This window comes from Hyperolius riggenbachi, chromosome 6 (assembly GCF_040937935.1).
Source record: "Hyperolius riggenbachi isolate aHypRig1 chromosome 6, aHypRig1.pri, whole genome shotgun sequence".
In the NCBI taxonomy this organism is placed as follows: domain Eukaryota; kingdom Metazoa; phylum Chordata; class Amphibia; order Anura; family Hyperoliidae; genus Hyperolius; species Hyperolius riggenbachi.
The window spans coordinates 266,983,989-267,056,077 of record NC_090651.1 but is presented as its reverse complement, the minus strand read 5'-3'; the positions used below and the strand labels follow the sequence as shown (position 1 = coordinate 267,056,077).

The 72,089-nt window shown below is 45.3% G+C and overlaps 1 protein-coding gene across 1 annotated transcript; it reads right to left on the bottom strand.

Moving 5' to 3' along the window:
• Positions 1–31,131: 31,131 nt before the first annotated feature.
• Positions 31,132–32,922, bottom strand: LOC137522152 (piggyBac transposable element-derived protein 4-like). Its single transcript, XM_068242183.1, has one exon. It carries the CDS (start codon positions 32,920–32,922, stop codon positions 31,132–31,134), a length of 1,791 nt encoding a protein of 596 aa, XP_068098284.1.
• Between the last annotated feature and the right edge of the window lie 39,167 nt (positions 32,923–72,089).

The window sequence follows — 72,089 nt, the reverse complement described above, 5'->3', positions numbered from 1 at the left end:
GTTTTTCAAACTCAGATAACTCCATTTTAAAACTAAAAACTCTCTTCTTCTCCTCCAAAAAATGCTTCAACTGTGCATGTCTCCAGAAATCAAACGGACATTGAGCATATTACTCACGTAACCTATCCAAAGTCTTAATATTTCCATTATTCAAAACATCCCCCAAAGTTACTCCACCTCCATCCCCCCATAATCCAAAAAACATTCTCTCTTTACCAGGCAGAAAAAAAGAAAATCCCGCAAGAGATGACAATAGAGAAATTCCCTCAGACCAACCACACTTTTATTAATCAAATCCCAAACCTTGAACACATTCCTAATCCAAGGAGTCCATTTTGGTAAGTCTCTACATATCTCTGGAAGCCAAAAAACCCTTGCCAAATCTATTCCTACCAAATCCTTTTCAATTTTGACCCAACTCTTTACACTTCCCCATATGTCCAATCAAAAAGTCTTACCAAAACACAAGCTCTATAATATATTCTTAGATCAGAAAGCCCCAACTAGGGATGATCGGAAAGTGCAATTTCTGATTCCGCGGAATTGCGGAATTCTGTCCGCGTTGAAATCCGTAACCGTTACATTACGTCGGAATTTTGCGGAATTCCGTGGAATTCCGCGTTCTGACTATAAAATTTCAGTGATCTCAATTGAAGCCTCGTTTTTGATAAATCGTAGGTCATGGGGCGTAGTGGCTGTTCCACCGGTCTTTTTTTTTTTTTGCAGCAGGAGTTGTCGCGTAAGCCATGGGACCTAGAGGTGGTTCCGCGGCGGTCATTATAAGTTTGGTTTGGAGCAGCAGGAGTTGTCGAGTAGGCTATGGGACCTAGAGGTGGTTCCACGGCGGTCATTACAATTACAATTGGTGCTGAAATAATTCTGATTTTCATGCAGAAATCCTGTTGGTTTGTTTTTGTTAAGCCTCTAATTGGTGCTGAAAATCCGATTTTTTTTATGCAGAAATCTTGTTGTTTTCACTTTAAGCTTCTTCTAGGGTTTTCCTTGTGATTGGCTTAAAAAAATCCGCATTCCGACGGAATTACGCATAGCAATTCCGGAATTCCGTCGAAACGGTATAGCAATTCCGTTCCCATGCGGCGGAACGGAATTGCCAATTTCTGACCGGAATCGCGGAAAACAGAATTCCACGGAATGCAGTGAGCATCCCTAGCCCCAACCCCCCTTTCTCTTTAGGGCGAATCAAAGTCCCATAAGCTAACCTCGAGGATCTTCTCTGCCAAACAAATCTAATAAGAATTGATTTCAAGGACCTAAAGAAAGCTGCAGGCACACAAACTGGAATCATGGACATACAAAACACCAATCTAGGTAAAACATTCATTTTGATGATTTGATGATGAAACCCCTCCCTCCCTACCCTACCAAATCTTTTTTAATTGAATTTAACAAACTTCCATACAGAATAATGATAACTTATTGAACTTGTTATCTCTGCCCTGGTGTCAAGTATTTTTCTCTTAATCCAGTATACAAGTTCTATGATTTTGTTTGACCAATTCAATTACTGTATAAAAGAAAACCAGTATGCAGCATGCAAAACATTTAATGCTCCCTATCACCAGATCTGATATCTATATATATAAAATTGTGTGTGTGTGTGCGTGTGTGTGTGTGCGTGTGTGTGGTGTGTGTGTGTGCGTGCGTGCGTGCGTGCGTGCGTGTGCGTGTGTGTGTGTGTGCCGCAATCACGCAAAAACGGCTTGACCGATTTAAATTAAACTTGGTATGCAGATCCCTTACTACCTGGGATGATACGTTCTGGGGGTCTCGTGTCCCCCCTGCACACCTGGGCGGAGCTACAAACAGAAATCAGATTCCACCCATTCAAGTCAATGGAAAAAATGTAAAAGGCTGCCATTCTCACAGTAATCAAGCCAGAGTCCCCACACTTGGCACAGTTGGTCACTTGGTGACCGAGGTTACAAATCCAGGAAAAGTGGGCGGAACATAAAACAGCCAATCAAATTTCAGCCATTCATTTTAAATGGGAAAATCTCAACTGCAGCCATTCTTACACTTGCAGGGTTTTCAAACTTTGCACACTAGGTCACTGGGTGACTGAGATTAATATTCAGGAAAGTAGGTGGAGCCTACAACAGCCAATCAAAATTCCCCTGTTGATTTTCAAGGGGAATATTTAAACTGCTGCTATATTTACACTTTTAATGGCAGAGGCTTCAAACTTGCTACAGTCGGTCATTGGTGACTGGGGTCCAAATTCACTAAAGGGGCGGGGCCACATACAGCCAATCAGATTTCCTTGGTGGATAAACTGCTTCCAGTCACACAAATTTGATGTCAGGAACCTGACAGCTCACAAACGTGGTCATTGAGTGACGGTGTGTCAAAGTTACAAAAAGTGGGTGGAGCCAAAACAACTTTTACTGGGAAAATATAAACTGCAGCCATTCTTGCACCATTAATGGCAGGGTTCTCAAACTTTGCACAGTTGGTCATTGGGTGACAGATTAAGATTTTGGAAGGTGGGTGGAGCCTACAACAGCCAAAAAAAATTAACCTTTTGATTTTCAAAGGGAATATTTCATCTGCTACCATTCTTTTATACTGGTAATAGCAGATGCCTCAAACCTGGTACAGTTGGTCACTGGGTGACTAGGGTCCAAATTCAGGAAGGGGGCGAAGCCACAAACAGACAGATTTGTTTATTTTTCAATGGGAATATAGAAAGTATTGATACCAAGGACCCCAAAGCTGATAAACTTGATAATTGAGTGACTGTATGTCAAGGTTAGAAAAAGTGGGCGGTGCCAACAACTTCATTTTTAACATTTCAGGGTTCCCAAACTTAACACAATTGGCCACTGGGTGACTGGGATGAATATTCAGAAATGTGAGTGGAGCCTACAACAGCCAATCAAAATGTACCTATTGATTTTCAAGGGGAATATTCACATTGCTACCATTCTTACACTGTTAGTGGCAGAGGCCTAACATCTGCTACAGTCAGTCACTGGGAGTTTAAATTCTGAAGGGAGCGGGCCAAAAACAGCCAATCAGATTTGTTTAATTTCAATGGTAAAATGCAACTTATTGATGCCAAAGACCCCAAAGCTCATACACTTGGTCATTAAGTGACTGTACGTCAAGATTACAAATAGTGGGCGGAGCCAAAAAACAACTAACTTTTTACATGGGGAAATGTAAACTGCAGCTTTTCTTACACTGTTAATGGCAGGGTTCTCAAACTTCACACAGTTGGTCACTGGGTGACTAGGATTAATATTCGGAAAAGTAGGTGGAGCCTACAAGAGCCAATCAAAATTCACCTATTGTTTTTCAAGGGGAATATTGAAACTGCAGCCATTCTCACACTGTTAATAGCAGAGGCCTCAAACCTGCTACAGTCAGTCGTTAAGTGTTTGGGGTTCAAATTCAGTAAAGGGGCAGGGCCAAAAACTGCCAGATTTCTTTGCTGGATAAACTGCTTCCATTAGCACAATTTTGATGCCAGGAACCCAAAAGCTCACAAACTTGGTTGGCCATTGAGTAGTGACTGTGTGTCAAGGTTACAAAAAGTGGGTGGAGTTAAAAACAGATTTTTCTGGGAAATTGTAAACTGCAGCCCTTCTTCACTATTAATGGCAGGGTTCTCAAACTTAGCATAGCTGGTTACTGGGTGACTGGGATTAATATTCAGAAAAGTGGGTGGAGCCTAAACATGCCAATCATAAATCACATGTCACTTTTCAAGGAGAATATTAAAATTGCTGCCATTCTTGCACTGTTAATGGCACAAGCCTCAAACCTGGTACAGTTGGTCATGGGTCACTGGGGTTCAAATTCAGAAAAGGGGACAGAACCACAAACAGTGAATCAGATTTGTTTCATTTCATGGGAAAATACAAATTATTGATGCCAGGGACCCCAAAACTCACAAACTTGGGCATTGAGTAGTGACTTTGTGTCCAGGTTACAAAAAGTGGGTGGAGCCAAAAACAATTTTCACTGGGAAAGTGTAAACTGCAGCCTTTCTTACACTGTTTATTTCAGGGTTCCCAAACTTTGCCCAGATGGTCACTGAGTGACTGAGATTAATAGTAAGGGAAGTGGGTGGAGCCTATAATAGCCAATCAAAATTCACCTGTTGATTTTCAAGTGGAATATTTAAATTGCTGCCATTTTTACACTGTTAATAGCAGATGCCTCAAACCTGCTACAGTTGGTCATTGGGTGACTGGGGTTCAAATGCTGGAGAGGGGCGGAGCCACAAACAGACTATCTGATTTGTTTAATTTCTATGGGAATATACAAATTATTGATGCCAAGGACCCCAAAGCTCACCTACAAAAGTGAATCAAACTTCACCTGTTGCTTTTCAAGGGGAATATTTAATTGCTACCATTCTTGAACTCTTAATGGCACAGGCCTCAAACCTGGTACAGTTGGTTATTGGGTGACTGGGGTTCAAATTCAGAAAAGGGGATGGAGCCACACACAGCCAATCAGATTTGTTTCATTTCAATGCAGATTATTGATACCAAAGACCGCAAAGCTCACAAACTTGGTCATTGAGTGTTTGTGTGTTAGGGTTAGAAAAAGTAGGCGGAGCCAACACCAGCCAAATACATACAATGCAATCAGCTAGTGTGTATATATATATATATATATATATATATATATATATATTTATATATATACCTCTATATATATATATATATATATATATATATATATACCTATATATATATATATATATATACATATATATATATATATATATATATATACATATATATATATATATTATCCTCGAATATAAGTCGACACCTTGTGTATAAGTCCAATATGTTACCCTCTTAAGCTGGAATTTTTCTATAGACTCAAGTATATGTCTACCCAGCAAAGGTAATGACTGCACTTGGGGTCCAGGGATAATTAACAGCTGCACTTGTGGACCAGGAGGGGTCAATGACTGCACTGTATACAGTAAGGTAGCCATTACCCCTTCTGTCTTAAGTGCAGCCAATAACTCCTCCAGGTTCCCAATTGCAGCAATGATTCACCCCCTCCTGCAGCTTAGTATTTTACCCTGCCCCTTTCCTTGTTAATTGTTGTGGCCAGGACTCCAAGACCTGTTTTTTATTGGCAATTCCTTTATCAAAAAAGTGTCACTTACCACTGGGTAAATTTCTGCAAATGGGAATGTCAGTGATTGTACACACATTACTCAGTGTTGCCCATGACTTGTGTATACTTCGAACCTGTCAGAATCCGCTCTGCTGGCCTTGATTCCCTGGACAGTTTGTTGGTTTCCTATGCAGGTTGCATAGTTCAGTCCAGGGAAAAGAGGCCTTTTTCTCAGCTTGCAAGATTCAGGAGGCTTGCTGCTGTGGTTACTGATTTGCATCCACTTATCTTGCAATTTGTATTTCTGCTTCCCTTGAAGGTTTTCAGTATAAATGTCACTTCCTCCCAGAATTCCTTGCTCATCATAGGTTCTGTTTGGTGAAGACTGACTTTAGAGCCTCAGCCTTTTTGTATCTCATTGATGAAGATCCTAATGTAGTTTATTATTGGGGAGTGCATTTTGCACTCCTACTAGTGCTGTCAGTTTTGTGTATTATTTGTACTGCCTAGTCTTGTCTTGTCCTGTACTTGCGATTGCACTATCTCCAGCGGTGGCTGATAGTGAATTGTTTAGTCTGTTTTGTCTAGCACAATCGCTTGCTGTTGTCTGGTGTTAGACAGCCGATTAGCAAGCGTTCTCGCTATTTGTTTGTCTTTGTTTTTCGTATTCATTTGTTAGTCAGAGTTGGTACGTTTGTCACTGTTGCGCTTCACGTGCGGTGATCGTGCTATTAACGCGCTTGTCACTGTTGCGCATAACGTGCGGTGACCGCGTTTAGTTAGTTCATTTATTATTTTCCTTGGCATTCGGATTGTAGTTATTTGCTGTGTATTCCTTCACTCAATTCATGCTCTGTCTTTGCTTAGTCTTGTGTTTCTGACAGCAATCGCCTCTCTTGCGATTGGCTTTCTCACTCTGGTCTGTTCTGTTGTTTTATGTCTACCGTCGCTGGGTGGCGACCAGATTGGTAGACATTCATTCAATCTGTCTCTGTTCTTGCTCTCTATTGAGTTGCTACCTTGTTTATATTGCCCAGTGCTGCTTCACGTCGTGCAATTTCAATCTGGCATTTGTGGTTGTACAGAGGTCTTGTTCTTCTGTACGCCACAGCTCCACCTGCTGGTTGGAATTCCCCTCTACAAATGTATTTACATATACTCGGCTTCTGTGACTGTGGGGATTTCCATCTGCTTCAGCGCACTTGGTGTGCGCTGACGGTGGAAATCAACCCCAGATCATTACAGACCCCTATACTTTGCATATATATTTGTAATTGGATGCATTTTTGTCCTTACTTTGGTGGCCTTGTAGGCTTCAAAGTCTACCTCATTACCAGTTCCTGAAAATGTTCTACTTCTACTAGTAATTGAACAAATACAGCAACAACAGCAGCTACTGCTTCTACTACAACAACTGCTACTACTAATCACAATAATTGTTATTGTTGCACAAACACAAAAATGCACAATATGCCAGATATTAACTTAATAAAAAACAATATTTTAATTTAAAAAAACACAAATCTTTGTCTAAACATTTTTTATAAAATGCATTAAAATTTAAAGACCTGCTTGATTTTGTTTTGCATACCAGGACCCATATGCAATTGACTTTTTCTCCTGAGTTTTCTCCTAGGTGATATTTTTAAACTTGTCAATAAAATGCCGTTTAAGCCGCCAGCAAGCAAGAAAATACTCAAAATAATTTTGATAGTACCTTTTCACCTACTTTTTGGAACATTTTCAGTTGAAAAGTGCTGGAAAGTTATTTTAAATAGCAGATGAAAAATTATCTCCTAGGAGAAAATTTGGGTGAAAAAGTGAATTGCATATGGGCCCAGGTGTGAGTTATTTGCACTTTATATTGGTTGACTGGCAGTCTGCAGACTATATAAATGACAGCAGACTATATAAATGAGCATTTGTTCCTCTTGTGTTTGGCAATCAGCTTGATGGAGTAGTGTGGGTGAATTCCCTGGCGTTGGTAGCTCTGGGGCTTACCTGATCTCCCCCCTTTGGTGTTGCAAAGACTCCTTACTGGATAGGTGCTAGCTTACTGAACAGGAAGAGTGTAACAATTGGTGTCAGCAAGTAACAGAATTCTGATTATTAGGTGATCTGCAGTATCACCTATAATGCAGATATATACCTGATTATATGGTGATCTGCAGAATCACCTATAATACCGCTATATCAGAAGCTGATGTGACAACAATAGCAATATGTGATAGCAAGGTTAAGTGCTTGGTGCAACAGTAGTACTCATAGGTAGCTATGCCACACCAGTGGAGCTGGTGGGCACTAACAGTACAAACCCCTCACCAGAGACTAGGGCCCTCTGGTGAGAGTAGAGTGGTCAGACTTAAACGGGATGGCAACAGACTGGCAGATACGGTACAAAGTCAGGAGACAAAGGCAAGAAGGTTATAGCAGGCAGAGTCAGCAACAAGATCAGATGGGCCGAAGTACAGAATAACTGAGAGTAAGAATAGTCAGAACGAGCAAGAGTCATACACAGATAATACAATATTCAAATATGGTTATGGCTATCAAACCTTCCTATCACTGTGTGAAATCCACGGTTTCCTCCTGGATCAAAGCACACCGGATCTATCTAAGGTCTGAGCGCTAACACGAAGTATTCGCAACAGCAGAAAAGTTGCGAGTGATGCAGGGAAGCTGAAGAAGCAGAGGAGACCCCTCCAGTCCGCCCCCTCTCGTCAACCAATGAGGAGCGGCGAGCGTCTCCTCTGACGTCAGCCGGTCAGCTGACGCGCCTCCTCCCCGCATAAAGGTCTCGTCTATGTGCGCGCGACATTGCAACCCTATGTGCTGCTGACAAATCCGTCCTTGGCGTGCTAGACGCCCGAGGACCGGACATATCGCTAGGCAGAGAGATGGAGGCAGCTGCGGTGGTATTGCTATTCCCCGCAGCTGTCTCTTCCATGTTTGTTCAAACCCAAGTCACCTGTGTCAGGGCCCTCAACCAGTACACTATCCAGCCACCACAAGACATGAGTATATCTGTAAATAGAAAATTATACTCTAAAATGAGAACTTTGAGACTTAAATAGGCCAAGGTAAGGCCTCCAAACTTGTGGATATATTTCTGTGAGGATGAGAGAGAAAGCATGAGAGAAACACAGTCAGAGGACACAGCACATAGCAGATTTGAGAGAAGAGAAAGGGGAAGGACTAAGTTGACAATGTGTACCATAATCATATCAAACCATTAAGCCTCTTACACACATACACAGACTTTTGCCTGCAGAAGTTGACAACTCATCCCTTCGGGGACAGTTTGTCGGTGAGTACTGTTCAGACACTTCACTAGTCTGCAGGCTACTGGGACAATCTGTTGCATGAAGGGGGATGGGGGGTGGAGGGGTAACAGCATAGTGTATAATGGAGCAACATGGAGCAACAGAGGCTTGGGCAGGCCAGATCTCTCTCCAATTTATCCAGACAACCACAGGTGTCAAAAATAAGCATAGTCCAACTTAAGAGTTTATTTTTTGCCTATGTAAAGTAACCCTGTAGTTATATGCATATGGAGGTTGGCATACTTATTATTACCTTTTAATAAGTGCCATTGACTTTTTGGTGTGCAGGTGTACAACTAGCCCTGAAGGCATAACTGTTAGCACTGAGAAGCTTTGTGACTAAGACTAGGTCCACACTAGGCACGGTTGCAGGAAAGACGCTGCAGTCCGGGATGAGGGGAAGTACCACGGACCGGAAACGGATCCGTTTTTACCAAAAAGTGCATCCGTTTTGCATCCGTTTCCTGTCTGTTTTTAACCCCCCAAAACGGACAGAAAACGTTTCTATGGGTTTCAATGGAATTTGGCCATAAGGGCGGAGTTTTTGGGCCAATATTCAATCATTTTGTAATGGGAATTAAGTGGGCAGGACATGGGTGTGGTTAATTCAGTTCATGTTTAGAAAAAAAAGGTTAATTAACCTTTTTTGAGCGTGGGGAATGTAGTGGAGGTGGCTGTGGGAGTGGATTTGGAACAATAGACGGGAAGTGGGAGTGGTTTTTCTGTAAAGAAAGTAGATTAGCACCATGTAAGGATATGTGTAATGTACAGGGGAGTGTTGTGGGAGTGGCTTTGATGTCTATTGTGTGAAACACCTGTTTTTTTCAGCACATTCCAGTTGATAGTACATCAGGAGAGCGCTCCAGCACAGCTGCACAGCCAAGGCCATGTATCCCATTGTTTTTATGTACTGGCTTAACCTAGCCTGGCTGGGTGTCCTGCTGTACTATGCCAGAAACCTCCTGGAGTCAAGTCGGAGATGGTGGTGGGTGCATCCCCTATTACAAGAGAGGGAGAGGAAAGGGCAGTTCTCTCAGCTCTACAGAGACCTCAGACGACACCCACCAAAGTTCTTCAACTACTGACGGATGTCTGTGAGTGTGTAAGTACCCTTGATTACCTATTTTACCTATACTTACCTTGTCCTGCTCCCATATTTGTCACATTGCTAATGGTGATATCCCTTCCTTTTTGAAGCTTTGATAAACTTCTGGAGATGTTGAGGCCTCATCTTCAGAAGAAAGACACTAGGTTGCGGAAGTCCATCACTCCTGAGGAACAACTTCTGATCACCTTGCAGTATGTAATGTCTGCTTTACCTATACCACTTTTCATTTTGTATTGATGAGGAGACTATTTTGTAACAAAACAAAAACGATATTTTTTTTTTTAGTTTTTATTGAAAAAAACTACCAACATGGTAGGTTATAAAGTTCTCCTTTCAACCTGGAAGAGACAGGTTTAGAAAATCTACTTGCTGTTCAGGCATTCAAGTCTTTACATTTTGTGTCTTTGTTTTCCCCTTCCCCCAGAACACGTCTTGCACATTGTCTCATGTATTGCTTAGGAGGGGTCAGCCCAGCTTGGATAATAGAAAATTGTCTTTGCTATCTGCTGTTCAAGGAGAAAGATTAGCTCTATTGACCCAGGGGGCCTGAGACTTTGGCCATGAGCAGCAAACCTCTATAGTGCAAAGTATTTCTAGTGCAGTACCTACAACAAATATCAAATTTTCTATAAAATGTAAACACTGTTGCTCACAAGGTATATCCCAGACACTGCCTGCCTCAATAGATTGAGCTACCTGCCATTGAAGGCCTAGGATCATCATCATCCCTTTGTCGTGTTGATGGTAAGCTATGTTGGGCATGTGTTGATCACAAGGCCTTCAAAGGCAGGTAGCAAATCTATTGACACAGGGGGTCTGGGACATTGGCCATGAGCAGCAAACCTCTGTAGTGCAAAGTAATTCAAGTGCAGTACCTACAACAAATCTTAATGTTTCTATACAATGTAAACACTGTTGCTCACAAGGTATATCCCAGACACTGCCTGCCTCAATAGATTGAGCTACCTGCCATTGAAGGCCTAGGATTATCTTCATCCCATTGTCGTGTTGATGGTAAGCTATGTTGGGCATGTGTTGATCACAAGGCCTTCAAAGGCAGGTAGCAAATCTATTGACACAGGGGGTCTGGGACATTGGCCATGAGCAGCAAACCTCTGTAGTGCAAAGTAATTCAAGTGCAGTACCTACAACAAATCTTAAAGTTTCTATAAAATGTAAACACTGTTGCTCACAAGGTGTATCCCAGATACTGCCTGCCTCAATAGATTGAGCTACCTGCCATTGAAGGCCTAGGATCATCATCATCCCTTTGTCGTGTTGATGGTAAGCTACGTTGGGCATGTGTTGATCACAAGGCCTTCAAAGGCAGGTAGCAAATCTATTGACACAGGGGGTCTGGGACATTGGCCATGAGCAGAAAACCCTACTTTTTAGGATCTTGTTCAGGGAAAAAAGAGTCGTTTCCACTAATTTGCTGGGAAGACGTATTAGGGGGGCTGGGTTGCATGCCGCCACCTAGCTGAGTATAAACGGGACGTTCATCTGCTTGAGAGGGAGGGAAGGAAGGGCCTGGCTGATAACTCTGGTATGACTGAGAGGGAGATGGACCCTGGTATGGCTGAGTGTGAGAAGGTTGCCATGTGCTAGGTGGCCTACTTGGTGGTGTTGAGAATTCAAAATGACTTTTGATACACTCAAGCAAACTACATTGGCACTGTATTAAACGATGTCGTGGTACTTGTTGCATTAAAGGCAAAAGTGACATCACCGAGTAGTACACTTGGCTGTTCTGGTGTTGCATTATCCGGTCAATCTCGTGGCGATGCTGCATGTGTATAGATTGAATCTGCTCCTGAAGCATCTGCCTTTCCTTTTGGAGTACTTTGTTGGATTCATCTAATTGGTTTTTTTAGCATTTCTATGTGTTGCAAATATTGTTGTGATAGACCAGAACTTGTATCCTGTAGTCTTCGTGAAACCATAGTTTCTTGATTGCGCATCATTCCCACCAAGCTTGAAACAGCTCCTGCCATCTGAACGTTAGCTGTTCTGCCCAGTCCACGAGCACTTGCAGGGCGAGCAGCTGGTCGTCTGGCTTCTGAACGAGTGGTTTCAGCATTTGTTTTGTCAGTGGCAGGTTGTGCGTCTGGTCATGGAGTGGATGTAGAAGGGGTTGGTGACTCAGATGCCATAGAACCATCCTCTGCTATGTCATCCACGTTGATGGTTGTCAAGTCTTCAAAGGATTTTTCAGGGGATGAATCCCTAATTGTCACGGCAGGTGCTTCATTAGAGTCATTCATGAGTGCGTCAAAGTTATCTTCAGTACCGTGGCTAGAAAAGAAACAACAATGGTTAGATGTGTGAAAAGTAGAGGTGCACCGGTGTTTACTTAAAAAAAAAGGAACTAGAAAGGTTAACCTCTTGACGACCAGCTAACGCCGATTGGCGTAAACTGGTCGCCTGCGGGTTACCATGGATTTTTCCATGTCAGTTCACGGAGGGTGTCTCCGTGAACAGCCGGAGAGCCGCCGCTCGCGGCTCGCCGGCAATATGTAAACAGGCTGTTTACATATGCTGTTTACATCATACGGCGCTGCTGCGCAGCAGCGCCGTAAGGCAGATCGGCGATCCCCGGCCTCTGATTGGGCGGGGATCGCAGCATTCTCATTCGCCGGCATCTGTTGTAGGCGGCGCAGGACGGATATCCGTCCTGCGCTGCCCATAGGAGGAAGGGAAACGCCGGAGGGGGACGGAGGCGGAAAAAGGCTGCGGAGGGGGGCTTTGAGGAGCCCCCCCCCCCGCCGAACGAACAGAGCCGGCGGCGATCAGACCCCCCCAGCAGGACATCCCCCTAGTGGGGAAAAAAGGGGGGTAGTCTGATCGCCCTGGCTCACTCCTGATCGGTGCTGCGGGCTGGAGAGCCCAAGCAGCACCGATCATTGCAGGAAGCCCTGGTCGGCAAGTGGTTAAACTTTTGTTGGAGAGCATACAAATAACAGCAATTTCAAGTTGAAAACGTCACTCACTCACCCTCTCGCTTGTACGAGTGGTCGTAAGAAGGCAAGAAGACGAGTGTGGCAATATGGAGTCCTTTTGGATGCACCACTTCCACTCCTCTGTTCATCTTTCTCCACCTTAAGTTCCTTGACAAAACTGTCCCGTATACTTCGCCATTTAGTCTTCATTTTTTCAACTGTGTAAACAAAAAACAAACAATATGTTGTCATTTAATTTCAGGTTCCTTGCGACGGGACAAAGCTATGCAAGTCTACATCTAACATTCAGAGTGGGCAAAAGGTTTCACAACGACAATGCGCTCACAGCTCCAGTATATCTTTATTCCAAGTTCGCCACTCAAAGGAAGGGAAAACACAAAGACATAGCATAATACTGTTTGGACATGTATTTCCTTCCCAAACACCAAGTGCTCCCAGTAAAAATTATCCCTGTGTATCTCCACACACATGCAGGGTCCTCACCATATAACGTGGCTGCCAGACCACAGACAGCTATATACGCCTTATACTATCAGCAGGTGTCAAGTGCTCTTCCTGCTCTCCAGGTATCCCACACACCAGTACAAGTGGACTCTCACCTATTTAGATTGCCATCCACGTTATACAACAGCAACAAGTGCCTGTTATATTACATCAGCAACCTCCTTCCAGCAGATAGATCCACATCAGAGTAGGTTATTCATACCACCTATCAAACTGAAGAGCCTCTCATAGCGTAAAAACTTACTTTTATTTAAAAAATTAAAAAGTAGTGCACTCACACAATCCAAAGTTATACACGCATAGTATAAAAACAATGTCCTCCACGCCAGAACTCTCCACACCCGTAGCTCCGCCCTACGCGTTTCGTGCATGTGCACTCATCAGGTGGTGAACTTGGAATAAAGATATACTGGAGCTGTGAGTGCAGTGTCGTGGTGAAACCTATTGGAATACATCTTATGCTTGATGACTGATGCTGCGATCCAGAGGACTTATTGTTGGTTAAGTAAAAGACTTTCACAGTTAATATTAATTGGGACAGTGATCTAGTGAGCGCACAAATACATTGTTCTCTGAGAGTGGGCAAAAGCACCGTCGCCAACATTGTGAACAGGACAAGCCGGGTGACCTGGAGCAAGCTCGTCGAGAAGTACATGCCGGTTTCTGACTCTCAAAAGTGGATGGAGGTTGCTGAACTGCTCTGGGATAGGTGCAACTTCCCCAACTGCCTAAGAGCCATTGACGGCAAACATGTGCGGCTACAGAAGCCAGCGAGGAGTGGGAGTCTGTATTTTAATTATAAAAAGTACTTTAGCTTGGTACTCCTTGCTGTAGTCGACGCAGACTACAAGTTTGTCTACGTCGGCGTTGGCTCCTACGGCGGTTCAAGTGACTTGGGGGTATTTCAGCGCTCCAGGTTACATAGACTACTGAATGAGGACCGGCTGGACATCCCCAGGGACAAGCCATGGCCTGGAAGAACATCGCTCAGCTACCCCTACGTGTTTGTTGGCGACAAGGCCTTTGCCTTGTCACACCATGTCATGCGGCCGTATGGGCTGAGAGACCTCGGCCGCCCGCAACGCGTGTTCAATCACCGGTTGACAAGGGCTCGTAGGATGGTGGAGTGTACCTTTGGCATCATGTCGAACAAGTGGAGGATGTTCCACTCGCCACTACAGCTGAGCCCTGCCAACGCCACAGCTGTAGTTAAAGCAGCTTGCATCCTCCACAACTTTGTTCGACAGGAGCAAGGGTACAATCTCCAGCATGCCGACATGGACTACTTTGCCCAAATTCGCCGGTATGTGACTAGGGGTAGTGTTCAGGCCCAGAGGAATCGGGGTCGGTTGGCACAGTACTTCTTGTCGCCGGAGGGGTATTTCCCATACCAAGACATTATTGTGCCTCTTTGAGTGGACATTTTTGTTGCTGTACTTGTTTTGTTTTTATTTAGGGGGGAGGGGGATGATTACACTGTTTTTAGTTATACATTTTAAATGTACATTTTTATTTCTATCTTTTTTGTTTAATAAACTTTTTAAAAAATTCTTACAGTTGAGTGTTCTTATAAATACAACATGTGTGGCACTGGGGATGGCAGTTAGGAGACACTTCAGGGGGGCAGAGCATTTTGAGACACTGAGGGGGCTAGATTGAGGGGGGGGGGGCGTGAGTGGTAGTTAAGAGACACCGGAGGGGTGGCATAGAGTGGCAGTTTAGGAGACACTGGAAGGGGGGGCATACAGTGGCAGTTTAGGAAACAATGGAGGGGGGGCATAGAGTGGCAGTTTAGGAGACACTGGAGGGGGGGGGCATAGAGTGGCAGTTTAGGAGACACTGAAATGGGGGGTATAGAGTGGCAGTTTAGGAGACACTGGAGGGGGGGCATACAGTGGCAGTTTAGGAGACACTGGAGGGGGGGGGCAGAGAGTGGCATTTAGATTACTTAAAAACATCTATTTCAAAACACAAAGATATGAGGGAACACTTACGTTCCTTGGCCTGCTTCCTGGGTGGCAACTTGTCATAATCATGAACAAATTGTTTTGTGATCTCCTCCCATACCCTCCTGGCATAATGTAGGTCACTATAGAGGTCATTCTTCTTGTCATAGAGCTCTGACCGCTCTTGGATGGCCATAATGAAGTCCTCCACATTTATAAAGCTCCTGGGTATGATGTCTGCACTCGTGTCTCTCCCAGCTCATAAACAGGAAGCTGTCAGAGATGACGTTGAGGGGAGGAGAAGGAAGTTCAGGCTATCCATTTTGTCATCCATTTTTGGTGCTATTTTGCCTGAGGAGATGGAGTTGCGTTTTGCCATTGCTTTTCACTACCCATCCATGTATCTGTGGTCCATGAAAATGCAGCAGATCCGGACCTTCCGTTCAGGTTTTGAAAACTGGTCCCCGCAAACGCAGACGGATCCGTTTTTTCCTTGGGTGAGGATGGCTGCTATTTTTAACATTAGTATCCGGGACTCCGTTTTTCATCAGGGTTGAAAAACGCAGCCACGGATACGTTTCCTGGCCTAGTGTGGACTAGGCCTAAATTATCTGAACAGGTAAGGGCATTGATAACATTCTTACTCATAACCATAGTTTTTTTCCCCTATACAAATATTTATTTGGTACTGGGGGGGGGGGGGGGGGTCCTCTGCAGAAGGGTAACAGGGCCTAAAATGTAATTTGCTCTTTTACATGTCTGAGTAGACAGCAGATTTCAGCTGGAGCATTGTAATTACACTAATGCCAGTGTATGAGCATATCTCTTATAGCTGGAGTCATCCTACCAAGTCCATTCCTACGAGCAAACACAGGAGAGTGTGTTTGTTGCTTTGGGTGAAATCACACGGGTCCATCTAAAAATGGCGCAGGGAGAAAAATAGCGCACCGTTCTGCCGATAAATGTATCATAAAATGCTATTTACCGAAAATACATTAAAACGGTAAATAGCGTTTTATGCTACATTTATTTCAGCACGGTACGCCATTAAAGCAAGCAGGGGGCTGCGGGTCGCTAGTATAGGCAGCGGGGGTTGGGGGAGAGAGGCAGCGGGGGTTGGGGGAGAGAGGCAGCGGGGGTTGGGGGAGAGAGGCAGCGGACACTGGAGGGCATAGGCAGCGGACGAAGATGTATGCAATATGCATACATTACCTTGTCCCGGGCCGCCGATCGCTCCTTCCCTCCGCTCCTGCACTTCCTAGTTTGTTTGCTGTAGTCCTGCAGCCGGCCAATCACCATGCGGAGACTGAAACCGCATGGTGATTGGCCGGCTGCAGGACTACAGTAAACGAATGGAGGAAGTGAAGGAGCGGAGGAAAGGAGCGATCGGCGGCCCGGGACAAGGTAATGTATGCATATTGCACACATCTTCGTCCGCTGCCTATGCCCTCCAGTGTCCGCTGCCTCTCTCTTCCCCCCGACCCCTCTGTCCTCAGAAATTTTTAAGCTTTATAACGCTATTTAGCGTTATAAGTGTAAGGCACACTGCCTGCGCCATTTTTTAACACTTATAACGCTAAATAGCGTTATATAATGCAAGTCTATGGGGCGCCCTTCTTATTCCCCTGGCGCTGTGCGCCATTTTTAACTGTCCCGGAAATCACACACCTGCACACAACAAACATCCCATGTATTGGAGGAAAGGCCTCCCTCAGCTGTAGACTCCCTTTCAGCTTAGAGGCAGCTCCCTCTGTAGTCACACCATTGGTCCTTACTTCTACAGTGATGACAGTCCAAGGCACAACATTTTCACTATACAAACTGCACACATACACATCCAATTAACATCAATATATAAGCATGTTGTGGTGATGGCAGAGAGCTCATACTCAAGAATAGAGAACAGTGGTCCAGGACAGATCAGGCAACACAATGCAGCATATCAGACAAACGCTGCTTAGTAGTCCTAAAAAAAAGAATCAGCCCAAGCTTAACCACATTTAGATTTAGTTCTTTTATGTTTTATGTGTCTAAAATTTCTGACAATGAATTTGCAGTTCTAAAAATATATCCCTTAAGTTGTTTTAAACTGTAGCCTATTCCATACCAAAAAAATGATAACTGCACTTACGTCATTTATTTCATAATCTAAGCTTCAAACTGGGACACAATCAGTTTGTAACGTTTCCATCAGTTGTAGAGGTCCAAAGAGTCAAGAAAAATAGCTTGATTTCTAATCAAAGTTTTTCTGATGTTTTTTACAGAATCAAATTACATTTATAAAAACATAACTGAGGTGAAGTAAACAAACCTCACCTTTCTCTGGGTGAAGAAAAACTATCATAACCCATCTGAAAATAAAGATGGTTGATAACCTACAAAACTAGCATAATTCCAGCTACACTGCCATTTGTAGAATTTCTAGGCTACGGTGCTGTTTATTTTTCTTGTTAATGAGTTAGTTCAAAAGGATGCGCTGTGGCCTGTGGAATGCTCCTTTTTTTTCTGGTGCACAACACTTTGGTAAGGTTCTTAAAGAGCATGCATGCTAATAAATATGTACATTTCAGAAAACAAAGATTTTGAAGAAAAACCTCTGAGTTACTTAAGCCCTCACTTCCCTACCCAGCCAGCTGGAGGTATCTTGATAGCGCTGCTAATGACAAATGTAATGAGGGTCAGCTGATTCAGGGCCTGGTGGCTTTGGGAATTCAAGATGCTCTGGCAATGGGTGCTGAAGTACTAATTTGTGCTGCACATGACAGGCCACAGTTCTATCAATAACTAGGTTGATGTCTACTCTATATAGCACTGAGCCACCTCAGATCGCAAGCAGAGGCATCTCTCCTTGACTGATCATGTCTCCTCTGAAGGTTTCCTAGGGTTATACAAAGGGTCAGAAGCCAAGAAAGGTACAGATAGCCAGAAAGAATGAATAACAAAATCAAAACAAAAGTAACAAAAAAAATGAAGCCCATTCTCTTTATATGAACAATAAATCAGCGCCAAAGTCAAACAGTACTAATAAGCCACAGCCAGAAATAAGATGAGTCTTAATGTCCAGATATATGGAGAAATGTGTCAGCACACCGTTTTTCCTTCAAATCAAGCTCTTTTATTGAGCCATGCGATACAAAAGGTATAAAACCGACAATTGTTTCGGGGGCCTCACAGGGTCCCCCTTCTTCAAGGCGTAGTTACAAATGCATGCATATACACTTCACCATATATACTAACACACTCCCCCAACAATGTCCAGATAAAGATTTATGAAAGATTTCAGTGCTAGCTTCTCTCCCACATTCCCAAGGCAATTTGTTACTGCAGGTGATGAGAAAGGCTTACCAGCTGTTAAAACTAATGCGAATCTTAAAAAATAAATAAGTGAGTACCTATGGAGATGGAAGGCTCTGGTTCCTATAGAGCCTTCACGATCCCCGCGTTCCAGCAATGTCACTCCAGTTTGAATCCCCCATCACTGTAGGCTTCAGAAGTCTTTGGGAGCCAGAGTGCTCCTGAAGTCAGGCCGTTCTGTATTGCGCTTGTGTGAGCGTGCTTGCGCATGCGCAGTATGGAGCTGCTAGTCTTTGGGAGTGCTCAGGCTCCAGAAGACTTCCGAAGCCTCCCTCAATGGGGGATTCAAACCGGGGTGACATCGCTGTAATGCAGTGGCAGAGGAGCAGTATTACCTATTTACTGCAGTGGAAAACACATGCATGGTGTTCCAGAAAGCCACATACAGGCCTTAAAGGACAACTGAAGTGAGAGTGATATGTAGACTGCCGAAGCCTTCCAAAGCATCTTGCGGGGGCAGAGGAGCAGTATTCGACTGATCGGTCTGTATTGCTTACCGGGTGACAGCTCTGGAATGCTGGGACCAGGAGAGGACTGGGAAGGCTATATAGGACCCAAAGCCTTCCCTCTCTATAGGTATCTGTTTTTTTAAAATCTATCTTAACACTTTAACAACCCAGATTATAAGGTTGTTAACCTCCTTAGCCTTTTCCTGTTAACCTCCTTACACTGTGTCGGGCATACCGCTTGCTGGCCCCAGGAGTCCCACATGCGTAATAAATGTGCTCCCATGCACTAGGTTAGCTAGTACAAGTTTCCGGCACCCCCCGATCCCCTGTGATCCCCCTTAATCCCCCCATTAATACATTACCAGCCTGGATCCAGCGATCGCACAGCCTCCCTGCACAGCTTCGGTCTCTCTATGGGGAGGATCGGGTTTGTGCTTGAAGTCGGCGACATCATGACGTCATGTGCGATCCTCCTCATAGTGAAGACCAGAGCTGTGCTGGGAGGCTGCGCCGATTGCTGGATCCAGGTTGGGTATTATTATTATTTATTGTATTTATAAAGCGCCAACATATTATGCAGCGCTGCACAATAGATAAATGGCTTAACATACAAGGTAGGACATACAGGAAACTCACAACAAAACAAGATCATGCAAATGATTTGATAACAGTACAGTGTCAGGTCAAAATAGAAACTGTTCTAGTCCACAAGAGGGGTGATTGACAGTAAAATTGCATAATGAAGCTGGAAACACTAGGGAGGAGGGCCCTGCCAGAGGCTTACAATGTATAAATGGGGGCGTGGCGGGGATTGGGGGGTGCTGGACACTTGTACTAGCTAGCCTAGTGCTAGCTAAAGGTTTTACAGGCATGGGATCAAATTAATTATACATAGGGGACACAAACTGCCAAAACCTCCTGAGTGGCGTAACGCTCAGGAGGTTAACAAAACATGTTAATTTGCTCTTGATCTAGTGGTCTGTAATACACTCCCAATCCTCCGCCATTATCATCAACAACCATAAATAGGATAATGGTAACCACAATACTGGTGTAGATCTTACATCCATGATATCTATTGTGTGTGTGGGGGGAGGAGGGTGGAGTGCGCAGTGCGAGAGAAATGAATGAAAGTCAACATCCCGAATCACAGGGTACCCTACAAAAAAAAACACTTTGTTTAAAAGATCCTGAGTAGGGTATCAGTGTGGTACCCTGGGTTGGAGAGTGCACGCCAACATACTGATTTTCACTTTGGGGTAACCCGGTATTTGGGTCCCCGACTTTCATTCATTACTCTCGCACCCCTCTCCCACACATGAGATATCGTAAACGGGAGAGGTACACCAATATTATGGCTACTATTATCCTATTTATGGTCGTCGTTGTTTATGATCTTGACGGAGGATTGGGAGTGTACTGTGGAACACAACATCGTGACAGGGAATTGGGAGTGTATCGTGGAACACAAGATCAGGAGCAACCTAACATGTTTTGCTAACAACTTTATAATGTGGGTTGTTAACAGCTGGTAAGCCTTTCTGTTTCACCTTATCACCTGCAGTAACTAATTGTCTTGGGAATGTGGGAGAGGAGCCAACACTGAAATCTTTCATGTACATTCTCTTTATAGCATAATGAACTGGTAAGCCATTATTAGGCAGCATTGCAAACATGTTCATTTACTTTCTGGCAACGGATGTGTAACAAATTGTGAACAGTGCTTGTTGTAATGGCTAATCAGTTTGGAAAAGCTAATTACTGAAACATGTCAGCTTGATTGATTAATCAGCTGTGAGGTTATTAATTGCTGGTTTCTGTTACAAGCCTTGCTGGCAATGGAGCTTGTGACCACTTTTTTTGCAGTGCATACTAATAGATGACAAAAACGAACTGTTTAATCAAAGAAAATGTTTAAATATACAGTATACAAGTGAAACAATGACCAACAATAAACAATAAACAAAGCAGCGAAATCAATACAGCACATAGCAAACACATATAATCCTAAACTAACTAAAGGTGGCCATACACTGGTCGATTTGCCATCAGATCGACCAACAGATAGATCCCTCTCTGATCGAGTCTGTTCAGAGAGGGATCGTATGGCTGCCTTTACTGCAAACAGATTGTGAATCGATTTCAGCATGAAACCGATCACAATCTGTGCAGCTGCCACTGCCGCTGCCCCCCCCCCCCCCAAGCTATACATTACCTGCTCCACCGGCGCGAGTCCCCGCTCTCTCTGCGGTCTCTTCTCCGCTCTGGGTTCTGTGTTTCGGACCAGCTGGCTTTTTCCTGTCTGGGGAAGTTTAAACAGTAGAGGGCACTCTACTGTTTATACTTCCTGCCGGGACAGGAAGTAGCCAGCTGATCCGAAACACGGAACCCAGAGCGGAGAAGAGACCGCAGAGAGAGGTACTCGCGACGGCCGGAGCAGGTAATGTATAGCCGCTAGCGTCGGTCATCGGGCATTCGAACGCCGCTATCGACGCACTCCAGACCCGCCGGCGATTGAGGAAAATCTTCCGCATGGACGGAACAACGGGAATCGTCGGGAACAATCGATTTCGGATGGAAATCGATCATTTGGTCAGCGTGTGCGCGACGATTTCACAGTCGATTCAATCACAGTGATCGAATCGGCTGTATATCGGCGGGAAAATTGTTAAGTGTATGGGCCCCTTTAAGGTGTATGAACATGCACAAAGAATGCTGCCCACAGGCCTCAGAACTTAATCCGGCAGGGGATAGTTTGGGGCCAAGTGCTACACAGACACGTTATGTTGTGATGTAAAAGCCCCATCTACATGATACGATTCTTTGTGCAATTCGATTACGATTCTATTTGCGATCCGATTAAATCCAACATGTCCGATCAGAATTCGATTCGTTCCAATTCGATTTGCCATTGCAAAACAATGGCAAATCGAATTGCATCAAATCGAATCTTGATCGGACATGTCGGATTTAATCGCACCGTAAATAGAATCGTAATCGAATCGCACAAAGAATCGTATCATGTAGATGGGGCTTTAGGGAGAGGGTCATGGATGAAGAACACACAATGGGAATACTTATATTTGTAGTTTTGTCAAACAGAATGCCAATCCCCGAGGGAGAACCCAATAGGATTTTAAACTAGTTGGATGTTTTGGCATTTTTTTTTTTTAAATCACATTGAAGTTTTTTCACACAATATTAAAGATCTGGAGCTTTTATAGATGCATATATAAGGTAAAAGAAATGGTCACATGTAGATAAAGGCAATGGTCACGTATAGTAAATTAATTGTGCTTGAGAATTGTTACATCACCGGTTTTACAGTGTTTGCTCCACTGCATATAAATACAACAAAATCACGTTCAAAATTAAGTTAATAATTGATTATCTACCCAATAGTTGTCTGGAGTCCGGAAGGAATTTTTTTCCCTTTTGGGGCTAATTGGACCATGTCTTGTAAGGGTTTTTTCGCCTTCCTCTGGATCAGAGCAGGGACAAGGTCCTCCAGCAACCAAGGCTGAGACACCAAAGTGCGCCCCTCCATCCCTCCCACGCCAGCCGTCACACACTGATTGCTATTAGACTAAGAGGGCCACAGGGCCCACAACCTCCCCAACACCTTAATATCTAGTTATCTGGCTTGCAGTCACTGCTATGTATCCCCTTTTCTTATTTCTTTCTGCTTCATACACAATTAGGAATGACAGCTGAATGAACTGTGTGCCCCCTCCTACACTGCGCCCTGAGGCTGGAGCCTCTCCAGCCTATGCCTCGGCCCGGCCCTGCTCTGGATCAACAGGGATATGTGAGGGAGCAGGCTGGTGTTGTACTTTATTCTCTGGTTGAACTTGATGAACATTAGTCTTTTTTCAACCCAAATAACTATGTAACTACCGTATGTTTGTTTTCCACTCTGGAATGCCACATAGACATTGAGGTTCCCTATTATGGTTAGACACTAGATTACCCAATTCCCCAGTGAAAGCTTTTATTAAATAGGTTGAAGTAATCAGGGTTGGACTGGGCCACAGTAGTACAGTTTTTTCCCTCAGTGGGCCCCCCCTTCAGGTCTCTGGTGGGCCCCCCCTCCTTGTCTGACAGAGCTCCAATTGCTGCCTGCAGCACAAAAATTCTCTTCTCAGTGCTGTAATCACTCATGCTGAGAGCAGTGGCGTAGCTAAGGAGCTGTAGGCCGTGATGCAAATTTTACAATGGGGCCCCCCAAGCACTCTATACATAACAATTGATACGACACACCAAAACCTGCCAACTACAGTGTCAGAGGTGCAAGAAGGGTATGGGAAATACTGTAGCTTGTTAATGATTACCACTGTTCAAAGTATCTATAGAAGTGATTATTATGAGCAAAGGACCAATAGAGAGGTAATACTGTAGCTGAGGGAGGGCCCTTCGGGGCATCTTTGGCCCATGGGCCCCGATGCGGTCGCAACCTCTGCAAGCTCTGTGGTCGCAACCTCTGCAAAGTAGGACATTACTTTATATTGAAGGAGGGGACTCTATGCAAAGTTTTGCTGGGCGGCAGTGTCTCTGAATTACAATGCTGCTAAGATCATGTACATTTGGCCCTGTCCATAATACACGCCCACCTTCCGGTGCATGGTCACTCCCTTTTTTCACCACAATCATGGGATGTGTGGGCCCCAGGTTGAAATTTCTTTGGTGGGCCCCCAGTGTCCCAGTCCGACCCTGGAAGTAATATACTAATACTCTGAGACCACCAAAGGGCCTCTTTATCAAAGCATAACAATCAGGGGTTTTATAACGGATGCCGCTGTCACAGGCGGAACTTGTAAAGACACTTGTCACAAAGAGGTGCACAGTCTCTGTGGCTGCTGCAGAATGTCTGAGCACTTACAGTTTGTTTCAGGGTTACCTCAAAAGGAATGCAAAGCACATACTGACATTTGAGTTTGTCTCAGGATGAAGTTGTCATGGCTAGATCTTTGAAAGCCACCACACAAATTCAGAATCCTAATCCTTACATCACACAAAACCTGGAAATTTATCAAACACCAATGATTTTGGTTTATGTACTACAAATCATTTGGAGATGTAAAAGGGATGAGGGTTTAAAGTGTACCGGAGGATGATTGGGGGAAAAAATAGATACTTATTTAGGAAAATGGAAGCCTCTGGATCCTTCAGAGGCTTCACACGTTCTCCTCTCTCTCATCGTTGCCAGGCACAGAGCTTGTCAGATGTGTTTGCGTGGCTGCCCTCCCCACTGTGTACAAGCACAGCTGTACTGTGCTTTTGCAAGCACTGATGCGGCCTAATTGTGCAGATGCAGGATGGCCACGCTCGTGCATAAAAAGGAATGTGGCCACAAACTTTAAGAGGGTGTCGGCAAGTGACGGTAGGAGTGAGGAGGGCACGGGAAGCCTTTGAAGGATCCAGAGACTTCCCTTTTGCTAGGTAAGTATTTTCCATTTGTGTTCTAATCCGCTGCAGGTTTTCTTTTATATGCATTCTGTTGCTCCCAACACAATGGGCATGTGGCTTACACTATAGTAATACTGTTTGATGGTCAATAACTTCTGGTATGAATGAATTTGTATTTGGTTGTGTAAGGCCCGGCAGATTCCCCACTCCATTGCAGTCTTCACCCTATGTGGCCCATCCATGCTCAGCTTCAGGAGACTAGTTGCGTTTACCCATCACACAGTTACACCCAGGCTGCCCAGGAGTCATACACAGTACATTCAATCCAATTGTCAACACAAGGGGTAATCTGAAGAGTAGTCAAGATACATGCAAAGGATCAGTCCAGGAAGCAATCAATAGAATAATCAGGGTTCAAGCAAGGTTTCAACAAGTATCAGGCAGATATCACACCCAGCAGCTACCTCAAGCAACTAACGCTATCAACAAGTGTGCACAAGAACAGAGCTTTTATATCAGAATCCATCAATCAGATGCAGCCACAAAACCCAACATCCATTAGAATCACATTTCCATCTCTAGTGATTGACTCAAATGTAGAGCACAATAACTTCCTGAACTCTGCGTGACACCAGAGAGAGTACACCAAGCTTGTAACCATGTGCGCCTGCAACAACAGATGATGCGTAAGTGTGCATACCAGCAGGGACATCATCCCCATTCTGTATGATTCGGAGCTGGGACCCGGAAATGTCAGCTCCATTGCTGGAACGTGAAAGAGGCAGATTCGTGGCAGGTTGGAGTAATATTAGGACAGTTCATATAAATCTTTGATAGTCCAATCAAATTAAAAGAGAATGTTCAGAGTGATGTTAGTTAAAAACAGAGTATTGGTGATTAAAGAGACTCTGTAACAAATGTTCAGCCTTATTTTTTCTATCCTATAAGTTCCTATACCTGTTATAATGTGGTCTGGATTACTGCAGTCTTTTCTAGTTGCACTGTCTCTGTAATATATCTAATGGCTGCCTCTGTTGTAATGGGCTGCCTCTGTTGTAATAAATACAAGTTATGCACGCCCCCTGCAGGCTCTGTGTGCTTTGTTTACTCCTCACAGTGTGAGGCTGAGGGGGAAAGGGAGCTGCCTGTCACATGCTGTGAAACTGTTAGAATCCCAGACTGGAGTGCAGATAATTTACTATGTAATAAAAACTTGTAGTATTCTGTAACATGATATATACAGTATATATACACATCACTTCCTGGTTAGTGGCCATGTTAGTGGCCATTTTTTTTCTTTGTAAACACTGCCTAAAACTGGCGATTAAAAGCCAGGATCGTGTCGGGGAGCGGTGGAAACGGCAAAGAGGGATCCAGGATATCACAGTGACTCGATTGGTATGTTTTTTATTTAACAAATCGGACAGTACTGATTCTCTTTAAATAATGATAGGTACACATCTCAGTTCCAGATTCAGATTTCTGGCTTAATACAGTTGGACCACCAAGTTTTCTTAGTCATGATTTAAAGTCCTAACAGATGCCACAAATGAAATGTTTCCTGATTTCTTAACATTTTTTCCAGTTCATGTTTTTAACACCAGAAGTTTGAACATTAAATCATTGCACAAGAATATATGTTTTTGCATCAACAACACGATAGAGTCATTTAATCTGAAAAACAAAATGGCTATTGGTAGTTTAAAGAAGATTTCTTCTTTACCATTGTCATAAATGTATCAAAATAAAGCAAAATAAGCATGCAATCATAATAAGTTGTGAGATAATTGAAATGTTTCATATGCTCAATTACATTTTTCTGTTTTCCTAAATTACTACTTTCAGTGGCCTGTATTAGCCTTGTTTATATTGCAAATACAGTACTTCCAAAGTATTTCCAAGTGCATGTGAAAGACAAGTGAAATATACACTTGTTATTAAGAAGTAAATGTTTCTCATCCACCCATTTTGAAAATCCATACCTCATAAAAACTTAAAACAATGTAACACATGACAATATAGTCATTGGAAGTTCAGATTGGTAGCATATTACACGCTGGCATGCCCTGACGTCACGCCATGTGATGCCCTGTTGCCATGGATAGGCAACGTTTGACATCAGTGAGTTTAAAATCCCCTGCTGCCTGATCACAACTTTTCATGGAGGGAGGGGGTAAGGAGGGGAATCTGGCCACCTATTGGATATGGCTCGCGGGTCGTAGTTTGCCCAGCGCTGCATTACAACTTTTCCCAAGTCAAGTGGTGAAAGTTTTTAGCATTTTAAGTCAAAATTAAAGTGTACCAGAGATCTAAAAATAGCAAGAATTGATACTTACCCAGATCTTCCTCCAGCCCCATAAACACGTGTGAATCCCTCGCCATCCTCCCACAGTCTGCTATTCAGCTGCGATCAGTCCTGGTAACTGGCTTAGTCAGGTCCAGTCTGGGTCTCCTGCGCATTGGCAGACCTCCAAATATTTTTTTTTTCCCATTTTTGCTAAGGTTACACACACACACACGCACGCACGCACGCACGCACGCACGCACGCCTCCCCTTATACCCATATCTGTGGTCCAGTTTCCTCATTTTTTTTTCTATTTAACAATCTGAACATTTGAACCTGAACCATTTTGGTTCACTGAACTGTGCTAGCAAAATAAAATGTGTAAAGTCATACCCCATGATGAGTAAAGCAGAATGCAATGCATTGCGGTCTACTCACACACGTTATTCTGCTTAATGCAGTTTTGTGCATACACCCCCCCCCCCATCCCATTGCTTATGGATATCAGCAATGTGTATCACTGTGTGATACACAAGGTCATCAGGCAATGCATAGACAGCAATGTCTGATGGGGACACTCTTGCAATGCACCCCGGGCTGGTTCTAGACTTTTCACACCCTGAATCAGTACATTGTGAGGACCTCTCCTAGGCAATGAAACTACACTTATCTCCCCCTGCTTCATCCAAGACAGCATCTCCTCCCTGCAGTCCTGCAGCATCTGATCCCCACAATGCCAGGTATATGCTGCATCGGTGCTTAATCACTCACCTGCTTTTAGAAGATTAGCGACGGGATCACCAGCCACATGTGAATCCTGCCTCCTCTATGACTACTCAGTGCCTCATGTGACCCGGCAGCATGTAACAGGTCACATGAGGCACCGCTGTAGCCATGGATACAGGACTCTGGATTTGCAGATGGAGATCCCATCGCTGGAACGTTGAGAGCAGGTGAGTGAAGTGGCACCACACATCTAGGAAGGGGGGAGGGTACGGAAGGGGGATGTTTAGGGGAGGGAACCCCCTCTTGCTGGCTTCTAATTGTTGCTGCCCTGAAGCATGTGATTCACGTTGCTTCATGGAAGAACAGCCACTGGCTGCACAGTAGTGCATTCTGACAAGGACTGCTGCATGTATTTTGTGCATATGTCTAAGACTTACATCAGTGTATATGTCCCATCAGTGTACAGTTGAATAGAGTCAGCACTACAACAGAGAGCAAAGTGGATGCCATACATTTCGGTAAAGAGCCACAGTGTTCCCAGACTCTTAGAAAACCTGGAAAAAGGAGAATCTATTCACGATCCTTCTGCTATTGGGCCCTGTAACAGCCTGCGGGCTATTATCACTTTTATTGTGCCCCTGTAAGGCAGATTTTTATTTTGATTTGCTTAGAAATTTTCTTCAAAATAATTATACAGCAAGATTATAAGTAAACAATTACAGTTATGTGTATAATACAAGTAGCATTATAAATAGATTTACTGCGCCTAGAGGGATGCCAATTTGCCCTTTGCTTGGCTTCTAACAGCCAAGTCAGACAGTTAAACGTGCTGCTGATGATATTTTAATGATTGTCCAGAAGTCCCAAATAGAAGGAGACTTGCACGATATCCTGTGGATCGCTTACATTTGAATGAATTATACAATCTTTCCAGCCACATTTCTGTGCATATTAAAAATGTATCATATCTACAGAACATGGATATGTGGCTCCGGGGCCTGTAATTAAATATCCGGCTTTGCTTCAATTTCTATATAAAGTTGCCACTTCACTGCTCACACCTAGCATATATTAAATTAATTCAGATGTAATCCAGGTTGTTACGTGCTTCCTGATTGCTGCTAGCTGCAAGCCCACTTTATAAGAGGTGAGGTACAGCATTTTTTTACATTTTTAATATGACAACCATTGCCATGCACCATAAAGCTCTGTGCATTGAATTCTCATTTTTTTTAGTCACATTCAAAATAGAACAGCTGCGCAATGAGAATAAGCACTGATGTCAATTAATAATTATGCATCCATGTAACTGAATACTTAATGTCAAACTTCTGCCTTAGCAAACGTCAATTCTTTTCAAACAGTACTGTAAAACAAGGATCTATGGCAACATTTAAATAGTTAGCGTTGCTCGAATATACTGAATCCTCAATTTCTAGAGAATTTCAGCCAAAGATGTCAAGAAGTGGCCATATCTGGACCCCATTCATGTCATGGGGAAACTATTTTGTTAGTTTGTTCTCCTCTCCGAAGGACTGCTACAGCTACCAAGTGCACTAAAATAACATAATTCCTCTAAATGTCTGAGGAACATTGTTTTATTTAGAGGACCACTGTCATGAAAAATTGTAAAATACATACATGTAAGATGTACATTTGTCCTGGAGTAAAATGCATTTTAACCGGTTCAGCCTCACAGCTATTTTCACCTTAAGGACTGAAGCAATTTTCCCCTGTCAGCGCTGCTCTCATTCATTCGCTAATAGCTTTATCACTACTGATCACACATAAACTATTTAGATCTTGTTTTTTTCACCACAAATTTGGCTTTTGGGGGGTGACATTTGTTTTTAGTAACTACTAAAATGTCTATGTATTTTAAAGAGAAAAACGAGGGAAAAAATGAAAAAATACACTATTTCTCCAATTCCAGCCTCTATAGTTTTAAAATGAACAATGCTACTGAACATTTTACCCACACATTTTATCTGCCTGTTTGTCGTGGTTATCACAAGATTTAAATTATGTCCCTAGTACATAGTATGGTGACAATATGTTATTTGGAAATAAAGGTGCATTTTTTTTATGTTGTGTTTTTTGTTTTCTCATTGCACACTACCAATGATTACAAGCCTTTATTTGAAAAAAAAAACTGTAATACATCCTCATGACATACATATTTAAAAAGCTGAGTCCCTAAGGTAAATATTTAAGTATTCACTTTTCAATTCTGTCACTTTTGGTGTTTTTTACAAGTGTATTAGTTTGGTGCAGAGTATATGAAAAAAACAATTGCATTGCTTTTCATTTCATTTGCTGCTAAAACAAAACCACATCACATATGCCTAATCTCTCAAAGACCCCAAATACTATTCTCTTGCTTGTCCCGGTGAAAATGATACCCTATACACATAATCAGATAGCTTCTTGGCCACGCAATACTCTGTTAACCATGAGCAGCACTAATGCAATTTTCAAGGCCATTTTTTGCAACATAAGTAATACAGTCATTCTTTGTTCGCAAAGCCCCTGGAGTGTCAGAACATTTGAAACAGGTCACAAATGTCACCATTCTGAAAACTAGAGACCCAGGCCTACTGAGATATACATATTTTAAAACAATTGGACTTCTGCGGTTTTGCTAAAATTGAATCATAACTTGGAAAATGGTATTTTTTTACATCTTTTTTCACTTTGGCACAAAAAAAACAAACACTTGACATAGTTTTTGTCTCTCAAAGACCCCAAATACTATTCTCTTGCTTGTCCCGGTGAAAATGATACCCTATACACATAATCAGATAGCTTCTTGGCCACGCAATACTCTGTTAACCATGAGCAGCACTAATGCAATTTTCAAGGCCATTTTTTGCAACATAAGTAATACAGTCATTCTTTGTTCGCAAAGCCCCTGGAGTGTCAGAACATTTGAAACAGGTCACAAATGTCACCATTCTGAAAACTAGAGACCCAGGCCTACTGAGATACACATATTTTGAAACAATTGGACTTCTGCGGTTTTGCTAAAATTGAATCATAACTTGGAAAATGATATTTTTTACATCTTTTTTTCACTTTGGCACTATAAAAAAATCTGATGACTTAGGCCTCAGTCCTAAAACACACCAAAATGTATTCTACAGCTCATCACAGTTAAAATGATACAACATATGCCTTACTTACTAACAAATGGTTGTGTGCAGCAATCAATTATACCCAATGTGCACTATTTTTTTTTGCACTAATTGTTGCAGAGCTATTGTTTGTTTGCATATTCCCAGGAGAGATTGGAATCAAACAAAGACCGCACATGACACCATCATAGAAGGCTAACAACCAGGGCTGTTCATCAGTAGGTATTTTGTGAGCTACCTTCTCAAAGGAACACTGCAAAAGGAATTTTCACATTGCCCTGGTTATAACAAATCCAAAATGTGGCTAATTTGAATATATCACTTCTCTTCACAGTGATAACAAATACATTGGAACTTACCATTGGATGTCTTGCAGAATTAGAGAAAAGCCAGAGGCCATAAGTCAGGGGTCAAGCAGATCCAAGAGTCAGAAGATGGGAGCAGCAGGGTCCAAAGTTAAATTTTGAACTTACTTTGTGTTTTCTTTTTCCTCAAAAAATTCAGTTTCCGCCAACACCCCAAAAACATAGGGGTATGCCAAATGTGAGCTCCTTTGAGGGTCTGTAAGTTACATAAATATATAGGAAGCTGGAAAATGCCAGTCAAATATGTCCAGGTAAAGAAAAAAAACCCACAAAAAAAAGAGAGAAACAAAAACACAAAAAAAGGGAAAAAATAAATTAGTAATCTGCAAGTGTGTGGTATGCCCTAAAGCACTTGATAACACACAGTGCTGGGGCTGAGGGGCAATCTGGGCAAAAATCCCGTGACTCACACCGTCTCTTGTGTTTCACACACACTCTGCATCTTCTCAGGGGGGCTTTTTTTCACTTCATTGGGGGAATTAGTTCAGGGAAATGTCTCTCCCTCAGTCTAATTGAGTTCTCCAAATGGATAGGATCCTGTTGTGCAATTTGGCCAGGGGAATACATTAGGGACTTGTGGACTTGAATCTGGAACTCAAGAAAGGTCATCTGTTGGCTTGTTGGTGTTGTGGTGGTTTTTAGATAGACCACAAATGCATTGTGCATGGTCATCTGCAACAAGAAGAATGTTATTTTTTTGTACCATGCTTTCCTTCTTCTTCTTAATAAATAAGGCGCCAAGACTTGGTCTGATAAGTCCACTGCTCCCATATTTTTATTGTAGGCGACTATGGCCTCTGGCTTTGTACGTTGTTCCGTTCTGGATGTGGCAAGAACTGTGGCCTCAGTATGGATGGTGGATAGCATCATCACCTCCCGCTTGTCGTGGAACTTTAATGCCAGGAGCTCTTCAGATCTGAGTGCGTAGGACTCTCCTCTGCATAGTTTTTTATTTACTACCTGTGGGGGGAGGCCTTTACGGTTTGCTCTCACCGTCCCACATGTGCCAGTCTGGACTGAGAAGAGGAACTTGAACAGTGGCACACTTGTATAAAAGTTGTCCAAGTAGACGTGGTAGCCTTGGTGGAGAAGTGGATTCAGTAGGTCCACCACTATTTTGCCACTGGTGCTAATGTACTCAGGGCACCCAGCTGGCTGCAGAATGGAGTCTTTGCCTTCATAAATTTTAAAAGTGAAGGTATAGCCAGTGCCACTCTCGCATGCCCTATAAATTTTCACCCCACATCTTGCCCTCTTGCTTGGGATGTACTGTTTCATGGAAAGTCTCCCATGAAACGGTACCAGGGATTCGTCCACAGCTATTTCCCGGTGTGGGGTATATACATCCATGAACACTGCACTTAGGTGGGTCAACAGGGGTCTCAATTTAAACAGTCTGTCATGGTCAGGGTCGGTATGATTCACACTTTGCGTGTTGTCATTTAGGTGAAAAAACAACAGCTCAAAACGCTGCCTGCGCATTATTGCTGGATAGAGGGGTGCAGTATGATAAAGGTCCCTGGACCAGTACATTTTTATCTGGGGCTTTGGGGTGATGCTCATGCTGAGCGTGAGGCCTACATAAGCCTTCATTTCAGGCACATTGGTGGGGTGCCATTTTCTGGTGATATAGTTGGTGGGGTGGTCAGCTAAAAATTGTAGTGCAAATAAATTAGTTTGCTCTACTAAATGCTCCCACATTGCCTCTGTCATGAAAAGCTGGAAAATGTCAATTGGTGCCTGATTGACAATGGGCACTGACACACCAGCGGTGGCTGTGAAGGGTGGGATGTTGGGCGCAGCATAATTAGGGGGTTCCCAGGTGCCATTTAACATATGAAGCGGTACCTCCTGCCTGCGTGGTACCTGTGGCTGCCTACCCTGTCTGTGCCTAGCTCCCCCTGGCGCACTGCTGCTAGCAGCAGCGGGGTTGCCCACAGAGCCCTCTGCTGGGTTGCCCACGGAGCCCTCTGCTGGGTTGCCCATGGAGCCCTCTGCTGGGTCACCCACGGAGCCCGAAGCTGGGTCGCCCACGGAGCTCCCTGCTGTGGACAGTCCTGATGGTCCCTCATCAGCGTACTCAGGACTTGGGTCCCTCCTCAAGCGGCGTGATGGCGGCCCTTCGGACTCTGAAGATTCAGATCCTGAACCAGAGCCGGACGAAGGGAGCCAATCACTACCTGACTCATCCTCGCTGCTGCTCTGCTGGAGGATGGCGGCTGCCTCCACCACAGAATAGAGCCTCCTTGCCATTATTTAGAAAGGGATAGATAAAGAAGAAAAATATAAAGCGATAGAAAGATTTTTTTCTTAAAGTGACAGTTTTTTTTTAAAGTTTTATTTTTATTTTATTTTTTTTTATTTTTTTTTGGGGGGGGGGGGGGGGGTGTAGAGGGGGGTTGTAGAGGGGGTAGAGAGGGGGGGGGGAGGACAGTAGAGTATAGATAGTAACAGATAGGAAGAAAAAGATCACAATAGATCAGTGATCAATAGATCTGTAGGGAATAAATGGCCGAGGAGAGGGAGAATCAGGGATTCTGGGCAGTTATGGGGTTAAAAATTCAGGGATGGGGGGCAAATTTTATTAAAAGAAAGTCCTACCAGTTTATCTGTCATTCTGTCTCTCAGCTCCTGTCACCACAGAACAGTGATTGATCTGTGTGACAGGAGCTGAGAGACACAGAGAGGGAAACGTTTTATTTACAAACATTATTAAAGAGAATCTGTACTCTGAAATTCTTACAATAAAAAGCATACCATTCTATTCATTATGTGCTCCTGGTCCCCTCTGTGCTGTTTCTGCCATTCTCTGCTGCAAACCTGGCTTGTAATTGCCAGTTTTAGGCAGTGTTTACAAACAAACTAACCAGCTTCTAATAGGCTCAGCTAAGCAGAGTGTGTTAGTCACACAGAGCCTGCAGGGGGTGTGTACAGCTTCTAGCTAATCACAAGCAGCCCTGCACATTCCAGTCTGACTGCCTCAGCCTGACTGTGCCGACTATAGAGAGAAGATTAGATCATATAACAGAGATAACACAGCTACTGTGCAATTAGGAAAAGCTGCAGTAAGCCAGACCACATTAGAAAAGGCATAGGAACTTATAGCATAGAAGAAATAAAGATAAACAATTTGTTACAGAGTCTCTTTAAGAATTCACATTGTTACTGGATGTAACAATGTGAATTCTTTACCTCCTTTGCTCTGATTGGCTCAGAGGAGCGCTGGCTCCTCTTCACCAAACAGCACGGCTTGTAAGCCGTCGAGGACGAGCACGCACCGCGCGCACCACGCGGCCATGCGCGCGCACACGCGGAAGTGCGCCTGGACGCGGACTCTCGTCCAGATAGGCTTCAGCTGCCGCTGCCTGGACGAGCTTGCTCGTCCATATAGGCTGAAGCGGTTAAATGACTTTTGACTTGCTGTCCCTTATAATATGTAGTAAAAATTGAACAGTTCTGAAAGCTTTTAGACTAGTACAGATATGGCCACTTCTTGACCTCTTTGGCTGAACTTCTCTAGGAATTGAGGATTCAGTATATTCCTGAAGCTTAACCTAGACAAAACTGAGCTCCTGATCTTTCCACCCCATGCTGCTGCACCCCTCCCAGATTTCCACCTGACAATCGATAACACATCCATTCACCCTACCTCCCAGGCCCGCTGTTTGGGTGTCACCTTGGACACTGAACTCTCCTTCATCCCACACATCAAAAACATCACCAGAGCCTGCAATTTCCACCTCTGTAATATCTCCAAGATCCACCCCTACTTAACTCCGGACACGACCAAACTGCTCATCCATGCCCTCATCATCTCCCGCCTTGATTACTATAACTCCCTCCTTTCTGGCCTCCCCTTGAAACGCACTGCCCCCTGCAATCAGTGATGAACGCGGGCCGTGGCTGCAAGACTCATCCATTCTTCGCACCGCTCCGCATCCACATCTCCCCTTTGTGAATCCTTGCACTGGCTCCCTATCCGTTTCAGGATAACTTTCAAGATTCTATGCCTGGCGTATAAATCTGTGCACAAAACCTGCCCTACTTACATCTCGGAGCTTGTTCACAGGTATACACCAGGTCGCCCCCTCCGATCCTCCAACGACCTTCGCCTCACCACCCCACGCATTTCACACTCCCATGCCCGCCTGCAGGATTTCTCAAGAACTGCCCCCACCCCCTGGAACGCCCTTCCACCACCCATCAGACTTGCTCCCTCTTTCAACACATTCAAGCAAGCCCTCAAAACCCACCTCTTTATAATGGCCTACCCACCTCCTACCACACAGTAACTATCTACTGAATATTTAACAGCCCTACCTAGTGTTTCCACCCCACCCTTTAGTTTGTAAGCCTCTGGCAGGGTCCTCCATTCCCTAGTGTAATCTACAGGATCATGTACTCCTGTCCTATGACAGACTGTACTTGTATTACTGGGCCTACCTAACCAGTCCATATTGCATGATCATGTATTTTGTACAATTTGCTTGTATAACTTTGCTCTATGTTGTATAACCTTGTTACGTCTGTCATCCTTGTATCATTGTATATATTTATTGTCCAGCGCTGCGTAATATGTTGGCGCTTTATAAATACAATAAATAATAATAATATTCCATCTCCTCATAGGGAATTTTGTAATATTTCGTGTATCCTTTATAATTAAAGGCATTGCCTACAAAGCTTCAATTCAAATATGTTGGACATCTTCTCCAACTGCTTTTATACTGTTTTGGCAGTGAGTGAGAAATTGCAGTTTAGTGTAAAACACACATACACAACACTACCTGTGTACTGTTTAGTACACAGGATACAGTGTGCGGACAACTAGTGGACAAAAAATAAAAATACAATATAAAATAAAAATACCAAATTAACCACTTGAGGACCACAGTCTTTCTACCACTTAAAGAGAACCTGAACTGAGTAAAAATATTTAAAATAAACACATGAGGTAACTTCAAATGAAAATTACAGAGTTACCTTGCCATCAGTTCCTCTCAGAAGCTCAGCATTTTCTTCTGACATTAATCCCATCCAGTTCTGACAATATTTTGTCAGATCTGAAATATATCAGTTGCTGTCAGTAAAATATCAGTTGCTGTCAGTTATAGCTGAGAGGAAGACGGATGTACCAGGCAATGTCCATGTTTCCCTATGGCTCAAGTGGGCGATGTTACAGTTTAACTGTGTGCTGACCAGAAAGCTGTTATGGGTAATGGCTATTTTCAAAATGGAGGACGGAAAATTCCCTTGATCATAGTGAACAAATAGGACGCAGGACAGGAGAAAGACACTGAGGAGTAGACTACATGAAAGGTAGGTATGACTTGTGTATGCCTATTTTGAATTTTATTTTCAGTACAGGTTTTCTTTAAGGACCAGAGCCTTTTTCTCCATTCAGACCACTGCAGCTTTCACGGTTTGTTGCTCGGTCATAAAACCTACCACCTAAATGAATTTTACCTCCTTTTCTTGTCACTAATACAGCTTTCTTTTGGTGCTATTTGATTGCTGCTGAGAGTTTTAGTTTTTATTATATTCATCAAAAAAGACATGAATTTTGTCAAAAAAAATGACTTTTTTAACTTTCTGTGCTGAGATTTTTCAAATAAAGTAAAATTTTCTATACATTTGAGCGCGAAAGTTATTCTGCTACATGTCTTTGATAAAAAAAAACCATTCAGTGTATATTTATTGGATTGGGTAAAAGTTATAGCGTTTACAAACTATGGTGCCAAAAGTGAATTTTCCCATTTTGAAGCATCTCTGACTTTTCTGACCACCTGTCATGTTTCATGAGGTGCTAAAATTCCAGGATAGTGTAAATACCCCCCAAATGACCCCATTTTGGAAAGAAGACATCCCAAAGTATTCACTGAGAGGCATGGTGAGTTCATAGAAGATTTTATTTTTTGTCACAAGTTAGCTGAAAATGACACTTTGTGACAAAAAAAAAAAAGTTTTCATTTCTTCTAACTTGCGACAAAAAAATGAAATCTGCCACGGACTCACTATGCTCCTCTCTGAATACCTTGAAGGGTCTACTTTCCAAAATGGGGTCATTTGTAAGGTGTGTTTACTGTCCTGGCATTTTGGGAGTGCTAAATTGTAACCACCCCTGTAAAGCCTAAAGGTGCTCATTGGACTTTGGGCCCCTTATCGCAGTTAGGCTGCAAAAAAGTGCCACACATGTGGTATTGCCGTACTCAGGAGAAGTAGTATAATGTGTTTTGGGGTGTATTTTTACACATACCCATGCTGGGTGGGAGAAATCTCTCTGTAAATGACAATTTTTTGATTTTTTTTTACACACAATTGTCCATTTACAGAGATATTTCTCCCACTCAGCATGGGTATGTGTAAAAATACACCCCAAAACACATTATACTACTTCTCCTGAGTACGGCAATACCACATGTGTGGCACTTTTTTGCACCCTAACTGCGCTAAGGGGCCCAAAGTCCAATGAGTACCTTTAGGATTTCACAGGTCATTTTGCGACATTTGGTTTCAAGACTACTCCTCATGGTTTAGGGCCCCTAAAATGCCAGGGCAGTATAGGAACCCCACAAATGTACTCATTTTAGAAAGAAGACACCCCAAGGTATTCCGTTAGGAGTATGGTGAGTTCATAGAAGATTTTATTTTTTGTCACAAGTAAGCGGAAATTGATTGTAATTGTTTTTTTTCACAAAGTGTCATTTTCCGCTAACTTGTGACAAAAAATAAAATCTTCTATGAACTCACCATACTCCTAACAGAATACCTTGGGGTGTCTTATTTCTAAAATGGGGTCATTTGTGGGGTTCCTATACTGCCCTGTCATTTTAGGGGCCCTAAACCATGAGGAGTAGTCCTGAAACCAAATGTCGCAAAATGACTTGTGAAATCCTAAAGGTACTCATTGGACTTTGGGCCCCTTAGCGCACTTAGGGTGCAAAAAATTGCCACACATATGGTACAGCTGTACTCAGGAGAAGTAGTATAATGTGTTTTGTGGTGTATTTTTACACATACCCATGCTGGGTGGGAGAAAAATCTCTGTAAATGACAACTTTTTGATTTTTTTACACACAATTGTCCATTTACAGAGAGATTTCTCCCACCCAGCATGGGTATGTGTAAAAATACACCCCAAAACACATTATACTACTTCTACTGAGTACGTTGATACCACATGTGTGACACTTTTTTGCAGCCTAGGTGCGCTAAGGGGCCCAACGTCCTATTCACAGGTCATTTTGAGGCATTTGTTTTCTAGACTACTCCTCATGGTTTAGGGCCCCTAAAATGCCAGGGCAGTATAGGAACCCCACAAGTGACCCCATTTTAGAAAGAAGACACCCCAAGGTATTCCGTTAGGTGTATGGCGCGTTCATAGAAGATTTTATTTTTTGTCACAAGTTAGTGAAAAATGACACTTTGTGAAAAAACAATAAAAATTTCCGCTAACTTTTGCCAAAAAATAAAATCTTCTATGAACTCGTCATACACCTAACAGAATACCTTAGGGTGTCTTTTTTCTAAAAAGGGGTCATTTGTGGGGTTCCTACACTGCCCTGGCATTTTACGGGCCCAAAACCGTGAGTAGTCTGGAAACCAAATGTCTCAAAATGACTGTTCAAGGGTATAAGCATCTGCAAATTTTGATGTAGCGGCGATCGCGGGGTTAACAACCCGCTGGCGCTTCCGAACGGCCGGCGGGTTGTCGTCGCGAGTGGGCGGAGCCAGTTGCCGGGGGAAGCGCGCGTCATCAATGACGCGATCGCTCCCCCGGCATGCCGAAAGGACGCAACGCCCTTCGGCGTATTGCGGTCCTTTCGGCGTCCACTTTGCCGCCGCCCATCGGCTGTGGGCAGTCGGCAAGTGGTTAAATATACAGTGCTGCCCATAATTATTCGTACTCCTGGAAAATTTTGCCTTAAAGTTACTTTTATTCAGCCAGCAAGTAATTTTTTGACGGGAAATGACATAGGTGTCTCCCAAAAGATAATAAGACGATGTACAACAGGAATTATTGTGGAAAAAAAATTTCTCATCTTTTATCTACATTTGAGAAAAATGTGTCCAGTCCAAAATTATTCATACCCTTCTCAATAATCAATAGAAAAGCCTTTATACAGCAATCAAACGCTTACTATAATTGCAGACCAGCTTTTTGCATGTCTCCACAGGTATTTTTACCCATTCATCTTGAGCAATGAGCTCCAAATCGTTCAGGTTGGAGGGTCTTTTGGCCATCACCCTTATCTTTAGCTCCCTCTGCAGATTCTGAATTGGATTCAAGTCAGGACTCTGGCTGGACCACTCCAAAACGTTAATGTTGTTGTCTGCTAACCATTTCTTCACCACTTTTGCGTGTTTTGGGTCATTGTCATGCAGAAATGTCCACTGGTACCCAAGGCCAAGTTTCTCTGCAGACTGCCTAATGTTGTCATTGAGAATCCTCATGTATTGCTCTTTTTTCATGGTGCCGTTAACTGTGATTAGATTCCCTGGTCTATTGGTTGAAAAACACCCCCAAAGCATTAGGTTCCCACCACCATGTTTGACAGTGGGGATGGTGTTCTTTGGGCTGAAGGCTTCTCCTTTTTTATGCCAAATGAAGGAAATGTCACTTTTGGCTTCCGACCACCTCCTCTGAGATTTTCCACAGTGCGAAATGTCTTGTATTTTTTAATAATACTTTGCACTGTAGTCACTGGAACTTGAAAACATTTAGAAATGGCCTTGTAGCCCTTTCCTGACTTCTGAGCAGCCACAATGCGCTGCCACAGGTCCTCACTGAGCTCCTTTGTTTGTTTTTACCTGTTGAGTTGATGAAAACAGCTGCTCCCAATTAATCAGGGTAATTAGGATGCTTTAGAACAGCTTGGACTATTTAGAATGGTCTAGAAATGTGTATTTTCCCACAGACTGTGACAGTTTGCGAAGGGTATAAATAATTTGGGACTGGACACTTTTTGCTCAAATCTAAATAAAAACTGAGAAATGTTTTTCCCCCCACAATAATGCCTCTTGTACACCATCTTATTATCTTTTGGGAAACACCTGTTATTTACCATCAAAAAAAAATTACTTGCTTGTTGAATAAAGGTAACTTTATGTCAAAATTTGCCAGAGGTATGAATAATTATGGGCAGCACTGTGTGTGTATATATATATATATATATATATATATATATATATATATATATATATATATATATATATATATATATACTTAGTTGCCTTAGGAACTAGGCTTTTTTCTATATGTATGCCTTGAGGGTATATTACTGTTATTTTGCTTATAACAACTTATGATAGACAGCGTGCTGGCTTGCTTGCAATAGTGAGAAGAGCATAGTAGAACTGCAAAGCCCAGCAACTGACTGTGGCCTGTATGCAGTGTGTGTAACCCACACAGACAGATATCAATAACCGATACAGTAGCAAGCTAAGCACAGCTTATGATACACAGTTTGCTGGCTTGCTTGCAATATAGATAGAAGAGTATAGTAGAACTACACAGCCCAGCAATGACTGTGGCCTGTATGCAGTGTGCCCAGTGTCTCCCACACACACACAAAAAAGCAACAACAACAAATAGAACAATATGAGCCTTCAAAGGGGCTTTTGTTTTGGGTGCTTTCAGCAACAAACAGAAGTGCCTAGCTAACTGTCCCTGTCTCTGCAGCAATGTCTCTCCCTTCCACTCACTACAGCAGCAGCACCAGACTGAGGACATAGCCGGCGCTGCTGCATTTTTATAGGGGGGGGGGGAGGTCTGTGGGTGAGTGCAGCCTGATTGGCTTTCATGTGTCTGCTGACTATGTTGTAGGAGGTCAAAGTTTAGCCCAATGACGAGGTATAGGGGGAGGATCGAACCGCCCTATCTGTTCACAACCAGCCGCGGACTCGAAGAGCTGATGTTCGCCAGAAACTGTCCGCCAGCGAACCGTTTGGGCCATCTCTACTGAAGACAAGGACCTGTACTTTTGTACTTTGTACCTGTACCTTACTTGGATACTTCCCCACCCCCATTCAAAATTAACTCTTCTTGGCTGTAAACTCTGTTTATACTGCATGAGGCAGAGAGAGAGGCACACACAAGTACACACAGACCTGCAGCTGATGAGTTCTTTACACTATTTGAAGCTATATATCTGCTTTTTATCATACTGAAGAGATTCCAATCACAGTATTAAAGCAAGTGAAGATTGTTTCTTCACTAGTAATGCCCACAGTGAAAACTCTTCTCTGTAAATGTCATATTTTCTTCACATAATAAATGAAAAGATGAAAAAAAGCCTTTGTATTACTATTTGCTTGTAATTACTGGATATATGTGGCATTTAGAATTTTAGTTAAATTAGATAGTTAATCTTTAAAATATATATAAATTTTTCTGACGCGTGACCCAACCGACCGAGAGACTCAAGAATCCACGTGAGGAGGGGATTTCCTTTCACCTGCAATTATACTGTGGTTGATGGTCTTGCAACCCTTGTTTGTAAATATCAATACCATACCTAACTTTAGCGGAAACCATCACTTCAACTTACTATACCATAAGGGGCTCCTGGTGTCTCCTCCTGAAGGTCTACGGATGCCTCTGGATGTACCACACAACGCTTGTATAGAATATTGCTACCTGCAAGTTGCCACCAAAAGCTTAAAGGAATACTATCGATTCACATATTTTTTTCAATTGACACAGGAATTGTTTGGGAAGTGCAGCTAAGTACTGGTGTATACATTTTAGTAGCAACTTCTTTGTTTACTGTTATAAAAATACATTCAAACTTTACTGACGCCAAAACTGACGGCTGACTGAGCCATGAGGAGAGGGGAAATTCCCCTCACACTTGATCAGTTAACTCTATGGGCCTGATTCACAAAGCGGTGCTAACAGTTAGCACGCTAGTGAAATGCCCTTTATCACGCCTAAACTCAGTTTAGGCATGATAAGTTTAGGTGTGATAAGTTTTTAGGTGTGATAAGTTTAAGCACCAACTGGGTTAGCACCGCAGTGCACAGCTGATCAAAAGTTTTGCGCTAGCAAAGTCTGGTGCACTTTGCATAGAGTTTAATGGCGCTGCTTTGCGTGCGGGACTTTGTGCGCGACCTAAACTTATCTAAACTTATCATGCCTAAACTTATCATGCCTAAACTTATCATGCCTAAACTGAGTTTAGGCATGATAAAATGGTTATCACGCCTAAAGTCTTTAACTGGGTTATCACCGCTTTGTGAATCGAGCCCTATGTGTAGCTCTGTGTGTGACAGAGAAGAGAGCTCCCAGCAGCTCCTGTGTCCTGTGTTTCTGACTGACGTGTCTGAAGAGAGCAAAGGAAATGTAACTGATTGTCACAGCTTTTTCATACTGTTTTTGCTTTCAGAGTTTGATATGTTTGATATTTGCTTTCTGTAGTCTGATATGCAACTCTGGCTGTGCATTGAAGCAGACACCCATTCTGCAATTGATTTGTCCCAATATAGCTAAATCCTACCCTCAATAAATTACAGCTTTTGCCTCTGATATTTAACATGAAAAGTAGGAAAATGTTTACACAGCTACTTAGACATTATTTACACACTGTCATTTTAGAACACTTGGGTATCGATAGTATTCCTTTAAGCAATATATTTTTACAAGGGATAAATAAGCTGTGAGATAGAAAATGTCACATGCCGCCCTGATGACTTGGTTTGAAATCTTTTAATTTCCCTTTCTTCTAATAATGATTTATTTATTTACCTATGAATGGTTCTTATGCCAGTTTTACATATCATCAGAAAATACCTAAATAAGGTAGAATTTCCAATATAAAACAAAATAAAAAATGATGAAAGGTAAAAGAATGGTAGCACTGGCCTTCTTTTTAAGTCTATATTTTCACTTGAGGTTTTTGCTGTAGACTTGATGATTCAGAGTTGAAACATGGTCTTACTTATCTAAGAATTCTCTGAAGACAAATCCCTGTTCTGCTATATCATGTACCTGTTACACCACTCCGCAAGATATTTTACCATCTCTAATTTCTATTTGAACTGTAATCGTCTGACATATGGATGTCAAAGTTCTTGTCCCAGGAGCCTTACAGGTGAAGGGACCATTCTAATGAACCATGCTGTCAGCTGAGTGGTATAGATGATGAGATAACTGAAATCCTGTTACCATAGAAACCTTCAAGGAACATCTATAAATTGGTAAGGAATAAAAGCTATAGAGAGACAGTAGGTTTGGTTGGTAAACAATGCAGCTTTAACACTGGGATTTTAAATTGAGATCTGAGTTGGCTATTCTTCAGTGTTCTGCTTTTTTTGTTTTTGTTTTTTTGTTAAAGTAATGTTTTTAGAAATATTGTAGAAAAACAGAACAGCACATTTATGTGTTCGAGATGATATGGGTCAGTATTTTCAGTATATGTAATAAATATGAAGCTTAATCCGATTTTTGTCTCTTTCCTCCCCAATGTTATTGTACTCCCTCCTAGGTAAAAATATTCCCTTTTTGCAAATTCAGTCCTGTATGTGCAGTGATCTCCTTCACAGTCCATGCCTAACTGCACATGCAGTAGCCCCTGCCACCCCGCCCATTTTTTTCTTTTTTTCAAACAACTCACCTATGGTATTAGCTCTTTAGGTGAAACCCCATTCATTTTCTACAACTCTCCTCTTCCTTATGCAATAATATATATAGATATGTTGCTCTTCTGTTACATTTACTGTATTTTTCGCAATAGAAGATGCTCCATTGTATAAGACGCACGTAGATTTAGAGGGCAAAAATAAGGGAAAAAAACTAAACCTAGGTGCGTCTATAGTGCAGAGGCATCTTAAGGACCTTTTACACCTAAAACTGTCTCTAAGCTACTCTATCTACACTATACTGCCCAGCTACACTACACTAATCCTTGTTGCCCCTACCAATTACACAGTTCACTACACCACACTTCCCTACACTTATCCCTGCTGCCCTACCAATTAAGCTACACAGCAATACACTACGCTACACTTAAACTAAACTACACTAACACTACACTGCACTGAACTACACCACAATTAGCTAAACTACACTTCATGCCCTTAACTACACTACACTACACTGAAGTTTACTCTAATACTATACATGCTCCTGCCGCTGCAATCCTCTCCCCCTGGCTCCAGCTCCTACACGATCCTCTCTGATCCTCCCCTCCTGGCAGTGCTTTTCTGTTGCAGCGATAGGCAGGGTCACTGGCCGCCTACTGTTGTGCAGAACCACCGGGTCTTCCATACCGCCGGCTCCATACACGCTGATCCTGTACACTACTAGTGGCGCACGTATACCGGGGGTCACGCATGATGTCATGCTGACCCCCGGCGCACATGTGCCTCTAGTGTACAGGTTCAGCATGTATGGAGGACCCGGCGTTTCTGCATAGTGGTAGGTGGCCGGTGTTACTGCAACAAAGAGGAGCGCACTGCCAGAAGAAGAGGGTCACGGTGGCAGGAACAGGTATAGTATACCGGTAGCTTCCCTGCGCACTCTGAATAGATATATTCCATATCTTTGGACTATAAAACGCAACCACTTTTCACCCTAAATTTTGGGGGAGAAAATGTGCGTCTTATATTCTGAAAAATACGGTATATCCCAGCATAAAGCAACCCCTCACTAAGGCTACGGTCTATGCGGCCGTTATAGGAATGTAGCCTTATAGCATCATTGTACAATCTGTAGTCAGAGAGTGTTTTCAGACAAATGTGAAATTCCCCCAAATGGCCCAGGGTTAAGGCCGCATCTACACTTAATTAGTTGGTACGCGTTTTTTTCTTCTTCAAAGCAGTGCATTGTGCAAAACTTTTCAGGTGAAACTCAGTAAGTGTGAACTGAGCCATAGGAAAACATGGGCATTACTTTTAAAATCAGTTGTCCTTTCGGTTATAACTGAGAGCAACGGATTAAGTGTAAGCAGGGCGTTATTCATCTGTGTCACGGCCTCCTGCGTTTGTGCTCCATATTCCACCTTCACAGCTTAACTTCTGGTTGTGAAAGCAGAAGCGTTAGATGAAGAGCTGTGTGCAGTGCAGCTACAAGTGGTGGCGGCACAGGTGGATTAAAGAGGCACCTAGTGATACCAAGTAGAATGCAGTAAATTACTCTTGTAAGTTACTCTGTACGCTTCTTATATCTATCAATTCCAGTATATTGGTATGTAGCCCTGGCCCCCCAGTGATAACTAGCCTAGGCTGGTTAGATATGTAAATTTTTCACCCTGAGCACTCTGGGAGATCAGGTATTATTTGCACTGGCTTCAGAACGCTCAGTAAACATTCAGCAGAGATCATCTGACAGGACTAAAGATGTCACCTCCTGTACATACGCACGACAATTGGCTAGAGATGGTTCGCCCAGTTCACCGGCAGACAGTTCCTGGAGAACTTCGGCTGTTCACCATTCACAGTAAATACAATTTTTTTTTGTCAAAAATTCACGTTTGAATTTAACGTTAATAGCAAAGTCCCTGTATGTGCTAGAAACAGGACATTTTTTTTTTCAAAAAGACCTTATAGTTTTGGAAAAAATCGATTTTAAAGTTACGATAGGAAAAAAGTATATATTTAAATGATTTAAATGACAGATAATGTATCAACTTAATGGTAGTGTAAATTTACATTTATCAAAAGAATGAGCAGCAAATTTCATGACGGGGTTTCCAAGGGGTCCATACACACCTTGGAAACCGCGTGGAGGTGGCAATGCTTTGGCTAGGGATCGTTATACAGCTGCACGGTGGCGTAGTGGTTAGCTCTCTCGCCTTGCAGCGCTGGATTCCCCGGTTCGAATCCAAGCCAGGGCACTATCTGCAAAGAGTTTGTATGTTCTCTCCGTGTCTGTGTGGGTTTCCTCAGGGCACTCCGGTTTCCTCCCACATTCCAAAAACATACGGATAAGTTAATTGGCTCCCCCTAAAAATTGGCCCTAGACTACAGTACTTACATAATATAGACATATGGCAATGGTAGGGATTAGATTGTGAGCTCCTTTGAGGGACAGTTAGTGACAATATATATACTGTATATATATATATACTGTACAGCGCTGCATAATATGTCGGCGCTATATAAATACTAAATAATAATAATAATAATATGGCTCTATAAGGATCACTGGCATTTTTACCTAATTTTTGGACCATCTTTTTTTGATCAGAGTGTGGGAAATAGAAAAAAAAATGACGTAGGGGCGAGCCTCTTTAACCCCTTGTCCCCAAAACAAGCCGGGACAACCACAATGCCTAGCCCCGGCCGCATGTGGCTTCGCACCCAGCACTATACCAGCCCGCATGGTCCATAGTATGAATGTCCTATCCATGGACAAGGGACTCTTCCCCACCTCCGGTGCCCCAGGAGGAGGTGGGGACCGATGACACCCTGGAAGGGAAGTTCATTGTAGCATCTGGGAGTCCCCTTTAAGAAGGGGACCCCCAGATACCAGCCCCCTCCCCATTTCCACAAAGGGTTAAATTAAATAAAAACGCAACAAAGAAAAATGTTCTTTATTATTCTTAATTGACAATAAAATAGGGGTTTTTATGCATATGCATTACTAAATTGTTGGATTGTTTCAGTAAATGAGTACTACTGACTTGTTATAAATAAAAATGGCAGCATAGTGGATAGCACTCTAGCTTTGCAGCACGGGTTCCCTGATTCAAATTCCAACCAGGGTACTATCTGCAAAAAGTAGAAAACGACAGGTCTCGACCTGGATTTAAAGGCTATAAAAGCTTGATCCTTTATTGTATCACAACATAGGTACACACAACGTTTCACAAGCCAACAAACATGATTGAACCCCCGTCTGATGTCTACCTAAATGTTATATTTGCCCTACGGTGCCTGTGCATGTAAATATCTCACCTGTCTGGCTGCGCATTGCTAGTGCCCAGCCGCTTCCGCAATCGTGCCCACGTGCTGCCGGCCCACGTGCTGCCGGCGAATAGCATGTAACAGCAATGGAAAGCAGTGAATTTTAGTCTGCATGGATTTTGTGTTGAAGAGTCTATCGCACTCTTCATGGAACTTGTTTGCTTGATATTAGGAGAACCAAAAAAGAGTTGTGTTTGATAAGATTGCTTTGACGAGTTCATATTGTCAAAGCATTTGATTCCTATTACTATGCCCAGATAGAAACCAACAACCTTTGACATTGTCCTTCACATGCAGAGGATAATTAAATATTCTGTGCAGGCTTAATGGAATAGAACCGGGTACTAAATATTGTTTATAGCATTGGTAATTTATTGCTGTAGCTCAGAATATCAACTTGACCTTGTTAAGGTTGTTACCCTTTAACCTCCCTGGCGGTCTATTAAAAACCGCCAGAGGGCAGCAGAGTCGTTTTTTAAATTTTGTTTTTTTTTAAATCATGTAGCGAGCCCAGGGCTCGCTACATGATAGCCGCTGTGCAGCGGCATCCCCCCGCCCTCTTCGATCGCCTCTGGCGATCTCCGATCAGGAAATCCCGTTCAAAGAATGGGATTTCCTGGAGGGCTTCCCCCGTCGCCATGGCGATGGGCGGCATGACATCACCGACGTCATCGACTTCGTGACGTCATTGGGAGTCCCGATCTACCCCTCAGCGCTGCCTGGCACTGATTGGCCAGGCAGCGCACGGGGTCGGGGGGGGGGGGGGGGCGCGGCGAGTGGCGGCGGCTAATCGGCGCGGAGCGGCGGCGATCAGAGTGCACACGCAGCTAGCAAAGTGCTAGCTGCGTGTTGCAAAAAAAAGTGTGCAAATCGGCCCAGCAGGGCCTGAGAAATCCTCCTGCGCGGCATAGCCCGAGCTCAGCTCGGGCTTACAGCCAGGGAGGTTAAACTGGACCTGAAGTCTTGCATAGATCAGAAGGAAAAGATAGAGAAATGCATCCTGTATGTATTTGGAAAACTTTAACCTGTCTAATTTTCCTCATCTGTGACTAATCACAACTGTAATCTGATCTCTCAGCAGTGTCAGCTGGCTGCCTCGGTAAACACAGAATGTTAACAGTATGCCTGCTTCCATGAAAGCAGGAAGTAGACACACTGCATGTCAGGTTCTCCTAGCATTGTGTCAGGCTCACCAGGCATTGTGTCCGTTCTAAACGTCCATCTCCTCACACGCGTGCGAGAGTGGTTGCAACTTTGTATCCTCAGCCGGCCACGTCATGTCCCACGTCACCCGCCGCCTTTGCGTGTGCTCGCACAGATACGCGTGCGCACGCGGATAAAAGTATGCATGCACATGAAAACAAAAACACACATGTGCACACGAGGTTTGAATCTGGCGCCAAATCAACAGCACTATAAAAGGCAGTCTCACCTGTACATCCTTGCTGTCTGTTCTTAGCAACTTTTGTGTCCAGAGATTCTGAGCTATTATCATTACCTGATTTCCTGTTGTGACCCTTCCTGTGACCCTGACTACGCCTGTTGCCTGCCCACTGATCCTGCCCGTGACCTCGACTACACTTATTGCCTGCCACCTGCCTACTGATCCTGCCCGTGACCTCGACTACACCTATTGCCTGCCACCTGCCTACTGATCCTGCCCGTGACTCCAACTACACCTATTGCCTGCCGCCTGCCTACTGATCCTGCCCGTGACCCCGACTACGCCTATTGCCTGCCACCTGCCTACTGATCCTGCCCGTAACCCCGACTACGCCTATTGCCTGCCGCCTGCCTACTGATCCTGCCCGTGACCCCGACTACGCCTATTGCCTGCCGCCTGCCTACTGATCCTGTCTATGAGCCGGCTATGCCTATTGCCTGCCGCCTTCCTACTGATCCTGTCTGTTACCCCGACTACGCCTATTGCTTGCCGCCAGCACTGACCTGTGTCGTTTTTCTCTGATTACGATTATTGTCTCCAGCCTCTGCCTGTATCCATCCTCCGATTGGATCTGTATTGCAGCTTTACCTGTTCTCCTTCATCACCGGTGGGGCAATCCCAGGGGTCGTTACCTGGTGGCCACCAGGCAGCAAAGCAGTCCGTTGCCCACTAGGGGCATTGGCCCATCATCACTTGCAGGGTGCTCTGGTAAAGACCTGTGGCCACTTAGACTCCACGCTCTGGGAGAGCCCAGGCCAACCACCTGTGGCGAGGTCAACAGGTTCTGCTCCTGGAACACCTCACACTGCAGATTTATTGCAGGATTTGCATCATCTGTAACAAAGAAACATTTTTCTTTATAGGTTATTACACTGTTGCATATCTTTTAGAGCAGAGAGGAAGTTCTGAGTTCAGTTATGAGAGAAAAAGTCTGTATGTGGTGATGAAAAGCTTGAGAAGAAGAAAGACAAAAACTGGGGATGTTTCTGCTGTAGTGAATCAGCCTCTAAGCATTAACAGGCCCTTAGTAAAGTTCCTCTTAAAAACATTCACATATCAACCTGTGAAGCTAGAACATGTTGTAAATTTTGTATAAATTGTTCTTATGCATTTGAGGTCCTCATAGTCAGGGTCATAACTAGAAGTCACTGCAAAACTTTGGATGGGCCGTCCTCCTGCCTACTCCTCCCCCTCGCTTTCTGCACAGGTAAACTGAGAACCAATGTGATTCAATTGGCTAGTGCACCCTTGAATGTGCTTTCCCCATGTGGATAAAACAGACTGCTGGGAAGCACTGCAGGCATTTTCTCTATCAATTATATTGGCTTCTGTGATAAAACATGCATGTTTTCAAACATACAGACACACATGGGCCCATATGCAATTCCCTTTTTCATTGGAGTTTTCTCCTGGGTGAAATTTTCACACTTGTCAATAAAATGCCTTTTAAACCACCAGCCAGCAAAAAAATACCTAAAATGATTTTGACAGTACTTTTTCACCTACTTTTTGGTACCTTTTCCATTGAAAAGTGAAAAAGTTATTATAAATTGAAGATAAAAAATTATCTCCTAGGAGAAAACTCAGGAGAAAAAGTGAATTGCATACAGGCCACGGTGTGCAGTAAATGCATACAGAAAACCGACAGATGAGTGTGCTCCCAGCCGCAGCTTATTGCACTAACTCGGTCCATCTCTGCAGACTTCTCCAGCATCACTACAGTACGGTGCACTTGGAGAGGAATAGAAAGGTTGGGGACTTGGCGCTGTACAGAGGTGCCTGCTGCACACTGAATAGGGACTGTCTACAAATCTTTGTTCACAAAACTTTGTATGGTTCATTATCAGTGGCTGAGCTGATGCCGTCATTAGAACAATTGTGCAGAGAATAGGAAGCTTTTTCTCTCCATGCCCTGATTCCTCATACATCGCTACAGGACACAGCACTTGGTGAGGTGTAGGAAGGCTGGGGATAGGACAGCACTGTACACTAGACCCTGCTGAACACTTAGTAGGCACTGTCTACAAATCTTTGTCTGCAAAACTTTGTATGATTCCTTATCAGTGGCTGAGCAGATGCAGTCATTAGAACAACTATGCAGAGAGCAGAAAGGTTTTTTTTCTCCTTCTCCTTAGTAGTCAGTTGCTCAGGATGGGGCACCCTGTGACTTCTGGGCCCCCTGTGGCTGCATCCCTTCCAGGGTCTATTGTTACGCCCCTGCTCATGGTCATGTTTAAATCCTCAATCATCATTCTTCATGTATGAGTGACTGGAAGGAAAATCACCACTGATTTGTTTAGCTATGGTATACTGAGGAGGAGTAAGGCTTCAAGTACTTACCGTCTAAATTTTAAAAGTGGCCACAAGTTCCTTATGCATAGGGATCATCACAAACACTATTTTTTTTTTCACAGGAGTTGTTGCTGTTTGTATTACATTGCCCAGGGATTAGGCTATGTGGCCAGTTCAGATAACTGTGAGGCAATAAAATCTTTATAAAAACCTGTTTAATAGCTGTGGGCATTCTTCCTTGGCACCAGGATAGCAATTTACAGCTTCATTAGTGGATGGTTTAATGCTCTGGGAAAACTGAAAAATTTGTTTTCCAAAAAGGCTGTGAAACTGAAGTCATTAAGGGTTTTAGATATAGAGCTTATTGTTGCTGAAAAGTTAAGATTCAGAAAGTTTAAAATAGTGTAAGAGCTGTTTATGTTAAGTGAGAGAAGGAAGGTATGAGTTTTAATGAACTGATTTACCCGAGTTTTTAAAGATAATACAAGATTATGCCTCCGCCTTTCTCTCTGGGGTCAGTGCAGACAAAGCTTGATATGAAAAGGTTGTTAATTTTTAATTTTAAATGATAATTCTACTCCTAAATCCCATGCAATAACCTCAGGAATGGCTGTTAAATAGCAAATAGTCTTTTGCAAAGGTAACTGGGAGGGAAGTATTAACATATTAACATGGATGTAATTCACAAAGAATGCGATTAATTTAAAAAGCAAAAAAATGTGTAATATTCAGAGCGCACAGTGAGAGTTATACCTGCCGTTTTCCCCTTACTGCTTCCTCTATAGGACCAGTCAGTCATCCTGCTATTAAGTACAGAGTAAAGGTCCAAGAGTGAAGCTAGATGACATTTTGGAGGTGGAGAGGACCCAGAAGGTATTGCAACCGAGTTACTTAAGTAGCATACACATCTAGAAATACTATTACAAGATTGATCTTAGTATCCCCTTCCCCCTTCCAAGCCTCACCAATGGTCATTTTTCTCTGGCCAAGAACGAAGCTGTGGAGATTATTATTAATAATTTATAAAATACCAACATATTCCGTGGTGCTGAACAAACATGGGGTACAAAATAATACAGACAATGGTATAAGCCAGTGTACAAAATATAGAGTTGGTACAAACTCTGCACCACTGTAGGGTCTAACAGTAGGTCCAAGGATTACATCCCAATACTACCTAATTGCAGTCAGGGTGCCATTGTCTAGTCTATCTGCATCCCTCCATCTGTAGGTCTCCCTAGATAATCACTGACCCACTACCAAAAGGATCATGCTTGATAATGTTACAGGCTGCATAATGTTTTCTGCGACTTCTCCATACTCTTTTACATCTTTCACATGTGCTCAAGATGAATCTGCTCTCATTTGTGAAAAATACAGGGTATTAGTGGCAAACCTGCCATAGAATATTTTATGGTGAATGCCAATTGAGTTCCATGTTTCTGGGAAGTGAGCACAGAGCTCAAAAGAGGACTTCCGGCACTCAGGCCACCTACATAAAATCTGGTTCTAAATATTTGGCCAGAAACATTCATACCAGTGACCTGCTGGAAGTCATGTTTGTATGCCTCAGGCAGTGTCCATCCTGTTTCTCATGTTCCTCATATCTGTTTATTTCTGTAGGGTCCAGGTATTATCTCATACTACCAGAAGTGATGCTGACTGTAGCCAAGGGCAAAACTAGTAAAAAAAATAGTGAGAAAATATGAGAAGAGAAAATATCAGTGGCCTCCACCTGTTAAGTCATTTGTGGTTTGGTAGTCATCTCAGGTTCCCTTCTTACCACTTTTCCTTCCTTTGAACAATGGTTACAAGATAGCTCCAGAAATGCTTGCTGAACACCAAGTAAATGAATAAACCCCTGCCAATCTTGCAACAAATGCAGTTTAAAGCTTGAGCAGGGTGCCCACAGACTATAGCTGTGTATGCATCTAAACATAGGATGTCCTGCAATAGATTTTTGGTATGAGTTTGCAGTACTCATAAAACCAGGTGTTTGTAGTTGTATTTACCCATGCAACCCTTCCCTTAGTTTACATAGCATTCAGTCTGGGTAGCTGTCCATAGACTTTACTGTCCCCTCCGGCTTTCTCAAATTTTTTCATTTGTGAATCTTGACCAAACTTTATAAGGCCAAGTTAACTGAGTATTCATTTTTCTAATTCCTTCTAGAGGGCAACTAATGTAAAAATGTATTTATTTGTCTAAGGAACTTTTACGTACAGAAAAACACTGATTAAAATTGTTGCCCATGAACTAAGGAACAGTGGTGCTCACCGCCAGGTCGTGATCACGCTTACGCGTGGATTCACGACCATTTTGACGCATTCCGCCTCGGACACGAAAATCCGTGAATAGATTTTCAACCACGAAAATCTACTTCGGCTTCGCGTGAATGCGGACAGAAATCCGCATTCACGCTCGTGAAACCCGGTGCTGAAGTCGTGGTTTGCGGAAATGCATCAAACTATGCGGAAGTGACACATTGCAGGCCAATCAGAGTGCCCCAGCCAGGCCCTAGCAACCAATCACAGGAGGGGAGCTATGCCCTCCCCTCCTGAATATAAAGCGGCGGCCATGATGGAAAAGCTCTGTCGTTGCTAGACTGTGGTGCTGAGAGGATTATCTCCAGGCCATTGTTGTTTGAGCAAGTACATTTATTGTGTTAAAAACAAAGCGTTTTTTTTGCTAACACTGCTCTTATACTGTACACAGTTAGCTAGTCAGTGAGTGATTGCTGTAGTTAGTTGTAGTCAGTGTAGTGTAGTGGGAGTGTGGGAGTCTAGTAATTATTTAACTGTGTGTAGCGCTGTGCAGGCAGGTTCAGTGCTGCAGTGTAGTGAGAGTGGGGATTATCTGTGTGTAGAGTGCAGGCAGGCAGGTTAGTGCAGCTGCAGTGTTCACTTGTATATTCCAGTGACAGTTATACACTTGTACTATTTGCAGGCAGCCAGTCACACCGCCGGCGCCGCCACTCTCTGCCAGCGCTGTTCAATAATTCTGTCAGTGACCTTGTGCCGTGCCCAGTGCCCACTGCTCGCTCGCTCGCTGGCATATGAGCATCTCATTACACAGTGTGACATCCTTGTGTGCCCACTGCATCCTTCAGTGACCTAGTTGTATATCCAGTGCCCACTGCTGTGCCCACTGCATCCTTCAGTGACCTTGTACTGTGACCACTGCATCCTTCAGTGACCTAGTTGTATATCCAGTGGCCACTGCTGTGCCCACTGCATCCTTCAGTGACCTTGTACTGTGGCCACTGCATCCTTCAGTGACCTAGTTGTATATCCAGTGCCCACTGCTGTGCCCACTGCATCCTTCAGTGACCTTGTACTGTGCCCACTGCATCCTTCAGTGACCTTGTACTGTGCCCACTGCATCCTTCAGTGACCTTGTACTGTTCCCACTGCATCCTTCAGTGACCTAGTTGTATATCTAGTGCCCACTGCTGTGCCCACTGCATCCTTCAGTGACCTTGTACTGTGGCCACTGCATCCTTCAGTGACCTAGTTGTATATCAAGTGCCCACTGCTGTGCCCACTGCATCCTTCAGTGACCTTGTACTGTGCCCACTGCATCCTTCAGTGACCTTGTACTGTGCCCACTGCATCCTTCAGTGACCTTGTACTGTGGCCACTGCATCCTTCAGTGACCTAGTTGTATATCCAGTGCCCACTGCTGTGCCCACTGCATCCTTCAGTGACCTTGTACTGTGGCCACTGCATCCTTCAGTGACCTTGTACTGTGCCCACTGCATCCTTCAGTGACCTAGTTGTATATCCAGTGCCCACTGCTGTGCCCACTGCATCCTTCAGTGACCTTGTACTGTGCCCACTGCATCCTTCAGTGATCTTGTACTGTGCCCACTGCATCCTTCAGTGACCTTGTACTGTGCCCACTGCATCCTTCAGTGACCTAGTTGTATATCCAGTGCCCACTGCTGTGCCCACTGCATCCTTCAGTGACCTTGTACTGTGCCCACTGCATCCTTCAGTGACCTAGTTGTATATCCAGTGCCCACTGCTGTGCCCACTGCTGTGCCCACTGCATCCTTCAGTGACCTTGTACTGTGGCCACTGCATCCTTCAGTGACCTTGTACTGTGCCCACTGCATCCTTCAGTGACCTTGTACTGTGCCCACTGCATCCAGTGATTCATTGCTAGCAACATGTCTGGCAGGGTTTCGCGGGGTGAGAGGAAAGGGAGTTCAATTGCCTCAGCCACTTCTGGGACTGCTCCACGTCCAGGGAGAGGACGCCCAGCTGTACGTGGTCGTGATGCAGCAGAAAAGGGGGCAGCAAAGCCTGGGCCGAGTCAGCGGACGCCATTGTCCAAATATTTTAAAGTTTCTGGTCCCCGTGTGGTGGTTGATCAAATGGAACCTGACGTACTCATGGACATCATGACTTCCTCCCAGACCTCTACTGTGAGCACCACTCCAAGCAGTAGCAGCAGCAGCCAACATCCCACGCTTGTTGTGACATCCACCCCAGCACCCACTGGTCAGCAGCCCTCCCAGGATGACAGCGTTCTGTCCCTCAGTCCGGCATCTGGGAACCTGCTGATGCAAGAAGCTCAGGACTTACTGGGGACTGATGTGGCAGAGATTGAGATCGGGCCACAATCACAAGCGTTGTTGAGTTCTGGTGATGAAGAAGAGGGGTCTGTGTCTGGGGATGTAGGGACAGAAGAGGAGGCGGGGGAGTCAGAGGAAGAGCTGGATTATGATGATGCTGCTGATGATGACGACGTTGTGGACCCTAACTATGTGCAGCCTGCTGAGTCCGTGGAAGAATGGTCAGAGCAGGATGACGAGTCACCTCGGCCTAGGCAAGGATATCGCCATATGTCAGGCAGGGGCAGGGGCATCGGCAGCAGTGGGCGTGGAGGAAGTAGACAGGACACTGCTTCAGCCGGCACCACCACCATGCAACCCCCGGCAACTACTACCACACATTGCTCCGCTGCACCCTCTGCTAGTGGGGGCCGCAGTAAATTAAAGTCACCAGTGTGGGATTGCTTTGAGGAATGTACTGATGACAAAAGGTATGCGGTGTGCAGGTTATGCAGCAAAAGATTGAGCCGTGAAAAAAGTCTGAGCAAGATGGGTACCTCATCCCTCCAGGGCCACCTGAGAAGCCGCCACTGCCGCGAGTATGCGGACTTTAAGAGGAAGCAGGCACTGCTGGCAGGGGTTCCTGAGAGCAGAAGGCCCACCAGCGCAGCAGCATCCTCCCTCCCTCAGGGTCGTGAATTCCCCACAGCAGCAGCAGTAGTAGCACGCAAGCGCTCTTCCACCTCGGCTGCTCAGGACACAGACATTGAGGCTGGCAGCCAGTGTTCGTCTCTCTCCTCTGTCTCCCCTGCATCCCAGCGTCGTCAGACCCTGCTGAGCGACACCTTTCAGGGTCTGACCAAGCCTCTGCCTCCAAGCCACAGGCGGATCCGCAAACTAAATGGCTTGCTGGCCCGGGCCATGGCATCACAGCTGCTTCCCTACTCCCTGGTGCAGGAGGGGAGCGCCATGCGGACGCTGCTCCAATTTGGCATCCCCGAGTGGTAAGTCCCCAGTCGCCACTATTTCAGCAGGAGCGCGATCCCAGCACTCCACAAGTTTGCGGTGGAAAACGTGGCCCGTTCCCTGGACTACTCTGTGGGCAAGCGGGTCCACGTGACCATGGACTCATGGAGTAGCAGATTTGGGACAGGTCGCTACCTGTCCTTTACGGCCCACTGGGTGACACTGATGGAAGGGAGGGAGGACAAGAGCGCATTAGCCCAGCTAGTGGTGCCATTACGCGGGATCAGGGGGGATGCAGAAGGGTCCTGTCACGACACTCCCTCAGCACCCGGAAAGCAAGCCTGCCTCGGCAGCAGCAGCGCCAAGCCTCGGCACTGCCAAGCCCTTTTAAAATTGGTGACCCTGGGGAAGGAGAGGCTTATGGTCACCAACGTCCTGGCCGCCCTCAGGAAGCAGGAGCGGAGGTGGCTGACCCCCAGAGGCCTGGAAGTGGGGTATGTGGCAGCCGATAACGGGGCCAACCTGGTGGCAGCAGTGCAGCAGGGAAACCTCCAGCACATCCCCTGCTTGGCCCACGTGCTCAATCTTGTGGTGCAGCGCTTCTTGCGCACCTACCAGGGGATGAGCGAGCTGCTGCAGGATGCCCGGGCGGTGGTACGCTTTTTCCGCCTGTCAGCCACTGCCTCTGCACTCTTGTCCACCTTACAGCAGCAGTATGGAAGGCCACAACACCGGATGATCATCGACATGCCAGTTCGCTGGAATTCGACTCTGGCCATGTTGGAGCGGCTGTGTCAGCACAGGCTGGCTCTTAGGGCCTACATGCTAGACCCAAGTGTCCCCAGCAACCAGCAAGTCCCCATGATTACTGCCACTCAGTGGACACTGATGCAGCAACTATGCCTGGTGCTGAGTCCCTTCCTGGAGGCAACCAAGATGGTCAGTGAGGAGCGGGCCTCTGTGTGCCAGTGGGTGCCCTTGGTTTGTCTACTGGAGCAGGCAATGGACAATTTAATTGAGCGTGGGGATGAAGCCCTGAGGCAGTTGGAAGAACAGGAGCAGATGGCAGCACAGTCCAGCTCAGAGGAGGGCTCACAGCAGGTAGTGGAAGAGTTGGAGGTCCCTAACCTGAATGAGGAGGAGGAGCAGAGTGCAGCAGGCGTTGTACGTGGATGGCGGTTTGAGGAGGACAACGACATGGCACAGGAAGAGGACAGGCATGCGTTATGGGACAATGGCGAGGACGAGGAAGATCTTGCTGGCAGGGCCCACTTGTTTCCCATGGCTGTGCACATGTTGCGCTGCCTTCGCAGGGACCCCCGGGTGATCCAGATGCATTCAAGGGAGGACATCTGGATTACCTTGATGCTTGATCCCCGTCTGAAGGGGAAGCTGGGAGACTTAATGACACCATCCACCACCGAGCAACGCACAAGGGAGTTGAAGGAGGCCCTTGTGCGCAGACTACTGGAAGCATTCCCCCAGCCTTCCACCCCCACTGTAACTGCTCTGCCAAGCCAGCAAGAGGTGCCTGCCATTGCCACTAGCAGCACAACAACAACCACCAGCAGCAGCAGCAGCAACTGGCGCCCCGGAGACCTGAAGAGCCTAAGCAAGAGCCTGTATTCAGTGCAGCAGCCCAGAACAGAGGTGCCCGCCACAGCATCCACCACCAACCAGCACAAGCAACGACTGACCACCATGGTGTCTGACTATATGGGGTCATCCAGCGGGCTCAATGACACCGACAGCCCCGTGGACCCCTTGGAGTACTGGGTCAAGAGACTGGACATCTGGAGCGAACTTTCCCAGTACGCCCTGGAACTCCTATCCTGCCCTCCTTCCAGTGTCCTCTCAGAGAGATGCTTTAGTGCGGCCGGTGGCGTGGTCACAGAGAAGCGCTCTCGGCTCTCCCACGCCTCTGTGGACAAACTCACCTTCATGAAAATCAACCAGGCTTGGGTGGAAGGTGAGTTCCTGACCCCTATTGTCGGACACAGGGGGACATGAAGTGGCTGCTGCATGTGCTGTTGTTAACTATGCCTGCCTTTATAAAGACATTTACTACCTGCCTAGTGCCTACCTTGGTTAATTTTTTGGTGTTATGGTACTACTACCAGTAAGTTGCCATGGTCCTCCTTCTGAGCTGCTGAACTGACCGCCCGCTTTGTCCTCCTGACTCAGTCGCTACTACACTCTGCGTTCACACTGCCCGGGTCGCCGGGTGCATTTAATTTTTTGGCCAGCACTATGACGCTGTGCTACTACTACTGTGCTGCTGCTGCTGAACTGACCGCCCGCTTTGTCCTCCTGACTCAGTCGCTACTACACTCTGTGTTCACACTGCCCGGGTCGCCGGGTGCATTTAATTTTTTGGCCAGCACTATGACGCTGTGCTACTACTACTGTGCTGCTGCTGCTGAACTGACCGCCCGCTTTGTCCTCCTGACTCAGTCGCTACTACACTCTGCGTTCACACTGCCCGGGTCGTCGGGTGCATTTAATTTTTTGGCCAGCACTATGACGCTGTGCTACTACTACTGTGCTGCTGCTGCTGAACTGACCGCCCGCTTTGTCCTCCTGACTCAGTCGCTACTACACTCTGCGTTCACACTGCCAGGGTCGCCGGGTGCATTTAATTTTTTGGCCAGCACTATGACGCTGTGCTACTACTACTGTGCTGCTGCTGCTGAACTGACCGCCCGCTTTGTCCTCCTGACTCAGTCGCTACTACACTCTGCGTTCACACTGCCCGGGTCACCGGGTGCATTTAATTTTTTGGCCAGCACTATGACGCTGTGCTGCTACTACTACCACCAGTATGTTGCCGTGGTCCTTCTGTGCTGCTGAACTGACCGCCCGCATAGTCCTCGTCCTGACTCAGTCGCTACCACCACTGCACTCTGCGTTCACACTGCCCGTGTCCACTGACAACTCTGCTGCGATGTCATTGCTAATTGCTGCAAAAAAAACAAAAAATTTTTTACAAAAACCTCTCTGGAGCCTTTTTGCCGTCAGCCACTCATCCTCCTCCAGCGGTACCTTCGCCGCCAAGTGCCATTGGAACTCGCCTTCACCTCTTTGACTGCTTAACGCGTATATCCCTTTTTAAAACCACTTATTACCAATTAATAGCCCCATTTAAAGTGTTGATTTCACTTTAAAATCCATTTTCTCTAGAAAAAAATTTTTTGGGGGAATTTTTTATGTTGAAGTTATGTTGCCCCTTATCACCTCGATAATCCATGCTATTTGGGGGACTGTAGCATGTATGGGGGCTTTGTTATTAACGTTAAAAGAAAATCCGCCTACGGGCGTGAATCCGCGCGTGATTACGCGATTCACGGGAAAAAATCCGCGTGGTTGCGTGGACGCGGACGAAAAACCGCATGCGGCGGGGCCGAATGCGGATTTTTTTTTGCAACCACGCGGATTTCCGAATTCGTGGATGAGGCACATCCGAGCATCACTGCTAAGGAAATATTCAAAATATTTTACTAAAAGCTATCAGTTTTAGGAATATTTTTTTTTTCACCCGGTAAATCGCCAAAGAGGAAAGAAATATTTGTTTTGCTTTGCTGTTGTTTTCAATAATACCATAAAATCTACAAAGAAGAAATAAATCTTCTCTAAGCGGTTGTCAAACTGACAGCTCTGTTTAATGGAGACTGACGAGTAAAGTTAGTGTGCAGGTGTGGGCTGCCATAAAACTTGCTAAGTGTGAAGTCAAACTCAGGAGGTGATTTCATTTGCACAACCGAACCTGTAACTCTGTGAACTTGGCTATGAAACAAAGAAGATATTGGTTGCGCATAAGAGATTTGATGGAAGGAGCAATTTAATTTTCCAACCAACTGAAGTCATCCAAAATTACTTTCTTTTAAAAGGTTTGTAAAATACATTTTCATGTACAGCAATAAGAACTACCCATTCCTATTTGTTCCTGTATAATGGAGTTTTACCAGCTTTAGCATTTATTTTTAATGCTTTTTTAAAGAACACCAATGCCTGCCATCAGTCGTTCCTTTCTATAATGGTATTTCCCTGAATGTCATGCTGATCCTTTGGCTTCAGGATTTTTTAGTCGGCGGAGCTAGGCTACTGATGTTTTTGCAGAGCAAGTCACACGCATGGTCTGAGGTTGCTGGTGTTTTTTTTTAATCTGTGAGATGGTGGAGGCTTTGGGAGATCAGGCGGGCAGTACTGGTTATGTCAGTTGCAGTGCAGCCAGATAAATTAGGCAGGCATGTACACACACCAGAAAAATTATTATAGCGGCCACTGCTAGCAGCGGCCTTAAAAATTCAGGCATCCACCTGGAGTCCTGGACCCTGTTGGTGGTGGTGGAGAAGGCAGTCAAGCAGCCTTCGGGCAGAGGTGCTGTGTGGGGACTGACTTATTCTTGGGGTGGGCAGTAGCCCTCCGGGATTCATGCCTCATTCATTTTGATAAAGGTGAGATACTGAACACTTTTGTTACTTAGGCCACTTCTCTTCTCAGTGACAATGCCTCCAGCTGCGCTGAAGGTCCTTTCTGATAGGATACTTGAGGCAGGGCAAGACAGAAGTTGAATGGCAAATTGGGACAGCTCTGGCCACAGGTCAAGCCTGCGCACCCAGTAGTCCAAGGGTTCATCGCTGCTTACAGTGTCTACATCCACACTTAAGGCAAGGTGGAGGGTGGATCCGGAAGGGCTAAAGTGAGGTGTTGGACTAAAGAATGTCTGCATGTCCGACATCACCATGAGATCACTGGAGCATCCTGTCCTTGCCTGCGTGGACATGGGAGGAGGATTACTGGCAGTGGTACTTTTATTGCGTTGTGCTGTGACATCACCCTTAAACGCATTGTAAAGCATAGTTGCCAGCTTGTTCTGCAAGTGCTGCATCCTTTCTTCCTTCAGGTTAGTTGATAATATGTCTGCGACTTTGTGCCTATACCGAGGGTCTAGTAGCGTGGCCACCCAGTATAGCTCATTCCCCTTTAGTTTTTGTTTTACAGGGGTCCCTCAACAGGCTGGACAGCATGAAAAATGCCATCTGCACAAAGTTGGATCCAGGCGTACTATCCATCTCCTCTTGCTCTTCCTCAGTGACATCAGGTAAGTCCTCCTCCTCCCCCCAGCCACGAATAATACCACGGGAACATTGAGCAGCACAAGCCCCCTGCGATGCCTCCTGTGGTTTTTCTTCTGCCGCCGCCTCCTCCTCCTCCTCTAAAGAAACACCTTCCTCATCATCCGAGTCTGACTCTTCTTCCCCACACGACTCTTCCTCCTCCTCCCCTCTCTGTGCTGTCGCAGGTGTTGAGGAAACATCTGGTTCTAATGAGAATTGTTCCCACAATGCTTCCTCCCATAACTGTTCTTCTTCACGCTCCTTCATAGCTTGATCCACCACTCTACGCACAGCACGCTCCCGGAAATAAGCGTAGGGGATCAAGTCGCTGATGGTGCCTTCACTGCGACTCACCAAGTTGGTCACCTCCTCAAACGGCCGCATGAGCCTGCATGCATTTCGCATCAATGTCCAGTTCGGTGGCCAGAACATCCCCATATTCCCAGATTGTGTCCTTCTACTGTAATTGTACAAGTACTGGGTGACGACTTTCTCCTGCGCTAGCAGTCGAGAGAACATGAACAGGGTCAAATTCCAGCGAGTCGGGCTATCGCATATCAAGCGTCTCACCGGCACGTTGTTTCTCCGCTGAATGTCCGCAAAGCGTGCCATGGCCGTGTAAGACCGCCTGAAATGCCCACACAACTTCCTAGCCTGCTTCAGGACATCCTCTAAGCCTGGGTACTTTGACACAAATCTTTGAATGACCAGATTCAGCACATGTGCCATGCAGGGTACATGTGTCAGCTTTCCCAAATTCAAAGCGGAAAGGAGATTGCTGCCGTTGTCACACACCACATTGCCGATATCCAGCTGGTGCGGGGTCAGCCATTGCTCCACCTCTTTGTTAAGAGCAGCCAGGAGAGCTGGTCCAGTGTGACTCTCCACTTTGAGGCAAGACATGTCTAAGATGGCATGACACCATCGTACCTGGCATGCAGCGTAGGCTCTGGGGAGATGGGGCTGTGTAGCTGGAGAGGAGAAGATGGCAGCACCACTAGAGTTGAACTGCCACTCAGCCAAGAAGGAGGAGGAGGATGACAGTGAAGAGGATGTAGCAGGAGGAGAAGAAGAGGAGGTGGCAGGAGGCCTGCCTGCAAGCCGTGGAGGTGTCACAAGTTAGTCCGCTGCACAGCCACGTACTCCCTGCTTGCCATTGTTCACCAGGTTGACTCAATGGGCTGTGTACATAATGTAGCGGTCTTGCCCGTACTTGGCAGACCAGGCATCCATGGTCAGGTGGACCCTTGACCCAACGCTCTTCGCCAGAGATGACACCACTTGCCTCTCAACTTCACGGTACAGTTTGGGTATGGCCTTTTTAGAAAAATAATTGCGGCCACTGCAGTGTCCCAATGGCCACAAATTTACGGAAAGCCCCAGACTCCACGATCTTGTATGGTAATAGCTGGCGAGCTAATAGTTCCGCCACGCCAGCTGTCAGACGCCAGGCAAGAGGGTGACTGGCAGAAATTGGCTTCTTCCGCTCAAAGACTTCCTTCACGGACACCTGGCTGCTGTGGGCAGAGAAGCAGGAACCACTCAAGGGCAGAGGCGGAGTGGAGGAGGGTGGCTGTGAAGGTGCAAGGGAGAAAGCAGCTAAAGATGCTGCACCTGAACGAGGAAGAGGAGGAAGAGGGTGGCTTTGTCTTTTGTGTGCTGCTTTTCCTCAGGTGTTCTTGCCATTGCTGTTTGTGCCTTTTCTCCAGGTGCCTTTGTAAGGCACTTGTCCCTATGTGAGAGTTGGCCTTTCCACGGCTCAATTTTTGGAGGCAGAGACAAGAGATGGCATTGCTCCGATCTGACTCTGCCTCTGAACTGTCCCCCTGGTCATCTCCTCTATTGGGAACATACGTGGCATCCATATAATCGTCATCATAATCATCCTGCCCAGCTTCACTTTCCTCAGACACCTCCAAAACTGTACTGACGCCAGGTACTTCAGAATCCCCCTCCTCACTCGTTACGTCCATACTATCGCCACCTAACTCAGACGTATGAGGTGGTGTAACTTGCTTAGCGCCTTCATCTTGTTGTAGCAGTATTGGCTGTGAATCAGTGATTTCCACACCAAATAACTCCTGCGAAGTGTCAAATGCAGCGGATGTGGTGCTTGTAGTAGCGCTGGTGGCTGCAGGAGATGAGGTGTTCCGTGTTAAATAGTCAACCACGTCCTGACAATCTTGGGAAGTGATGGGACGTGCCTTCTTCTGAGCACTGTACTTTGGGCCAGGGCCGCACGAAATCACATCAACACAACCTCGCACACACCTGCCAGGGGATCAGTGAATAATGGCGCACAGTGCCTATGCATAGAAATGGCGCCGCATTAAAAAGATACGCTTATCGCTATTTATCGTTAGTACTGCATAATAATGGCGCACAGGGAAAAAAGAAGAAAAACGGCACACACTAACGTTATTTATCAATAGTGGCACACACTAACGTTATTTATCAATAGTGGCACACACTAACGTTATTTATCAATAGTGGCACACACTAACGTTATTTATCAATAGCGCCCTACATAAGCCAAACTGCAGAAGTTATTTAACTGCAAAATGATGAATGGATTTAATGTAACACTGTCAAGGTTAGGGTTAGGCACCACCAGGGGGGTCTTAGGGTTAGGCACCACCAGGGGGGTGGTTAGGGTTAGGCACCACCAGGGGGGTGGTTAGGGTTAGGCACCACTGGGGGTGGGTCTTAGGGTTAGGCACCACCAGGGGGGTGGTTAGGGTTAGGCACCACCAGGGGGGTGGTTAGGGTTAGGCACCACCAGGGGGGTCTTAGGGTTAGGCACCACCGGGGGGTTTAGGGGTTAGGGATAGGTACAGAGAGGGTTCTGTGTGTTAACGCTAAATAACAATAAAGCTTTAACGCTAAATAACAATAAGGCTTTAACGCTAAATAACAATAAGGCTTTAACGTTAAATAGCGATAAGCGGCAAACGGATTAGCGGCAACACTGTGCGCCATTATTCACAGGCGCCATTTTCAGATGGATGCACCTGCCAGGTGGTCTTCCTCTGGGTCTGGCTCTACCTCTTCCTCTACCTGTTTTGTCTGTTTTGTCCATATCGGGGGGGGGGGGGGGGGAAGTGAAAGGTATACACTGATTTGACTAATACAATGTGCAGTCACACAGGTGCAGCAGTTAACAGGTATGCACAAAGTGGTATATCACACTGCGTGCCCTTACGTAGGTAGGTGGGTTCACTGAACACAAAAGTCAGGCATATTCTGTGATGAGTTGGTTTCACTGAACACAACAGTTAGGTAAAGGTATATGCTGTGATGAGGTGGTTTCACTGAACACAACAGTCAGGTATATGCTGTGATGAGGTGGTTTCACTGAACACAACAGTTAGGTAAAGGTATATGCTGTGATGAGGTGGTTTCACTGAACACAACAGTCAGGTATATGCTGTGATGAGATGGTTTCACTGAACACAACAGTTAGGTAAAGGTATTAGCTGTGATGAGGTGGTTTCACTGAACACAACAGTTAGGTAAAGGTATATGCTGTGATGAGGTGGTTTCACTAAATACAACAGTTAGGTAAAGGTATATGCTGTGATGAGGTGGTTTCACTGAACACATGTCATGATCGCTTTGGCAGCATGTACTGCTGGCTGCAGAGGTTCTGCAGCCAAGCAGTTCTGATTCCTTTACATGCATTTGCTTGCATAGTTCTGCTAGCACTGAGTGTTCATTCCATCTGCAATCGCTCTGCAGCTCTGGACTGCTCAGGATTGAGTGATTACCATTCATCCGTGTGGGAGTTTGCATGCTTGCATCCATTGGCTGATGCCGGCATAAAAGTCTCCCTCTCCTTTCATACTCCGCCCATCATAGTTTCAGTCTTATTCTGTCTAGCTGTTACTACTGGGCCCTTGTTCCTGTTCCTGTTACCTTGCATGGATTGCGCTGACTCCTGCGAGGGAGTAGCGAATACTTCCTAGTCCTGCTCCTGTTACCTTGCATGGATTGCGCTGACTCCTGCGAGGGAGTAGCGAATCCTTCCTAGTCCTGTTCCTGTTACCTTGCGTGGATTGCGCTGACTCCTGCTGGGGAGTAGTGAATCCTTCCTAGTCCTGTTCCTGTTACCTTGCGTGGATTGCGCTGACTCCTGTGGGGGAGCAGCGAATCCTTCCTAGTCCTGTTCCTGTTACCTTGTGTGGATTGCGCTGACTCCCTTGGAGGAGTAGTGAATCCTTTTTAGTCCTGTTCCTGTTACCTTGTGTGTTGGTCTGTGTGTGAACTCTTGCTGTCACTGGGTCAGTGACTGGATTAGCAAGCGTTCATTCTGTTTGTCACAAGTCCTTGTTTATGTTTAGTCAGATCCGTGGTACATTTAAACTCGCAGGACCCCAGGGATTTTGTACAATAGTTACTTCTGTTATACTGTTTAATACTACTTGTGATTATCTGTGTTTGACCTATTGCCTGTTTATCTTGCTCTGTCTGTCCTGCCTTGTGGATTGCGCCATCTCAATGTTCCTGTTACCTTGCATAGATTGCGCTGACTCCTGCGAGGGAGTAGCAAATCCTTCCTAGTCCTGTTCCTGTTACCTTGCGTGGATTGTGCTGACTCCTACGAGGGAGTAGCGAATCCTTCCAAGTTCTGTTCCTGTTACCTTGCGTGGATTGCGCTGACTCCTGCGGGGGAGTAGCGAATCCTTCATAGTCCTGTTCCTGTTACCTTGCATGGATTGCGCTGACTCCTGCGGGGGAGTAGCGAATCCTTCCTATTCCTGTTCCTGTTACCTTGCGTGGATTGCGCTGACTCCTGTGGGGGAGTAGCGAACCCTTCCTAGTCCTGTTCCTGTTACCTTGCGTGGATTGCGCTGACTCCTGTGTAGGAGTAGTGAATCCTTCCTAGTCCTGTTCCTGTTACCTTGTGTAGATTGCGCTGACTCCTGCGGGGGAGTAGTGAATCCTTCCTAGTCCTGTTCCTGTTACCTTGTGTGCTGGTCTGTGTGTGAACGCTTGCTGTCGCTGGGTCAGTGACTGGATTAGCAAGCGTTCATTCTGTTTGTCTCAAGTCCTTGTTTATGTTTAGTCAGATCCGTGGTACATTTGAACTGGCAGGACCCCAGGGATTTTGTACAATAGTTAGTTCTGTTATACTGTTTAATACTACCTGTGGTTATCTGTGTTTGACATATTGCCTGTTTATCTTGCTCTGTCTGTCCTGCCTTGTGGATTGCTCCATCTCCGGCGTAGGAGTGGCGAATCCTCTAGTCCTGCTCTTGTGAGGTACGCCATCGTTGCGGTCGCGATTGGCTGCCTCATTCCAGTCTGTCTTGTATCTGTCTGAATGTTTGCTAACGCAAGAGCAGCGGAACATCGCACTGCGCTGCCATTGCGTCTTATCAGAGGCCCAGAGCTGCAGTTGCTCTGGGCAGCCTGTGTAGCCTCTTCCATTATCCAGATCTTAGCCTTGTTGTGCTGGGTGGTCAGACAGTATGCTCCCCCCCCCCTCCCCCAGCATTACAACACAACAGTCAGGTATATGCTGTGATTTGGTGGTTTCACTGAACACAACAGTTAGGTAAAGGTATATGCTGTGATGAGGTGGTTTCACTGAACACAACAGTCAGGTATATGCTGTGATGAGGTAGTTTCACTGAACACAACAGTTAGGTAAAGGTATATGCTGTGTAGAGATGTCGCGAACCTCCGATTTTTGGTTCGCGAACCTTCGCGGAAGGTTCGGTTCGCAGAAAAGTTCGCAGACCGAAATAGACTTCAATGGGGATGCGAACTTTGAAAAATAGGAAAAATTATGCTGGCCACAAAAGTGATGGAAAAGATGTTTCAAGGGGTCTAACACCTGGAGGGGGGCATAGCGTAGTGGGATACATGCCCAAAGTCCTGGGGAAAAATCTGAATTTGACGCAAAGCAGCGTTTTAAGGGCAGAAATCACATTAAATGCTAAATTGCAGGCATAAAGTGCTTTAAAACATCTTGCATGGGTATACATCAATCAGGGAGTGTAATTAGAGTTCTGCTTCACACTGACACACCAAACTCACTGTGTAACGCACTGCAAACCGCTGTTTGCGCAGTGACGGCCATGCTGGACTGGTGCGCACCATGGCCAGAGTGTAGGCCGTGGCGTTTTTCAAGGCCATATGGTCGCCGGGCTGTGGTAGCTCAATGATAGAACAACAGTGACTGTCCAGCTGATCAAATTTGGTCTGACCACAATGAAGCAACGACCTTATTATCTTTTGTGTCCCACCCCCACCCGAGACACTCAAATAACCGGCGGTCATTGCTGCATTGTGATACGCAAGCCCCTTCACCGCGGCAAGGTAATGATCACGAAGGGGGATGGGCACATGTCCACCAATCTGAAGAAAAGAGGTGCACAAGGTCCCAGTAATGGATTACTCCGGAGTGCTCAAAGCCCAAAATTGCAGTTCCTCCAAGCCAGTAATAGTGTAGACATAAGCGGCTGGGCACATCCAGTAAAAAAACCTTTATTGTATCCAATTTAAAAGAGTTGCAACCACAGCAACAGTGCAGCAGGAGAGAGAGGGGTCAGCATGCGAAGTGGTCCACTTCGCATGCTGACCCCTCTCTCTCCTGCTGCACTGTTGCTGTGGTTGCAACTCTTTTAAATTGGATACAATAAAGGTTTTTTTACTGGATGTGCCCAGCCGCTTATGTCTACACTATTACTGGGGATGGGCACATGTACATGCCTTTTGTTTATTTGTTGCAGCTGCCCGCAGTGCAGCCAGAAAAATTAGGCAGGCATGTACACGCACCAGAAAAATTAGTGTAGTGGCCGCTGCTAGCAGCGGCCTTAAAAATTCAGGAATCCGCCTAGAATCCTGGACCCTGTTGGTGGTGGCGGAGAAGGCAAGCGGCCTGCAGGCAGAGATGCTGTGTGTGGGGACTGACTTAGTCTTCGGTCGTGCAGTAGCCCTCCGTGATCCATTCCTCATTCATTTTGATAAAGGTCAGGTACTGAACACTGTCGTGACTTAGGCGACTTCTCTTCCCAGTAACTATGCCTCCAGCTGCACTGAAGGTCCTTTCTGACAGGACGCTTGCGGCAGGGCAAGAGAGAAGTTGTATGGCAAATTGGGACAGCTCTGGCCACAGGTCAAGCCTGCGCAACCAGTAGTCCAAGGGTTCATCGTCGCTTTTCGCAGTGTCTACATCCACACTCAAGGCCAGGTAGTCGGCTACCTGCCGGTCCAGGCATTGGTGGAGGGTGGATCCGGAAGGACTATGGCGAGGAGTTGGACTAAAGAATGTCCGCATGTCCGACATCACCCTGAGATCCTTGCCTGCGTGGACTTGGGAGGAGGAGGGTTACTGCCAGTGGTACCTTGATTGCGTTGTGCAGCCACCCTTAAACGCATTGTAAAGCATCATCGACAGCTTGTTCTGCAAGTGCTGCATCCTTTCCGCCTTCTGTTGAGTTGTTAACAGGTCCACCACTTTGTGCCTGTACCGAGGGTCTAGTACCGTGGCCACCCAGTACAGGTCATTATCCTTGAGTTTTTTGATACGGGGGCCCTCAACAGGCTGGACAACATGAAAGAGGACATCTGCACAAAGCTGGATGCAGACGTACTCTCCATCTCCTCTTGCTCTTCCTCAGTGACGGGACGCAACTCCTCTTCCTCCCCCCAGCCACGAACAATACCACAGGAACTTGGTGCAGCAGAAGCCCCCTGTGATGGCTGCCGCGGTTTTTCTTCTTCCGCCGCCTCTTCCTCCTCCACAGAAACACCTTCCTCATCATCACCATCATCAGAGTCTGACTCCTCTCCTTCCCCACACGACTCCTCTTCTTCCTCCTCCTCCTCCCCCCTCTGTGCTGCCGCAGGTGTTGTGGAAACATCGGGTTTGGATGTAAATTGCTCCCACGAGTTCTGCTGCTGTAACTGTTCTCGTTCACGCTCCTCCACAGCTGTATCCACCACTCTACGCACGGCACGCTCCAAGAAGTAGGCGTAAGGGATCAAGTCGCTGATGGTGCCCTCATCGCGACTCACCAGTTTGCTCACCTCCTCAAAGGGCTCCATGACCTTGCATGCATTTCACATCAGTGTCCAGTTGTTGGGCCACAACATCCCCGTCCTCCCAGATTGTGTACTTGTACTGTAATGATACAGGTACTGGGTGACAGCTTTCTCCTGGTCTAGCAGGCGAGAGAACATCAGCAGGGTGGAATTCCAGCGAGTCCGGCTATCGCAAATCAGGCGTCTCACCGGCAAGTTGTTTCTACGCTGAATGTCCGCAAAGCGTGCCATGGCCTTGTAAGAGCGCCTGAAATGCCCACACAACTTCCTGGCCTGCTTCAGGACGTCCTCTAAGCCAGGGTACTTGGACACAAATCTTTGCACGACCAGATTCAGCACATGTGCCATACAGGGTATGTGTGTCAGCTTTCCCAAATTCAACGCAGAAATGAGATTGCTGCCGTTGTCACACACCACGTTGCCGATCTCAAGCTTGTGCGGAGTCAGCCATTGCCCCACCTGTTTGTTAAGAGCAGCCAGGAGAGCTGTTCCAGTGTAACTCTCCACTTTCAGGCAAGACATGTCTAACACTGCGTGACACCGTCGTACCAGGCATGCAGCATAGGCCCTAGGGTGCTGGGGCTGTGTAGCTGGAGAGGAGATCGCGGCACCAGCCAAGGAGGAGGAGGAGGAGGAGGATGACGACAGCGAAGCGGTGGTAGCAGGTGGAGAGGAGGTGGCTGGAGGCCTGCCTGGCCTGCAAGCCGTGGAGGTATGACAAGTCAGTCCGCTGCGCAGCCACATACTCCCTGCTTGCTGCCATCGGTCACCAGGTTGACCCAATGGGCTGTGTATGTAATGTAGTGGCCCTGCCTGTGCTTGGCAAACCAGGCATCCGTGGTCAGGTGGACTCTTGACCCAACGCTGTGTGCCAGAGATGACACCACTTGCCTCTCAACTTCACGGTACAGTTTGGGTATGGCCTTTTGTGAAAAATAATTGCGGCCTGGTATCTTCCACTGCAGTGTACAAATGGCCACAAACTTACGGAAAGCCTCCGACTCCACCAGCTTGTATGGTAATAGCTGGCGAGCTAATAGTTCCACCACGCCAGCTGTCAGACACCGGGCAAGAGGGTGACTGGCAGACATTTGCTTCTTACGCTCAAATACTTCCTTCACGGACAGCTGGGTACTGCTGTGGGCAGAGGAGAAGGAACCGCTGAAGGGAAGAGGCGGTGTGGAGGAGGGTGGCTGTGAAGGTGCACAGGAGAAAGTGGATGAAGACGATGCACCGGAAGGAGGAAGAGGAGAAGGAGGGTGGCTTGTCTTTTGAGGGTTGCTGCTTTTCCTCTGGTGTTCTTGCCATAGCTGTTTGTAAAACACAAGAATAATTCCTATCTAGAGTGTGTACATTATAAAATATAACTTTTATTAATATAATTAAAATAAAATCATATGCCTAATTGACCTAACTGAGGTAGGTTACAAAATCAATGATCAGATATTAATCATTTGTAAACATACATCTGATCAACCTATTCCTCACTAAGATTGCTAAAGTGCTATAAAGAACCCCCCCACCACCAATCCGACATGTTTCAGCTCCCCATTTGGAGCCGTCGTCAGGGAATAGAGTGCTAAGTGCTAGGGTGCAAGGTGCATAGCTTATAAATTAACAATCATCACATATAGAAAACAATAAATGAGAGCTGTGCTCTCTAGCTCAGTCAGGCATCGTCAGTGCATAGCTGTTTGTGCCTTCTCTCCAGGTGCCTTCGTAAGGCACTTGTCCCTACGTGAGAGTTGGCCTTCCCACGGCTCAATTTTTGCTGGCAGAGACAACAGATGGCTTTGCTCCGATCTGAGACACACACGTGAAAAAATTTCCAAACCGCTGATCCCCCCTGGGGTTATGGCGCTACGGTGGCATCAGCAGCTGACGTTGAAGGGCATGTTGGCTGGCTGGCCATAGCTGGCGATACATGGCGCCGGACACTGCCCCCAGCTGTTTCGGAGGACGAGCTCCCTCTGTTTCTATCATGGAGTCGTCTCCTCCTACTCCTCTCTGACTCCCCCTCTGAACTGTCCCCCTGGTCATCTCCTCTACCGGGAACATATGTGGTATCCGTATAATCGTCATCATAATCCTCCTGGCCAGCTTCACTTTCCTCAGACACCTCCTCAACTGCACCAACTTCAGGTGGTTCATCATCCTCTCCTCACACGATACGTCCATACTATCGCCACCTAACTCAGACGTATGAGGTGGTGTACCTGTGCCTTCTTCTTGTTGTTGCAGTAGTGGCTGTGAATCAGTGATTTCACCACCACCACCAAATAACTCCTGCGAAGTGTCAAATGCAGTGGATGTGGTGCTTGTACTAGCGCTGGTGGCACTGGCTGCGGGAGATGAGGTCTTCTGTGTTAAATACTCAACCACGTCCTCACAATTTTGGGAAGTGATGGCACGTGCCTTCTTCTGAGCACTGTATTTTGGGACAGGTCCGCATGAAATCACAGCAACACCACCTCGCACAGACCTGCCGGTGCCTGGGGGCCTTCCTCTGGGTCTGCCTCTACCTCTTCCTCTACCTGGTTTGACCATTTTGTCCATCTCGGGTGGATGCTAGGTATATGCAGTGAGGTGGGTCCCCTTAACACAACAGGTAGTAGGATGCAGTGAGCTGGGTTCACTGAACAGTAAAGGTACTTAGATGCAGTGAGGTGGGTTCACTCAACACAACAGGTAAGTAGGATGCAGTGAGCTGGGTTCACTGAACAGTAAAGGTACTTAGATGCAGTGAGGTGGGTTCACTCAACACAACAGGTAGTAGGATGCAGTGAGCTGGGTTCACTGAACAGTAAAGGTACTTAGATGCAGTGAGGTGGGTTCACTCAACACAACAGGTAGTAGGATGCAGTGAGCTGGGTTCACTGAACAGTAAAGGTACTTAGAGGCAGTGAGGTGGGTTCACTCAACACAACAGGTAGTAGGATGCAGTGATTCGGGTTTACTGAACAGTAAAGGTACTTAGAGGCAGTGAGGTGGGTTCACTCAACACAACAGGTAGTAGGACGCAGTGATTCGGGTTCACTGAACAGTAAAGGTACTTAGATGCAGTGAGGTGGGTTCACTCAACACA

What these genes read in the sequence shown, in the direction of transcription:
- LOC137522152 (XM_068242183.1), bottom strand. Translation starts at nt 32,922, where the DNA reads ATGGCAAGGAGGCTCTATTCTGTGGTGGAGGCAGCCGCCATCCTCCAG.